The 71,250-nt window shown below is 40.4% G+C and overlaps 1 protein-coding gene across 1 annotated transcript; it reads right to left on the bottom strand.

Annotated features, from left to right (window-relative positions):
- Positions 1 to 10,856: 10,856 nt before the first annotated feature.
- Positions 10,857 to 70,387, bottom strand: ASB4 (ankyrin repeat and SOCS box containing 4). The gene is made up of 5 exons (XM_036115681.2): positions 70,201 to 70,387; positions 60,608 to 60,907; positions 22,486 to 22,976; positions 12,868 to 12,981; positions 10,857 to 11,411 (listed from the first exon to the last, which is right to left on the bottom strand). The coding sequence occupies exons 1-5, from the start codon at positions 70,385 to 70,387 to the stop codon at positions 11,223 to 11,225; spliced, it is 1,281 nt and encodes a 426-aa protein (XP_035971574.1). The 3' UTR covers positions 10,857 to 11,222.
- Positions 70,388 to 71,250: the final 863 nt, after the last annotated feature.

Raw genomic sequence — 71,250 nt, 5'->3', positions numbered from 1 at the left:
CAATCTCAGGACTCCGGGATCACGACCTGAGCGGAAGGCAGACGCTTAACCAGGTAAGCCACCCAGGCGCCCCTGGCACTTTCTTAAAAAGTTAAATACATGCCTACCGACCGATCTTTCAATTCTGCTCCTAGATATTTACTCAAGGGAAATGGAAAAGCATCCACAAAAAGACTTGAAGAAGAATGTTTATAGCAGGTTTGTCCACTGTATTATTCAGGTTTCTCCAGAGACACAGAACCGATAGGACATATATGTATGTATAAAGAGAGAGAGAGAGAGAGATTTATTTTAAGGAATTGGCTTATGTCATTGTAGGGGCCAGCAAGCTGGAGACCCAGAAAAGAGTTTATGTTTTCATTGTGAGTTTGAAGGCAGTCTGGAGGCAGAAAAAGACTGAGGTCACCAGTCTTTTTCTGAGAAGGCCTTTAACTGATTGGATAAGACCCACCCATATTATAAAAAATAATTTGCTCTTATAATATGGAATATTATGAGTCTCAGTAAACTCAAAGTCTGCTGATTTAAATGTTAACCACTGCTAAGAAAAATATCTTCACAGCACTATCAAGATTGGTATTTGACCAAATATCTGGGCACCATAGCTTACCCAAGTTGAAACATAAAAGTAATCATCACAGATATCATTACCCCAAACTGGAAACAACCTAAAGGTCTATCAGCAGAAGAATGGATAAATAGCTCGCATACATTCATACAATGGAACACTACTAAGAAATAAAGGGATACAAACTACTGATACATGTAAAAACATGGATGAATCTCAAAATACTATGTTAAGAGAAAGAAGTTAGACACAAAAAGGTATATGCTGTATAATACCATTTCTATGAAGTTCAAGAAATAAATCTAACCTCTGGTGACAGAAATAGTATAGTGTTGCCTATGGGAGGTGAGGGTTTACTGGAAAGAGGCAGAAAGAAACATTCTGGGGTAATAGATATGTTCTTTATCTTCATTAAAGTGCTGATTACACAGGCATATATGTTTGTATAACTTCATCCAATTAAATATTTAAAAGTTACGTATTTTGCTGTGTGTAAATTTTACCTTAATTTTTTAAAAAACTGAAGAGATCACAGTTCCTTCCTACCTAGTTGGGGAGACAGATATTCAGACAGACATTTTTAACATGATATGATGAGCTTATTAAGGCTTTTAAAAGAGTAAGTTGGAGGTGGGTGCTAATATTTCTTGAAGCACCCCAAATGTTCTAATGTGTAGCCCAGAGTGAGAACCATTGCCTTATCAGTGCCCCATGTGCTAGGATTTTGTCTGCCACTATTCACCTTTTTTTTTAAATATTTTATTTTATTTTATTTTTTTATTATTTTTTAAAGATTTTATTTATTTATTTGACAGAGAGAGAGAGAGAGCACAAGTAGGCAGAGTGGCAGGCAGAAGGAGAGGGAGAAACAGGCTCCCCGCTGAGCAGGGAGCCCAATGTGGGGCTTGATCCCAGGACCCCGGGATCATGACCTGAGCCAAAGGCAGACACTTAACTGACTGAGCCACCCAGGTGCCCCATTATTCACTTTTAAATACTCAGCACTGGCTCAACAAATATTTGTTGAATGAATTGTATGTTTCTTTCCACAAAAAGAAAGAAGAAAGATAGAAAGAAAGAAAGAAAAGGAAAAAGAAAGGAAGAAAGAAAAAGGAAAAAAAGACCCTGTGCCGGTCATCATCACCTGCCTTCCAATTCTGCCAGCTTTTTATTTACCTAACACCTGACCATGAGTCTGTGAGCACTTTGAGACTAGAACCCAGAGATGACCAATAGATTTCATCTTGTCTATTAACTCCAAGCACATGATACTGGCCCTCTAGATACTGTGTTGACAGGGACTCTGAGACTGAGTCTGGCCTCAAAAGGAGAGAATACCTTGATTTGTTAGTATTGCCTGCCAAAAGTGTGAGGTGACATGCCACACTTTTGTCATCCCAACAAGCTCAGATTGAGCACCATGTAATACCTAAATAAGAAAGGTAGGCAAAAGAAAGAAAGAAAGAAAGAAAGAAAGAAAGAAAGAAAGAAAGAAAGAAAGAAAGAAAGAAAGAAAGAAAGAAAGAAAGAAAAAGAGAAAGAAAGAAAGAGAAAGAGAAAGAGAGAAAGAAAGAGGGAGGGAAGAAGGGAGGAGGGAGGAAGGAAAGAAGGCTATACACATAGAGGGAGCACAAGTTAAATGAGTCAGTCAGCCCGAGGCCAAAAAAAATATTTAAGGAATATTGAAAACCAACTCAAATATCAACTCATTGCAAGAGGGTCAGTCTATGTGATTTCTTTGGATGTGTCCAGGGTCTACACATGTACAGAGCTCCTTCTGTGGGCTGCAACACATACCAATGGCATATCGTTGACTAGATAGCTGCATGCATTCCACTCACAGCCACTTGCTAGGTATGTGTGTGTTGATACTTTTCTGGCATGTGTGGGGTCTACGAGTCACAGGGCTGACTCCACTTGTTAGTCTGGGTGGCCAGCTATTCTGCTGGGTTATCTCAGGAAGGAATTCTTTCTTGCTTTTCCAAAAGGAAGTGCCTCTGGGACCTTTCTGGTGGCATCGTTTGACTATCCCACATCCGAGACGCGAGGTACCTGGTGGGGGGTTGATCAGGCCCTTCCCTGGAGGGGCCAGGGGAGGCAGACCAAAGCCACAAGCCTCATCTGGGAAGCTTTTCTCCTTGTTGCTTCTTTGGTCCTTGTTCCTTCTACCTCGTCCTGTAATCTATGGCTAAAAAGGAAACCAACTCTTGCATCTAGAGAAACTAAGAGAAACTAAGTGCAATGTTTTTTCTTCCAGATATGCAACCAGAGGACAGAGACCTGTGGTTCTAAGATCTCTTCTTGATTCCCAGACTTTTTTCCAATGAAGATCAGAGCAGATTTGTCTGGAACTGTAACCGGACGATTAATGAAAGTTGCCACAGAATAAATACCCTTTTGCCTTCCTTGAGATTTCCTGTTTAATTTTCCTGTTTAAATTTCTTGTTTAATTAAATTTAGAAGGGGGAGCTAAGACAGAAGAAAGAGAAATTAAGGAGTCGATCCCATTTACAATTGCACCCAAAACCATAAGATACCTAGGAATAAATCTAACCAAAGAGGCAAAGGATCTGTACTCAGAAAACTATAAAATACTCATGAAAGAAATGGAGGAAGACACAAAGAAATGGAAAAACGTTCCATGCTCACGGATTGGAAGAACAAATATTGTGAAGATGTCAATGCTACCTAGAGCAATCTACACATTCAATGCAATCCCCATCAAAATACCATCCACTTTGTTCAAAGAAATGGAACAAATAATCCTAAAATTTGTATGGAACCAGAAAAGACCCCGAATAGCCAGAGGAATGTTGAAAAAGCAAAGCAAAGCTGGTGGCATCACAATTCCGGACTTCCAGCTCTATTACAAAGCTGTCATCATCAAGACAGTATGGTACTGGCACAAAAACAGACACATAGATCAATGGAACAGAATAGAGAGCCCAGAAATGGACCCTCAACTCTATGGTCAACTAATCTTTGACAAAGCAGGAAAGAATGTCCAATGGAAAAAAGACAGTCTCTTCAACAAATGGTGTTGGGAAAATTGGACAGCCACATGCAGAAGAATGAAACTGGACCATTTCCTTACACCACACACAAAAATAGACTCCAAATGGTTGAAAGACCTAAACATGAGACAGGAGTCCATCAAAATCCTAAAGGAGAACACAGGCAGCAACCTCTTCGACCTCAGCCGCAGCAACTTCTTCCTAGAAACGTCGCCAAAGGCAAGGGAAGCAAGGGAAAATGAACTATGGGGACTTCATCAAGATAAAAGCTTTTGCACAGCAAAAGAAACAGTCAACAAAACCAAAAGACAACCGACAGAATGGGAGAAGATATTTGCAAATGACATATCAGATAAAGGGCTAGTATCCAAAATCTATAAAGAACTTATCAGACTCAACACCCAAAGAACAAATAATCCAATCAAGAAATGGGCAGAAGACATCAACAGACATTTTTCCAAAGAAGACATCCAAATGGCCAACAGACACATGAAAAAGTGCTCAACATCGCTCGGCATCAGGGAAATCCAAATCAAAACCTCAATGAGATATCACCTCACACCAATCAGAATGGCTAAAATTAACAAGTCAGGAAATGACAGATGTTGGCGGGGATGTGGAGAAAGGGGAACCCTCCTACACTGTTGGTGGGAATGCAAGCTGGTGCAACCACTCTGGAAAACAGTACGGAGGTTCCTCAAAAAGTTGAAAATAGAGCTACCCTATGATCCAGCAATTGCACTACTGGGTATTTACTCCAAAGATACAAATGTAGGGTTCTGAAGGGGTACGTGCACCCCGATGTTTATAGCAGCAATGTCCACAATAACCAGACTGTGGAAAGAGCAACGATGTCCATTGACAAATGAACGGATAAAGAAGAAGTGGTATATATGTATACAATGGAATATTATGCAGCCATCAAAAAGAATGAAATCTTGCCATTTGCAACGACATGGATGGAACTGGAGGGTGTTATGCTGAGCGAAATAAGTCAATCAGAGAAAGACATGTATCATATGACCTAACTGATATGAGGAATTCTTAATCTCAGGAAACAAACTGAGGGTTGCTGGAGTGGGGGGTACTGGAGTGAGGGGTGCTGGAGTGCTGGAGTGTGATAGACATTGGGGAGGGTATGTGCTATGGTGAATGCTGTGAATTGTGCAAGACTGTTGAATCACAGATCTGTACCTCTGAAACAAATAATGCAATATATGTTAAAAAAAAAAAAGAAGATAGCAGGAGGGGAAGAATGAAGGGAGGGAAATCAGAGGGGGAGACAAACCATGAGAGATGATGGACTCTGAAAAACAAACTGAGGGTTCTAGAGGGGAGAGGAGGTGGGGGGATGGGTTAGCCTGGTGATGGGTATTAAAGAGGGCACGTTCTGCATGGAGCACTGGGTGTTATACTCAAACAATGAATCATGGAACGCTACATCAAAAACTAATGATGTAATGTATGGTGATTAACATAACAATAAAAATTTTTAAAAAAAAGAAGAAGGGGGAGCTAGATGCCAGTTAGTAGCCCACAGCTCTGATTCATGGCAGGGAGAAAGTTCTACACTGCCCCCTTCAGGCCAAGCTACAAAGAGCAGAAAACCAACATCCAGTGGGCTTGGAACAGCGTGCCACAGGAGAGCTTGTACCACAGGAAAATCGTCATCGTTAAATAAAATGCAATAAAAACCACAAGTCACTTCTCAGTCCTGTGCACATGAATGTCTTGGAAACTGTATGTCTTCTAGCATAATTACATAATTCCGTCCCCTCCGTGCACATATAGCAGACCCATGTAGCATCTGAGCATTTACCGGGGGTTCAACTACATAGAGGACCCTGCTTTAGATGCTTTACATGCATCATTTCATTTAGTTCCCAAAAGAGCACTGTAAATCAGGAAGTTAATCTTTTCTATCCAAATAAAGAAATTGACACTTGGATTAAGAAACCGGCTCAAATTCACACATATTTAGCGGCACCATCCAGATTGAAATCCCAAACTATTGAATTCCAAAATCCATATTTTGCCCCCTGAGCGGCACTGCATTGCTTACAAATGGGAGCAAACACTGCAGTTTCTTTATAGGTATCTTTATTGTAGAACTACCCAAAGGTTACTTAGAAACCATTTGAGGCTGCCTAAGCTCTCTCTGGTGGATCATCCTAAGAGGTCTCTCATTGTTGCACAGACTTCAGCAGTGTTGGGAGGTCTGGGGCCCCTGAAGGACCATAATCAAGTAGTGCTTCTGTAAACAATTTATCACTTGAACACTGCCATGACGAGAATTATATGCAGTCTTAGAACTTCAAATTTTGCCTCTATTCCTTCATTCTCTTATGTCTTGGAAGCAAGAGTTCCTTTTTTTCCCCCTGTAAATTAAAAAAAAAAAAATTCTTTTTTTTTTAAGATTTTATTTATTTATTTGAGAGAGAGAGAGCATGAGAGAGGGGAGGTCAGAGGGAGAAGCAGACTCCCCGCCGAGCAGGGAGCCCGATGCGGGACTCGATCCTGGGACTCCAGGATCATGACCTGAGCCGAAGGCAGTCGCCCAACCAACTGAGCCACCCAGGCGCCCCTAAAAAAAAACATTCTTTAGCTTTTGATATTAAAAAAAAAATGCAAGGCTTGGGGTGCCTGGATGGCTCAGTCGGTTAAGCGTCTGCCTTCGGCTCAGGTCATGCATGATCCCAGGGTCCTGGGATCCTGTCGGGCTCCCTGCTCAGCAGGGAGTCTCCCTCACCCTCTCCCACTGTTCCTCCTCACCACTCGTGCTCTCTCTCTCAAATAAATAAATAAAATACTTTTTAAAAAATGCAAAGCTATATAGTCATTTATTTGCTTGAGTAAATCATTCCATATGATTGGAATGGTTTACACAAGAAGAGGGTTAATTAATGTCATGTTTAGACTTTTTTTTTCATGTCTAAATCTTCAGAATTGTAAGGGGGGCAGGGAAGAGGAGTTGAGGGGAATGGTAAAGGCAATTACCTGTTTTAAGCACCATGAAGGTTCTCTGAACATTATAAAATACCATATAAATGTTACACAGTTGTATCATAATTATTACTACCATAGAAGTTATAAGGTTGGAAAAAGAACAATTATGATACTAATACTCCATTGGTTCCCGATGGTGCTTCCCCAGGGTTCAAGATACTTCATAATTTGATCCTCCCAGCCCTGCCAACCGCATCTTCTACTCTCTACAACAAACATTCACCTTCTGCTTCCATCAAGGTTGTCTAATTGGTGAACTATCATACTCATTGCATCCTTGATAAACCCATTTGCAAAAGGGAAAATTTTCCTAAAGTAATTAATTTGCTTGTTTGCTAATCATCCAAATCCATGTGATTTCAACCTTCATCTCCTATCTCGAAAAGCCCAAGAAAGTCAGGGACCTGGTTTGTCTTGTTTCCCTCATTGATTCCAGCCCCGAGCAAAGTGCCTAGTGCATAGTAGGAGCTCAACAAGTATTTGCCAATGTGAGGAAAAATCTACCATGTATCCCTTTTGGCTATAGCTTCACCGTACTGGTAGAAACCTCTCCCTAAATGATAATAATTATGAAAGTAACAAGAACAATGATACTGAGAAAATGCTTACTGTTCTATGTGATTTAATGTGAAAGCAATTTAACCCTCTGATGGGGTTTTACGACATGCTGCCCCAAAGTATGGTATCTTGTCATATTGAATACTTTAAGCTGAAGGAGTTTGAGAAAACAGCAGAAGCAAGAAGGTAACTCTGATTTTCCCACATCTTCTCCCCTGAAACAGGTCGGAAAACCCTCCTGTGGGAGGTGCCCTCCCTGTACCTGGAGGAAAGAAGCATCTTTATCTCTTAAGACAAAGGAACACCGGAGAAGAATACTAACAAAGAGGACTTGCTAAGTTTCCCCTCATACTCCTTAAGGATCCATCATATTTTCTACACAACTGCCCACTCTTAATCAAACTTAACATAAAAATACTCAGTTCTGTTTTTTCAGATCCTCATTTCCTTATGAAGGTTCCGTACCATGTAGAACCTTGTATGCCTTTCTTTTATGATCTTTGTCAGTTTAATTTTCAGACCCAACCTGAGATCCTAAGAGAGTCAAGGAAAACTTTTTCCTCCTCTACACCTCAAGACAATCATGTAAAATTTTTATGATATAGTTACCATTATCATTCCCATTTTATAAATAAGGAAACTGAGTCAGGGACCAAGTGCATCCTTTCCCCTAGATAATGGATCAGATAAGGTTGGAAGTCAGAAAATGAACACAGGTAGACGGGTACCAGAGCCAAACTCTTAACATCTAACTGTAATGCATCTGTTTATACTCTTAGGAGAGTGACAATGAATTTCTTCCAGACACCAGCCATGGTGTCTGTGTTTCAAAGAAAATGAGTGAATAATTTGGACTGTTTTTCTTAAAGTTTTGAAAGTGTGCCAATTTAAAACTTGAGTTCCTCACAAACAATCCGATGAGTAACAAAAACATAAGGCTCAGCTGTTCTTTCCAACATTGATAACCCACTGCAAATGGTTATCTGTACAATCAGTTTTCAACTGCTGTGTTTTTTATTAGAAGCCACTGGGTTCAGGATGGAAGGACAAAGTGGCAATGTAACACTAAGTGATTAAGAAATAGAACACAAGTGTGTCTAGATCCTGAGAAGGCGAGAAGGCGAGAAGGCTGGATGGGTGGTCTTCCCTCCTATTAAAGATCTTTCCTCACATGTAACTTACAAAAGAGAAGAGGTTTGTTTTCTCAGGCCACTAAATGACTATTTACAGAAAGTTACAAAAGCAGCATGAAGACATCATTTCCTCTGTTGCTGTTGCCCGGGGTTGTGTGAATGGGGAGAATGAAGGGGAATGAAAGGACCAGGAGGACAGAGATGGAGACAGGCAGGAGAGAATGACTGTGGTAGCATTTCTTTATTATGATTAAAACACTCTTTTTTCCGGGGCACCTGGGTGGCTCAGTTGGTTGAGCATCTGACTCTTGATTTCAGCTCAGGTCATGATCTCAGGGTGGTGAGTTCAAGCCCCACAGTTGGACTCCATGGTCAGCAGGGAGTCTGCTTCTCTCCCTCTCCCTCCCCTGCTCACGTGTGCCTGCTTGCTCTCTCTAAAACAAATAAATATATCTTTAAAAAAAAAAAACAAAAAAAACCACTCTTGTTCCTACAGTAACAGCCTGCCTTTTATTTGTGTTTACCCTTTACTTTCTTTTGAAAATATTATTCATTTACCGGCACATTTCCCTATTCTCTTTTTCTTTCTCAATGTTGAAGACAGCAATGAAACATGTAGGGCTCTTCAGAGATCTCTAGCTGCAGCCAATTGGAAAAAAGTCTTATCAGTAGATAAACAACTCCCAAAGACAAAAGGAAACAAGAGCTTTATTTAAGTCCTCTAAATAAAAGTTCAAAGATAAAGAGAAATGACTTTAAATGTATGAGTAAACAATTCAAAACAAGTAGGCACGTATTATGTACTAATAAAATGTCTAAGCACAAGCAAGCAGATTGAGAAACATTTCCTAATGCAAGGAACACCCTCTCCCTTTGTCTTCAGCGTTTTATTGACAAAGACAGTGCATCACAAATTTTTCGGCCAGAATATTCCTAAAGGTGAGGGCGACATGCGCCCCTGCCCAGCATTCTAGGATGTGTTCCAACACCACTTGCCGCAAACAATTTTTTGAAGGATCAACGTTTTTATATGAATAGTTTATACAAATTCAGCATCCTATTCCACAATATAGATCTTGTTTTAGTACAAATTAGTTCACTCAAAATATCTGAGTAAGACTGAGGAAAATCAGAAACATTATTGTATCTAGCCATGCTTTTTCCTACAGGGCACAGGACGTATAAGAATCCCAGTTTAGAAGCATAGTCTAGGTGGTGGGCTGGTGGAATATTTGACATCATCTCCACTCAAAACTCAAGGAACTAAAGTTAAATAAGATGAAGAACCATGGGGCGCCTGGGTGGCTCAGTTGTTAAGCATCTGCTTTTGGCTCAGGTCATGATCTCAGGGTCCTGGGATGGAGCCCTGCATCAGGGCTCTCTGCTCAGCAGGGAGCCTGCTTCTCCCTCTCCCTCTGTGCTCTCTCTCACACTCTCTCTCAAAAGAAAAAAGAAAAAAAAGATGAAGAACCACACAAATAAAAGAAACCTGCTCACAACTGGCAAATGGATTGGTTTGTACTTAATTACTTCTGCTCTAACTTCTAAAAAAGCGACGCTAAGAGGCAATGAGCTTACCTAAAAGTGATTAGCAAGAACAAAAAGGCGAAGCGAAGTTGGCCTCATAAACCCTGAGGTGCAGAGGTTAATCATCTAGATTTCACTTTCTGCAAACCACTAACTAACAAGCCTGATTGACACACTTATCTTTCCAAGTTTCTTCAACTTTAACAATTTTCAAAGTCTTTCTTTTGCTCTTTCAGTAGCCAGCCATCGCTCGCAAAGTGCTCCTTATCTTCCAGCTAAAATGCTCTGAAATGTCAGTCTATTACACAATGAGACCAAGTCATCAACTGAAGGGCTTCCCTTCACACACTTCCTTGTACACATCTTACTCAACTTTCTTGTCACATACATAGGAGCCATTGATTGTGCAATATTTTTTCCCAATATTTTTACTAAACAGGAAATCATAGTAAAATCAAAGAGTTTCTAGATGTTCAGAGAAACTGAAAGTCAATACTTTACACTAACAGCAGTGGGGCCTCCCTCTATGTCACGCAATTCCCTTCACTCTTTCATATTCATGCTTAAAAGGAAAATCATGCTTCAGGTCAGAAACATGACTTCGAAACAGAAACACTAAAAATGAGTTTGCACCCTGTACTGTTACCCCTGACATTTGACATTGCAGTTTCCTGCTTGTATGTCCGGATCCTCTGCTAAATGGTGAGATTCTGGAGGGCAGGAGTCCTCGCTGTAGACTCCTCGTTGCATCTCCAGTCTATGGCTCAACGAGCGTATGTTGAAATGTCCATTTTTTGGCTACTAAGTGGACTGGTCTTTGTTTTTCATTTCTCCTTTAACTCAAAGATCTCCTTGTTTTGATGAGGCTCATATGCTCTCTTCACCAAAAATAAGTTAAAGAGCTTAGAGTGGGGACAGAGGTTTGCAAAACTAGTGACCATAATCTCTGCTAAGTGGTAATGGTGGTGGGAGGGGAGTTTGGGGGAAGCCACTGCGATTAAGAGGCCAATCACAAAGTCTATGATTTCGCCAACTGAACAGTAATGTAAACCTATTACTGAGAAGGGAGAGAATGAGATTGGTTGTACGAAAAACTGGGTCCCATTTCAAGTGAGATGATATATGAAAAGTTTTACAAAAATATGTCAGGCACCAAGGAAAAACACTATACACATTAGTCATTACTGCGCTCAGTACCTGCTGGATACATTCTGGTCTTTGAGAATTCCTTAACTTTACTTCTTGTTTATTTCCCCTCACCGTGATACCCTAGGATTAATGACATAGAGTTTGTCAAGTGTTTTGAAATCCCTGAAGTGTTATAATCAACCCAAGTACCATTTTATTTATGCAAACTGTGTCTACCCGGTGAGTCCACTTAAATATCTAGGATTGGGAACTTCTGTCTCATAAGGCTTAATAAATGATTCCCTCTGGCTCCAAAAGCAAGTACTTTTTCAATGACAATGGGAGGGACAGCAAAGGAATTGCTCGGTGACATCTGTTGTGCAACGTTCTTCGAATGGCGCATCTCGATAAATGCATGAGAGTCCTTGGAGAGTTACTGCACACAGTGAAGAGAGAGTGGTAAAAATCCCAGTGTCTCTGTAAAGGAAGGCATGACAGGTTAGAGGCAGAAAAGCCCTGGGGTTTACATCAGTAGAAATCAACAATGACGCACTTAGTCCCTACTTTTTACACAGTGGCAGCTTTCTAGGGTCTCTGACCGTGAGATAAAATTAAACATGAAATTGAGATGGGGGCTGAGGCAGTGATATGTGAGGAGAAAAGGAAGACGAGGGGGTATACCATGCTACAATTCAGAACCCAGGAAATGAGATAAAATATACTCCTGCGAACTGCCTGGACCAACGTATATCAAAACAGCAATTTGAAATTAATCTAAATACCACTGTATACCCTCTATGTGCCTTATGTGGCCCATACATTCAGATATTTTTTCTATTAATGACGCTAACGCAGATTATAAGTAACTTTTTAAGGGTAAGATAGTTCAAAAGTAGCAGAGTACAATTGCACCTAAGCCATCAGGCTCTGAGCCCGATGAGCTTTGCACTCTGTGCCTGGTTCCTCTCCACATGCTGGAGACAGCCTGTGACTGCTAAAACCAAAAATGGGAGGCTCAGTGGGAGGGCTGGTTTACCAAGGCAGCAAAGTCCATTTGCAGAGTGAGAACTCAGCTTTGTCAGTGGCTTTCTGCATGACTCATTAAGGATTTTTAATATACCTAAAGTCTTCAAGATAACTAAAAGTGAATGAAATAGGGGCGCCTGGGTGGCTCAGTCGGTTAAGTGTCTGACTCTTGGTTTCGGCTCAGGTTGTGATCTCAGGGTTGTGAGACTGGGCCCCACGTGGGGCTCAGCGCTCAGTGTGGCATCTGCTTGAGATTCCCTCTCCCTCTGTCCCTTCCTCTCATCCTCCTCCTCTCTCTATCTCTCTAAAATAAATAAATATATCTTTTCAAAAAAGCAAATGAAATAACCTACGTGAAAAACTAATCTTCTGGTAAAAATATTACATAAGCAATCTCAAATATTACTATTATTATTATTATTATTAAATTATCTAAATTATTGAGGAGAAAGTAAAACTGTCACCTATATACAAATGTTCAACTTGCCCTTAAATGGAGAAATCCTCCAGACATTTGTAAATGCTACATACATGATGTATCTATTTATTCTCACATCTGCATTCTTTTTAAAGATTTTATTTATTTGAGAAAGAAAGAGAGAGAGAGAGTGTGTTGAGCACACAGAGGGAGAGGGAGAAGCAGACTCCCTGCTGAGCAGGGAGCCCGATTCGGGGCTCGATCCCAGGACCCTGGGATCATGACCTGAGCCGAAGGCAGACACTTAACCGACCGGGCCACCCAGGTGCCCCTCTTATATCCACGTTTTATAACCATTTGTCTCACTGCATTTGAGTATCTCTTAAAAGCATTCTCAAGACCAGTTTTTTAATTAGAATTTTCTGTACTTCTATTGCAGTCTTGAACTATTTTACAGTGAAAATCACAGAAAGTGAATGGATTCTTTACCTCCAAGTCGTCGTCGGGGATAGCTCTTTTCCACTTTACGTTCCACCTGATGTGTTCATAGGCATTGACTACCACTTCGATTGCCCTGGGACAAGAATGGCAAGCCTGTATCACCTGTCGAGGAAGCACGCAGCTTTAATTGTTCAGTGCATGTCTGTGATTCATTCATTCTCACGGAGACATCGACAACTTACGGACTCCTTGGGCTCCTGGGAGCCCTGAAATGCTTTTGTGAAGCTTCACGCCTTTGAGTTTTCAAACACACTGCTAGTGCCAACGTAGATGGGAGGATTAATAAAATCACACTAACTTCTTTCAACATTCAGGAGCAAGTGAGAAAGAGGAGCTAACAAAGAAGGTGGGAGTCTGATGAAAGGCACATCCTGCCCTTACAACCCTCAGCCCTCCCCACTGGAACACCTCCAGCTTCTTTCTGCCAAACTGACCCATCTCCAGAAGTCCTTTGAGTGTGGTCTGCTTTCATTTCAAAGGGACCCAGCTGGTTCAGCAACTGGTCTACAGGGAACCTGCAGCAAAAGTACTCTTGACTCCGAATTTACCTGCCTTTCTTTCCTTTGCCAACAGACAAGCAACCCCGGCCACAGACTTGAACCTTTAAATTTTCTCATCATGAGTTACACATCGGTTCCATTTTTCCCTTGGCTCCAGAAAACATATATCAAGCTCTCTGTGGAGTCGTCTTCAAGACCCTTCACTGGACATGATATGAGGACAAAGCCCCCCATCGCTGCCATTGGAAGGGAGGCATGCCTTTGCACTGAAACAACTTTCTTGGGAGAGTTCTTCCTGACTTCCCAGTCCTTGCCAACCTCAGCCTATTGTTGGGAAAAGGGTCACAACACTGGTCTTCTCTACCTCCTTTACAAGTTCGTCACAAGTGATCCAGCATTGTATTTTTCAATGTGGGCTGTTAAGAACCTACTGTCTTGAGGCCCCAGGCAAAACTGAGACAGAAAGATTATCATTTTAATGCCCAGTTCAGTGTATGTGTGTGCGTGTGCATGTGTGTGTGTGCGTGTGCATGTGGTGTCACCCAAATGGAAGGCCCACATCAGGAAAGAGCTGATGTTTTTTTTTTTTTTTTAAAGATTTTATTTATTTATTTGAGAGAGAGAGTGAGAGAGAGAGAGAGCACAAGACGGGGGAGCGGGAGAGGGAGAAGCAGACTCCCTGCTGAGCAGGTAGCCCGACGCGGGACTCGATCCCGGGACTCCAGGATCATGACCTGAGCCGAAGGCAGTCACTTAACCAACTGAGCCACCCAGGCGCCCAGGAAAGAGCTGATGTTAAGAGCATGTTAGGATGGAGCCCTCTGACGGTCTACCTGCAAGACCAGTCTGAAGAGCTTGGGACTGGCTTAACAGGCAAGAGAACGCTATTACATTTTCTTAACAAGAGAGGGTTATATTCAATCAATTCATTCCATCAGGAGGCCTTTATTGAGCACTGTGTTTAGCCCTATGACAGTAATTCCGAGAAGTTTATGACCTGTTTTTTGTCTTCAAGGAGTTGACAACCTAGTTGAAGAGAAAAGACACACACATTTCAAAGAGCGAGCAGTGTAAGTCAGTAAATAATAAGAGACTGGCTTAAAGATCATCAAGTGTCCCTTGAGCATCATGAAAAAAGCACAAAGGAGAAAACAAGGATATCAAGGGCAGAGAGCAGTAAGGAGGCTGAATGGGAGTGCACCAAACGGCTTCTCAGCTAGCTTCACTGTCAGTCACGAGATGAAGGGTAACCGAAGCTCTGAGAAAGAGCAAGGGGGGCTTAATGACTAATCAGCTATGGGGAGTAAAGAATGCAATTTTCAAGCCTGAGAACAAGGACATATAGGGGTGCCACTGACGGAAATGAGGAAATGGGAAGGGCATACTAATTTGGGGATGGTCAGATCGTGGGCAGAAGGATATGTCATAGGCAATGTCTTAATGTCAGTCAAAAATGTGCACGATAACGCTCCGCTGAGAAGGCCAAGATGGAGGAGGAGACTTGTGCGCCATTAAAGAATGTGCTGGCTAATGCCACACAGCTCAGTAAGACTCTAAATGGGAATAAATGGAAATGGTAGCAGACCATGGTCTAAAGCCTGGGGAATCCTAACAAGCAGGAGAGAGGGAGAAGGAAAAAAGTTATAGCTACCATCTTTTGAGTATTTATTATGTGTCAGGGACTATGTTAAATCTTTGCATATTTGCCTTGCTCAATCTTCAAACAACCCTATGAGGTTAGTCCTATACTTATACCCATTTTACAGATTTAAAATCTAAGACGGAGAAAATTTATACCCAAGGTTATTTAGCTAGTAAATGACAGAGCTGGGATTCAAATTCGGGTCTGTATGACTCCAAAAGTTAAAAGGAAATCAGGCCTATCAGAGTGAAAGACATCAAGTGAGGAGAGCATTGGAAGCCGGGTTATCACCAGAGCCATGAAGATTAGGGAGAGGAAGACAGATTATAAACCACCAGATCAGACTAGAAGGCCAGCTTACCGGGAGTTGGGTGGATTCAAACAGGGAGGGATCAGACTATGGGAGACAGATAGAGGATGGATGCACAGTTGTAACTAGGGCTGACCCATCCTCATCTTTAAGACCTTGGCGTCATAGCATACAGAGTTTTAGAGACCCAATAAATAACTTTCTCTGCTGAGTTTAGAACTTATTAAAAAAATGAAGTAAAGATGATAATCAGAGAACAGAATGTTATTTTTATTACTAGTAAAACTGATTACATATAATATGTTGAATTATGGGACCACATCAAGCTTCCTAACACTCCACCCCAAGATTAAATTTGCATCCCCAAACTATGGGTCTCTGCCTGATGTAAAGAGCTTGTTCCTGGATGCCTACTACACAGAAGAACCAAGAATTCAGGTTTTCTCTAGGCCCACAGTTGAACAAGCAAGTTCAGTTCCTCCACCCAATTCATCAGTAGGTTAAGTGGAATAAGATAAGGATGGGGACAGAGGTGGGTGGGGGCTTCATTTTAGCAGAACTTCTCTTACAAACGCATGAGACAAAGGAGATGGCAGCTCTCCTCTAATATAACACATCAAAACCCAGCTGCAATGGCCCAAACCCAATGGGAATCAGGAACAACAAAATACGGTGAGATGAAGCAGGATCATCAGAGTGGAGATATCAGGAAAGAAAGATTTGTAAGAATTTATTGGAGCATGGTTTCAAATCAGGAGGCCTGGCCTCAGTAGAGGACTGTGTCAGTCCCAGCAAACAGGCCAACCAGAGGGTCTCAAGAAGTAATAAGGGAGTTTTATTGAAATTGAAATTTGAGTCAGTGGCATGCAAAAAAATGTTCAATAACAAGCCTTCTGCAAAAGGAAAAACTGTGCATATATTTATATGTACATAAATGCAATACAAATTTTTACTAATATAAAGAATGTGCAGCCCACAGTTTATGAATAATAAAATATCCAGTACTCTTTATTTCTTATTTTGTACAGTTAATTGGTTCTTACAGAATACTTTCACTGATTTTTGTTATCAATTTTGTATGGATATTGGATTACATTCATAGCCAAAATCTATGTCTGCAATTGAAGAATACATGTAGTTGTTATATGAATGTTGGTTGATAATTTTATTACACAAAAGAGTAACCATTCCACAAATGTGAAACAATGAAGACCTATATTGGAACTTCACCCATTCATCAATGACGTGAGTAACTTTTTTCTTGAAATGTATAATAATTTTTGAATACTGGGGTCATATTTCCCCATTTTTCGTGCTATTCACAATGTCGGAGCTATGGACACTACATACTTTTAAGTTTAATCTGTATTAGTAACATTCTCTCCATTAATTTCTTAGGTCTAGACACCAACAAAGCAATAAATCAAAGTCTGATCAGTAGCATTTGCTGATTTCTGTGGTGTAAATACTCCCATCGTGGCCTATTCATAGCTACCAACCTGAGATCACTGAATGCACGGCAGGGAAGAGATGTGCGGTAACCAGTCATTATACAATGTTTCCACTACACAGGTATAATAGACGCCTAAAGCATCAAAAGCATAGGTATGTAGAGGAAAATAATTAAGAAATATAAAGAAAATAATTAGAAAATAATGTGTTTTAAATATCTATTATCTTTGTTTTTAGTATACTCTATTTGTTGTAAGCTTATTTGATTTAATTTTTTACAAAGATTTTATTTATTTATTTGTCAGAGAGAGAGAGAGAGCACAAGCTGGGGGAGAAGCAGAGGGAGAGGGAGAAGCAGACTCCCTGCTGAGTGGGGAGCCCGATGCAGGACTCGATCCCCGGACCCTGGGCCGGGGCAGCTGAGCCAAAGGCAGCTGCTTAACCGACCGAGCCACCCAGGCGTCTCGATTTGATTTAATTTTTAATAATGCTGCACTTAACAACCAGCTCGCACAATTCCTGATAATTTCTCAGCTCTCGTGAGCCACTGTGAGTCCATTTCCAGCAGTCAGATGCTTTCAGTTGTCCCATGTTTAAGCACAGGCATAGGCCATCACAGACTAACTGTATGTATTGAAGCTCTAAATCAGTGAATGTGGCTGGGTCCAAATGAGCACAACATATATACTTGCTTAATGCAGAGGAACCATTCACATGCATATTCTGGGCACAGTGCACAAAGCGGAGCAGCTGACCATGGCTTTTTCAGCCATGCCTAACCACATAAATAACAATCCTGTATCATCAACCCATAAGAGGGTAGGGAGGTAGGTTGGAGCCAGAGACTCATTGCTAAAGGACCTCTGAAGAGTCCTCATTTTCGTGTCTACAGAAAGTGTAGCCAGAAGGACTTCCATCTCGGTACTTTTCAGTACCATGGCCTTAGAAAATTAAGGCAACTGGGGCTGCTCTTTTCTCTGGAGCTGGGATGAGGATGACAGATATGGAGCTCCAGGTGAAAGAGACAGACAAAATCTGAAGCTGACTAATTAATTTGTATACTAGTTCTAAACTACTACCATTGTATCAGAATGCTAGAGTTGCAAGGGACCCTAAAGATTACTCACCACCCCCCGCTCAATTTGGAGATGAGAACATTGAAAAACCGAGAGGCATACAGTAAGAGGAAGCATGAGGACTTAACCTCATGTCTTCTTAATCTGAGTTTAGTGCTCTTTCAAATATATTCTAATTACCTTATTTTAATTCTTAGATAACGGCCAGTGAAATTAGTAGTTTCAGGACACAAATCTCATTGCACAGATATTTTGAAACAAGAATCACTCTTTACCATAATTATTTGAGGCTGAGTTTTGTTGAAATTTCAAAAGAATTCTCTTTCGAATGTGAGGCTGTTGCTGGTGATATAAACATAGCCATCGTCGGGAACGTCACATCCTTCTCTAAAGACCTCCAGATAAATCCTTTCTGAAAGGATGATCTGTGGTGAGAAGTACGTGGGTAATCAGTTGATAATCCAAAATAGAGATTTACATTTAAGAGTCACTAGTACAGAGATGATAGCTGAAATTAATCCAAGGCTTGAATCAAAAGTATACTTATAATGGAGTTATAAACCAAAAAAGTATGGAGAAATCAGAAAGCATGTAATGAGGCTCTGCACATGGTTTAAAGGCCACTCAGAAAACTGGCCTCTGCTCTACACTAATTCCCCGGTTACGCTCACTCTTCACGGATGCCGCACTCGTTATATTTAAAGACAAATGCTCACTTACCCAACATAGGTAATTTGTCCCCAGATATTCCCTACTTTCCCCTTCCTGCCAAGACCTTGATCACAGAAGAGACGTAGATAAAAGTTACTCTCCTCTTGCAACACATTACCTACTTCCGGATTAGGGTTCCCAAATTTAACTAACAATAATAATAATAATATTGACTGCCAGATTAAATTTGAATTTCAGATAGACAACACAGAATTTTTAGTGTAAACATGTCCCAAATATTGTTTTTTAAGATTTTATTTATTTATTTGACAGAGAGAGCAAGAGAGCACAAGCGGGGGCAGCAGTAGTAGGTGAGGGAGAAGCAGACTCCTCGAGGAGCAGAGAGCCCAATGTGGGGCTCGATCCCAGGACCCTGGGATCATGACCTGAGCCGAAGGCAGACGCTTAACCATCTGAGCCACCCAGGCGCACCCCGTGTCCCAAATATTGCATGGGACATATTTATATGAAAAAGTACTTATTATATAGCTAAACTTCAGATTTAACTGAGCATCCTGTATTTTATTCGGCAACATTATTCTCAGCCTCCATTCAGAAACAGTTCAAACTAAGTTATGTGTACAGGAACATCATCCATTCATATTTCAGGAGCCTCCTTCACACATCTGGTGCCTCAATTTGCACCTGGCATACTCCCATATATCACAGGGAGATAACTTGTTACCTTTCATTCGGCCGAAAAAAAAATTAAGTAGTTCTTAACCTGCAGTCTTTCGATGCACAAAGTCCAAAGCTCCCACTGCTGTCATTAGGTTTTGCTGACACTGACCACTATGTTTTCGGCTCACAGAAGTTGGTTCTCATAGCACGAAAGTCTTCATTAGGAGCCTGACAGCCTCCCAGTTCTCTTCACTGGCATGTCAGGCTTCTTCCAGAACTAAGACAGTTGGACACACTGTCTTCAGGCCTCAATAATTATTCTACTGGGCAACAACAACAAAAGAGATCCTTAAGAGACATCAAACTCCATATCATCACTCTACCCTGACTACCAGGAACCTTGACCATCAAATGAGAAAGGACTGTTGTGGACTCAGGGGGAGAAGCTTCTGCTTCTTCTTTGTCCACCTGGAAACAGACCTTCACTTTCTGTGAGTCTCTGGTGTCTCTATTCTCTCTTCAGGGAAGAACAGTCGGACAAAAATTTCTTTCTACAATGGTGGCACCTGGAGAGACCTCTAGACACTTGCTCTCATCATCTGGCCCCTGGAAGCATAAATTAAAAAAGAGATTCAAGATAAATCTCTCTGCCACCCTTCCAAAACAATGCCACCTCCGTAAGCCACTTCGGCCAAAAAATTCTTTTTATATTGATATATCTGTGTGCAGAAAAGTACTTAATGATCAAAGAGACTGCTTGTATTCTGGGCTTCATTTGCGGCATTGTTCAACAGCAGAAATCATCCTTACCTCCCCCAAACCCTCACATACCTTTCCCTCCCCTAGAAAAATGTCTTTCTTGCCCTACAAGAAAACCCAATCTTGGCTCCCTGGGGTGTCACTTCCTTCTGAATTATGCCGAGAGAAAAAAAATCAAATGTCCTTTTGTACCCTGGAAAGCAATTGCAGACCCTATAATTCTTTTTTTTCCCTTATGTAATTTATACATTGGCTTTCAGTGAAATACACCCTCTACAAATTTGCTTTGTATTTGGAAGACAGCATCTTCAGCTCTGACCTTGTTCCTTGTAAATAAGGAAACTGAATTCCCCATCCACAGGAGAACAAATCACTTTATCTTCTGGATAAATGAGTCAGTCATTTACTTGTCGTAAAGATGACTTTCTCTTTGGAAAGTCGGGCTGTGGAGTAGTTGTGCTAAATCACTTTGAAGCATCTGCATAGTAAATGCAATAGTTTTTCTTTAGTTTTCCTTTGGAAGGGGGCCAGTTCCCTCACACTGTCTGTTGGGTAGCAACAAAAATGTTTATAATACCAGCCATCAACCAGTAGCCAATCCCATCCTAAATCTCTTTAGCATATGGCCAAACTGGAGGAGTTGAGAGGAGCGAAACATAATGGAATAAGAACATGCTGACTCTGGATAATGTCCTTGGAGCACACAGTCAGACACCAATGTTACAGGCATGCGGAGCCACCAAAGTAAAGCTAGGAGGACGGACTCCTGCAATAGATGAGGTGTACGTTTTGAGAGGAGAAAGATGAAAGGAAACAATTTTGTTGAGCGCCACTACTGGGCTGGATGATGGACATATCTTACCCACTTATTCCTGAAACATTTTGGAAAAGCTGATATTTTTACCTTCATTTTTTTAGATGAGGAAATTGAGATCTGAGAGATCAGGGACTTGTTCAGAAATCGTAATGCACATAAATAGCCAAGCCAGGATTCATCGTTAAGCTCTGCTCCTAAGCCTCCTCACTGTCACCTCTCAGGGGACTGCTTTTGGGGAAAGGACCTGGGGACCTTCTTCACATTTGCCAGACTTCTCACTGGAGAGCAGAAACTCCCTGTGAAAGCCCATTTCCCTCAATCTGGCTCTCAAAGGGGCAAAAAGAGGAAAGGGTATTCTAGCTACTTTCACAGAGACCTGTTTCATCCACAGTCAACCAGCAGTGAGTTTCAGGCTAAAACACATTTTGTCTCTGGGCAGTCTCCCACATTGTCTCTCCTGGTTAGAGAGGCCCGCTGTGGCTAACCCAGGCCCAGAGCACTGATTCCACTGATCAAAAATACGTAATTATAGCAAGAATGACAGCCGCCATTTTTCTAATGGTTGCCACTCACCAGGCACAGTGCCAACACCTCTCAAATGTCATCGTTTCATTCTTAAAGCAAACTTAGGACAAAACAGTTATTATTCACAGATAAAGCGAGGTAGGTACATTTTGCTGGTACCTCCATGCCCTTCCTCCCTCTCCACCCTTTTCTCTGGAAAGAAGGTGGCCTTAGAAAATAAATACGCATGAAATTATGCTTTGTGGAGTGAGCCATAGGAGAAAGAGATCAATTGTCTGTCTTCTAGAAGTTGCACTATGAAGATGGCCCTACTAATGAGACGTAGGTGGAGCAAGAAGATGAACAGAGACCAAGGGAGAGGTACTTGCAGATGTGGGATGGAGCTGGGGCAGGCACTCTGCAAGGACTGAAGCGGCTCAAGAGGAAGAGTAAAGAAAGGTTTGCACCATCCTCTGGGCCCTGAGTATATCTGTGTGCTACTAGTAAGATTAATTTCCTTCTAATGTAGGATCACGTCTGCATATTATTGCAAAAGCATAAAGGCAGAGTGTACCCATTTCACAGTGGAAGAATCTGAGGCTTGGGAGACTTAAGTAATGTATTCAAAGTAAAATTCTTAGGGAAGTGGAAAGACCCAAGTTTGTTTGATCCCAAAGTCCAGGCTTCTTTATTCCTGGCATGAATAGTTTGGCTAAGTCTAGACTGAACGAGTTATAAGTGACAGTGCAGAGATAAAAATGTAAAACAAGAACGGTTCCATACGTAATTTAAAATACATTCCGTACGTAATTTAAAATATATTCTGCTCAAAAGATGGCAAGTATTTTCCTGTCGACGCCACTGGTCTCTGCAGGAGACTTAAAGTAGCTTTCTGATCTTTCTCAACTCAGTCTGGCAGAAGCTGCTAGCTGTTCACTGGTGCTCACACGAGGCATGGAGAATTATCTGCCACTCTTGTTCTCGTTCTTAGCTCTCAGCCCCAGATTTCAAACCAAACTGGACAAGGACCGAGTCGCCAGGGTCGTGTATGTCAGTGTGAGGCCAGTTGGAGAATCAAAGGGAGTTAGCCGGAGACTCAAGCCTCAAATAAGCTTGAGTTATCACCAGAGTGGAGAGACCCAGCCATCCTTGGAGTCTCTGGGGACCCTGCTGACTACTGGGTTCTGCACTGGGCACCTTGCACATAGCCTCACCTTGTGGAACTGTGGAGGGTATATCCGGGCAGCCCCATGGTTCAACAGGAGCTGGTAGCAGATCTCAGGCTGGGCCGCCGGGCGCACAGAGGTGACCTTCAGCACGTACTGGATGGCAGCACAGCCGTTGATGTCCATGAGATTGGCTTCGGCCCCCGCCTCCAGCATCATGTGCATGAGCACGTGGTCACAGTTCCAGGCTGCCTTGTGCAGCGGGGATTTGAAGTCGTCATCCCTGGCGTTGACCTCGGCCTTGTAGTCCAACAGCATGCGGCAGATCAAGTGGTGCTCCCTGCTGTACTCCTGCTCTTTAAAGCGGAGGGCCCAGTAGGTGGCGATGGCCAGCGGGGTCTCCATGTGGGCATTCACACTGTCCACTATGGCCCCGTGCTCCACGTAGAAGGCCACCAGCTCCGAGAGGCCGAAGTGGGCAGCCGTGTGCAAGGGCGTCTCCTCATCCTGATTGTTGGTCTTCATGTTCACGTTGGCCCCTAGAAAGGGCGATTGAGGAAGACAATTACGTCAACATATTTTGCCATTATTCCTGAGGTTCAAGACTTTTCCCGCCGCTTCCCTTTCAACCTTTGACTGCCTTACATAAGCCATTCTTTCCAGGGTCCTTTGTTGGTCCCCAGGGAAGCCAGGCATTTGAAACAACAGGGCCGCCTCCTGGACAACCAGCAAATGTACTGGGGTTGGGTAAGGGTGGGGGGAGAACCGAGGATTTCCACGGGAAAGCCAGAGCACTCCATTGAGTTTCAGTTCCCCAGGTGGATTGGAAAATACAAAGTGATTCCTGTAACTAAATAGCTTTTATCGATAAAATAGCAAATATCATTGAAAATAAAGGTTATATTGCAACCTTTGGAGCTCACACAGGTGGCTTTAAATATCACCAATTTCTTTGAATATTTCACAAAATCATGTTTTTCTTCTCTTTCAAAGCTGGGAAACCTGAAAGTTTGGTCCAAGCAAACTTTAGTATTATGGAAGTTGCCCAGCTCTGACTGCCAACAGCTGATACTAGACCCACCCAAGTCTAAGACTCCTTCGGAATACAACTGGGGAAAAACTAAGAACACAAACGCTGTGACCACCAAGCTAGCCTAAAGGTCATATTTTGCTTGGAAAGGGGTAGAAGCCAATCTAATAGAAATACTCACTGAAAGAAAGAGAGTGACTTAGAGACATATTTGATTTATGGCTGATAATGGTTGTTAGAAATACAAATTTGTACTGTTTGGAAAGCTCCGCAGAAATTACTTAACCAGACTCACTTATCTAACACACCAGGAAACTGAAGTGAATTTTATTTTTCCGATAGAGTGTGTTAAGTACTAGAATGGTCAACTTAAGAAGCTGAAATTTTCCTTCTCTGCCTAATTTAATGGGGTGAACGCATCGACCCCTAGGGGGCCTACTCTATAATCAATACTACTGGAAATTTTTATAACTACTTCAAGTTTAAATCTGGAAAGATTTTTTTATTATAATGATTATTATTTCAGCAACTAATATTTATGAAGCACTTACCATTTGTAACATTCTGAGCTAAATGCTTTTCATATGTTGCCTCATTGAATCTTCCTTAGCAACCCTTTGCAATAGGTGCAATTTTTACCCTAATTTTACAGATGAAGAAATTTGTACTTAGAAAGTCTAATAACGACATCAAGCTATGATGCGATAGAACGAAGGTCTGAGAGCAGACAGCCTGGCTTCAAAAATCTCTTACCACTGTACATTCTACCTCATGATTTTTCTAGAAGAAATCTTTCCTGTACTTTGCTCTCTTTGGGTAGTTGAAAACTTGAAAGGACTAGAGAAATCACCTTGCATTTTATGAATTTTTTAAAAATTTGTTTTCCATATATTGCCCCTTTATGCCTTTGTTTATGGCATCCTGTGATCAGGCAGAACCTACTTAGGAAGGGCAATACTCCCACACACATGCTCAGCATCCTATACAAAATCAACCCCCCAGTGAGGTTTCTGAGAGCACTTTGTGCTATAAACTCGGAGGCTGTCTGTTCTCTCAACTTGCAGAGAGCAGACTTATAACCAAAGACGGTCTCCCACAGAGCCATCCGTGTGCATCAGTATTCCACCCTGGAGAAGCTCTGTGTCAGATGTCTTTCCAGGTCAGCCCTGCTTTGCTCTGGAGGGAAATGGAATGAATAAGAATGGCTTCCCAGAAGCCAAATGCAGGGTCACTTCAGACACTGGAGAATTTCCAGTAAGGAAAGGAATCAAAGGGTCAGGATGAAAATTTTACAGGCCAACTTGGAACAAACCACATCCTTTATTTTTTAATGTACTTGGACTTTTACTATTGATCCTTGACCTGTTGGTACAACTAGATGTGCCGCATAGATTTCTTTCCTGAACAGGAGATCTTTATTTTTTATATTTGAATTGTATCTTGGAGCATAACTTTTCCAGAGAACATATAAAGTGGGACGATTTGAGTACTTTTTTATTTTAGATTTTGTGCTTTATTCAAGACATTAGAGACCTCAACTATAAATTCTTGGAAACTTCTAACAAATATTCTTTTTTTAAAAAAAGGTTTTATTTATTTATTTGAGAGAAAGTGAGTGAGAGAGAGAGAAAGCAAGCACAAGTGTGGGGAGGGGCAAAAGGAGAGGGAGAAGCAAGACACCAGATGCCCTGCTGAGCAGGGAGCTGACTCGCGACTCGATCCCAGGACGCTGAGATCATGATCTGAGCCGAAGGCAGACGCTTAACCGACTGGGCCACCAGGCTCCCCTTAATAAGTATTCTTAATGTGAAAATACAATGTGTTAGCTTCCTAGCACTGCCGTAACAAAGTACCACAAACTAGGTTGCTTAAGACAACAGGAATGTGTTCACAGTTCCGGAGACTGGAAGTCTGAAATTAGGGCGTCGGCAGGGTTGGCTTCCTCTAAGGGCTTTCAGGGAGAGTCTGTCTCATGGCTCTCTCCCAGCTTCTGGTGATGGCTGACAATCCTTGGGGTTCCTTGGCTTATAGATGTATCACTCCAGTGTCTGCCTCCATCTTCGATCATATCCCAGGTCAAGAAATCAAACACCTCCAAGAGCCAGAGAAGCCCTCCACTTTCCTACGCTCCTTCCCCAGCGCAACTCCTCCAGCCCGCCGGAGGTATTATTCTCCTGACTATTACGCATTTCTTATAGTTTTACCACCTCTGTATGTATCCCTAAGCAAGAGAGTTTTGTTTCATTTATTTTTGAACTTTATATAAGTGAAATAATAAACACATATTCTTCTATGACTTGCTTCTTTCATTCAACATTATGTTTGTGAAAATAATCTATGTTGTGATGCTGAAGCTGTCATTCGTTCATTTGATTGTGTTCTGTCTCACTGCACAAGTAATCCACAATCTATCCATCCTACTGGTGATGGACATTTCTAGTTTCAGGCTATTCCAAACATTGCTGTGCTGAGCATTCTTGTACATTCCTGTACCCTGGTGCTCACGTGCAGGCATTTCTGGGTTCTAGGCCTATGAATGGAATGACTGGTTCACTGGGTATGCATACCTTCACCTTTACTAGATAGTGCCAAACAGGTCCAGTTTACACTTCCATAAGCCATGCGTGAGGGTTCTTGTTGGGCCACATGCTCATCTATGGCTGGTATTTTTGCTCTATTTAATTTTAGCCAATCTGGTGGGTGTGTAGTGATACGTCATTGTGTTTAAATGTTTGTTTCCCTAAGTAACAGTTAGCTTAGACAAATTTTAACATTGCTATTGACCAACATTGCCTTTTGTTTACTACCATAAACATTTCCATGGTGTTACAGAATTACTTTAAATGTCATTTGAAAGGCATTACATGATATTCCACAAGTTAGTTTACCCAACTGTTGGATATGAGGATTTTTTTCGAAAGTTTTGATCTCATAATTAATGCTAAAATTAATAAATGTGTATGAAAATTTTAAGATTATTTCCTTGGCATAAATTCCTCCTACATAGAATCATTAAGCTGAAATGTGTGAACTGTTTTAAGGACTTTTATGAATAATTGTCGCAAGTTATATAACTCATTGATGTGTAACAGTGATATTTCACTCACCAGTATGTTGTTATACTTTAAAAAACATTTTTTGCTAGTTTGGAAGTTAGAAATGGTCTTCTTTTTTTAAAAAATCTAAATTCATTTGATTACTAGAGTTTGAACACTTTCTCTGTAATTATTAACTAGTGTATTTCTTCTTTAGTTAATTGTCTAAAGTTTTGTCCTTTTATACATTACAGACTTTCTGCTTTGTTTTCATTTATATGAACCATTCATTAAAATAAGATGTAAGCCTATGTTATAATTGCTACAAAATTTTTAACCACTTTGATTTTTCTTAAATACAATGACGTTAACTTTCGATAGTCAAATTTTTCCCATTTTTAAAAAATATTAGAATGTCTTCCTCTCAGAGTTTGCATAGCTATCCAGATTAATTATAATTTAGTTTTTTATACATTTTAAAAAATGTTTAACATTTGATTCACCTGGAACTTATTTTGGTGTAGACATCAATTTTAGGAAGAACTGACATTCTTACAATATAGAGTCTCTCCGTGCAGAAATATGGTCTATTTCTCTAACAGTTTTCTTTACACTCTGTAAACTATCCTTCCCAAAAATTTACAGCAATTTTCATTGTAGGGGATAAATTATTTCATTCAGGGATAAATTATTTCTTGGGTAAAGTCACTTTTAATGAGAGAGGGCCCTTCATGAACCCTTTAATGTATGCAAGATGGTCCCCAGAAGTAGTCTGGAATGCTAGTAAAGGAGACAGATACAAATTTTAATTTGTACTGATGATAAAGAACAAGGACTTTTCAGATTCTGCCTGTGGGCAAAGAAGACAGAGATTTGGGTACACTAAGAATGGGATGAAGAGGGGACACAGGATGAGAATCTGAACAGAAAGAGTGGGAACTGGTCACAAGAAATGACTAGGCCAGGCCGGAGGGAAAAGATAATGTTGAAGCCAGGATTACTGAGGGACATGATGCCAGTCAGTATTAAATGTTTTCTCTTCTCCCATACTGCGGGATAATATCCTTTCATTACTCCCAACAGAGAGAATCAATTTCATCAGTCTTAGTTATGAGACTTCACGTTTTCTTTTTTTTTTGTTTTTTGTTTTCAAATAAAATTCAATTGCCTCACGTGCCCATTTGTTAGATTGGCTGATCATCAGTGCTCAGTCATCATGGTGGCGCCATCTGTTGGGCTTTGCTACTCCCTACAGGCTAAGGGTTGGTCCTCAGAAGTATCCTCTCCAGACCATCCACGTTCCCCACAACTTCTGGCACCTTGAGAGCTACTTAAGAGTACAGCAGAGAGCAAGTCTCTGTCACTACAGAAACTGTCATTTCTCTATATTTCCAGACTCGGGGAATCCACATCCCCTACCATATCCCTAAACCAGACCCTGCCTCCTTCTTGTCTTAATGGACTTGATTTCCTGAAGAGCCTGTGTGTAAGTGGGGAGATCAGTGGTGAGGCAGAGGACGAGGCCACCCCAGTGCTTCTCAACCCTTTAAGACAGCCTCCCCTATTCTGCAAGGAAATCCATAGATAATAGCATCTACTTTCATATCTAGTCTTTTAAAAATAAATAGGGACACCTGGTGGCACAGTCAGTTGAGAGTCCCACTCTTGGTTTCAGCTCAAGTTGTGATCTCAGGGTCATGAGACTGAGCCCCACAACCAGTTCTGCACTTGGTGCAGAGTCAGCTTGGGAGTCTCTCTCCCTCTGCCCCTGCCCCTGCCCCCTCCCCACGTGTTCTCTCTCTCTCTAAAATAAATAAATAAATCTTAAAAATAACTAGATACAATACTTAGCTAACCTATGTAGGCAAAACGGAAGTAATTTCTAATAATTACCACTACATAGTTATGATTGTTACAAATAATATAAATATTACAATGATGTAGTACAAAATTCAATATGTTAATAACTATCCTAGATGCCATAATGAAATAGTGATTTACTTGAACCCATACGTAGAAGCCTAACAGCTATGTATTTGAACTGACCAGGGTGTTTTGCATTATAATTCAGATACCACAAAGGTCATTGTCATAACGAAGGAATGGGGGAATGAGGGAAAGTGAGGGGAAAATGAGGGTAAACATTGGTAAAGCTCTGAATAAAACCAAGTCCAATCTTGCCTTGATTTATACTGTAACTGCATTCTTGAAAATGTTCATATCTATTTACAATTCAAAAGTATTTTGTGCTTATATGCAAAATGGAGTTAGGTTAGAAATCTACTGTGTTACTACATCTAAATATCTAGTATTATATCAGCACCAAATCTAAGCTGTTTTACAAATTATACAAAATTCAAACATGCAGAAAATATTATAACAGACATCTATATATCACTACCCATATCTGACAGATAATTTTTTGCCATATTTGCTTTAATTTTGTATTTTCCCAGATAAATTTTTACAGAAAAAAAATCCAGGGGCGCCTGGGTGGCTCAGTCATTAAGCGTCCGCCTTCGGCTCAGGTCATGATCCCAGGGTCCTGGGATCGAGCCCCACATCGGGCTCCCTGCTCAGCGGGAGGCCTGTTTCTCCCTCTCCCACTCCCCCTGCTTGTGTTCCCTCTCTCGCTGTGTCTCTCTGTCAAATAAATAAATAAAATCTTAAAAAAAAAATCCAGCTCATTTCACCTTTCTTCCCTTTCTTTCTCCACCACGACTACTATCCTAAAATTGTTTTTTGTCGTCCCTTTATAAATTTTTGTTCTTTTATCACTCATATATGTATCCAGAAACAGCATATATACTATTATTTTGTGTTCATAAAAATTATATAAGTGGCATCTCTCTTTTCAACCTGTTTTTATTAGTCGCATTATGTTTTTGAGTGGAAAGCTGATTTTTTTTTTATTTCAGCTGCTGAATAGCTTCACATTATATAATTAAACTACAATTTAACTATTCCTTTACTAAAGACAGTTGTTAAGCTTTTTCATAATAACTATATCTTTTCAATTGTGCAGGAGTTTCTTGAGAGAGAGAAATAAAATTCCTGGGTACTAGTATGTGAGCATTTTTAACTATATTAAATTATATATATCAGTGGTTATACCAGTTCATATGTCCATCAGTAGAGTTTAAAGGTTCAATATCACTTACAACACTTGATGCCATCAAACTGTTTAATGTTTACCGATTATATGGTGTAAAATGGTATTTTTTATTCCATTTGCATGCCCCTGGTTACCCGCAAGTCGAGTGTCTTCTCGACAACAAGATTCCCACTTGTATTAATTGTTTCTTCATAGCTTCTGCCCATTTTTCAGTGGGTTGTTTGTGTTTTTCTCATTTATTTTTCAGGATAAAAACAAGATCATTATGGAGATAATGATAAAGACTTGATCGGAGGCAAAGGACTTCAATAAATGGGACGCTTCACTATGAGGATAGGAAGATTCAGTATTGTAAGGATGGCAATGTTGTCTGGGTTAATCTATAAATTCGATGCCATTCAAACATTTTTTTTTCACAGAATTGCAGAGTAAAGAGCATATCAATTTTGGAAAAGAGAAGTAAAAAGAATGAGAAGGAAAGAAGAGGTCGTGAAGAAGGGGTCTCACCCTACCAGATATCCAAGCAAACTGTAATTAAAACAATGTAGGATTGATGCATAGAAAGACAACTAGACCAGTGAAACAGAATGTAGAGCTTAGAAACAAACCTATTTACAGAAAGCATCTGTAATGATAGATGGGGTATACCAATCAGTGGAGAAGTAATAGACTATTTAATAAAAGTATTGGGACCAAAGACAGTGTTGTAAAAGCACAAATTAGATCTTTTGTGTGGTGTGTGCATGTGTGTTAAATTCCAATTTAATAAAAGGCAAATGTAATCAACTAAATAATCAACTTCTTAAATAAAAGCATAGGAGTTGGGATAGGTGGGGAATGGGCAGTCCTCCCTGTTGGGTCACTATGTTTACCGAATGCCCTCTCAGCATATTAACTTTTTTTTTAAGATTTTATTTATTTATTTGACAGAGAGACAGCAAAGTAGGCAGAGCAGCAGGCAGAGGGAGAGGGAGAAGCAGGCTCCCCACTGAGCAGGGAGCCCGATGTGGGGCTCGATCCCAGGACCCTGGGATCATGACCCAAGCCGAAGACAGACACTTAACTGACTGAGCCACCCAGGCGCCCTTCAGCATATTAGCTTTTGATGGAGACAATTTCATCCAAGACTTCTACTAGATCTATTAGATCCAAGCCTGTTAGATCTAAAACAATAAGGTGCTATCTTCTTGAATTCTCCACTTCTTTGACTTTCCCTCCACCAATTTGCCTGATCTATATACTGTCCAATACACCTGAGCGTGCACACAGTGTTGGTGGTTCTCATGTCCTTGTTCAGTCTTTCAGAAGCAGGCTGGAAGAAGTAGAGACCAGCTGAATAGTCGCTAACGTTGGTTTTGTTTCTACTCTTTTTGTGCACAACTTCCTTAAACATTCTGCATGGCAGAGACCAGCACTTCTGTCAGGGGGCCACTCCCAAGATTTAAATTATTCCTTGACTCAGGAATACACCTTATTATTTTATATAATGCCCCAGCAAAATGGCACTGGGAAGTAGTTTGTCCCAGTCCTACATTTGAATTGATCCTCTTTTCCTTATTTGCAGTCCAGCCCCTCTCCACTTCCTCTAGATCAGAAGAGCAAACATGAGGAATCTATGTTTTCTGGATTCTCCAGGGATTTTGACTTTCCCTTAGGCCACCAAAACCTTTGGTCCCAACTAGCTCAACATGGAACATTTTACCCATTCTTTGAAATGCTCTCTTCGATAACAGGGGTCAAGTGTTCATCTCAAGACTCATTCACTCATTCTGTAAAGAATTATACTGTTTCTATTCTCTGTCAGGTACACAGAGACCCCAGCATACACCATGGTCAAGATCCTCACTATCAAGTCATTTCCATACGAGATGAGAGTTAGAAAATAAACACACAAGGAAATGTGCGACAAGACCATTTCAGGGAGTTGCAAATACAATGAAGGAAATAACACCGGTTGTAATGATCGGGACCACAAGGGCTGGCTACTGAGGAACTGACCTCTGACCTGTGAGTAGCTGTGAAATATCAGGGAGAAAAGCTTTCCGGGCAGAGGGAACAGTGAGTACAAAGACCCAAATGGGTGAACAAGCTTGAACATTCAAGGAACAGAAAGAAAGTGAGAGGAAGAAAGACAGAACATAAAAGTAAAGTTACAAGCATGATGTTGGACCTTCTAGGCCATGTGAGAAGTCTGGGTTTTATCCTTTCATCTCAATCATTCTAGTTTAATGTGGCACTTTATCAAGTTTGTAGTAAAAAGTTAAAATATTTCTTGGTTTCTTAGCATTGGCGGCATATTTGATGCCCTTTTGAAATATTTTAATCCAGTATCATTGTAACAGAAAAAAACCTACACTTAAGCAAAAAATAAAATACTCTTTTTATTATTTTAATTTCTTTTTTTTTTTTCATTTTGGGAGAAGGGCGATGCTATCATGTTTCCTTAAAGACTTGCCTACATTTCTTTTGTACTTACATATCCTGATGTATCTTCTTCCACTTTTGTTTCTAAGCTTTCTCATTTAACATTAAATATACTTTATAAGGTATACATTACTGGATTTTTTAAATCATAGAGTATGCCTTTTAATAAGTAATTAAATCAACTTTTGTCACTGAGCAGCTATATGTCTTTAAACAGTGCTGCCCATATGAGTAGCAGGTGCAGGGAACCAAAATAAGGGAATACACATGATTTTCATACTACCCTTCTTCTTGAATAAATTTATACCATAACTCCCTCTGAGGTTAACTTATTTTATTAGATAAGTTTCTATTATTTTGTATTCAACAATAAGATACATGTTTAAAAAAATCAGAAGTATAGAAGAACTTGACTGACAATTTCCTAGAATAGATGCATTTACAAAGACACTTCTCTTAACTATGTTTGTTTTTACATCTTTTGGCAATTATTTCCATAACTCCAGCTAACTTACTGATTTATCTATTTATTATCAAATTTAGGTAGTATTCTTTACTTTCTGATATAAAAGGTAAGTTTTAGTTTACTTATACTAATCCTTCCTCCTTTCAATGTTTGGTCTTTTCATCATGTTTTAATTCTTCTGTTGGAATATTGAAACTTTATTGCACCGAGGTCTCTATCTATGAATTTGTTACGTTATCTCTACCACCTCCTTTAGGAAATGACATTATGTCCAAGCTATTTCCCTCCTATACTTACACACCTCATTTCTGACAGTTACAATTTACACTGTCAAAGCTGTAAGGTTATTATATTCAGCTCTGCAATCTTCGATGTTTTGTCCATGGGTACTTATAAAAGTTTTTCAACTAATAAACAGTATTTAAATGATGATGTCTTAAAAGCTGAGGTCATTTTGGCCTCTAACTAGAAATGCAGAAGCATGAGCCATATTGCAATGCAGCAAGGTTCCACCTCAGTTAGAGCATGCTGGGGTCTTACAGCGGTGAGCTGACCCACATGTTCAAGGAAATCAGCATGATGACGTAGATGGCCAGCGTGCGTCCCTGTAGGACAGCACGGAAAATAAGGTACTCATTGTTTATCCTAGCTACCATTTGCCCCCCCCCTCAAATGTATTAATCTAATCTGGGGTTGTTAATCTTGTGTTTATTTAAAAAAAAAATAAAAGGGATCCTTCTAATGCAATTTTGACTACTGCATTTGGTTTTTGTAATCACCAAACTATAGTTATTTTAATTTCTTTCTCTGTGCTGTTTGGAGTCCTTTAAACATTTGCCAGATTCAGAAGATGGCCAACCTAGATTCCTAGAAGAACTTTCCTGCTCTTTCTATCTCTCGTCCCTTAACCCTCCCACTCCCCCCACACCAGGTCTGCAGGGGTTTGGAACCTATCATTAGTCAAATGGATAAGAAGGGATAGAAGTGCTAGTTGAGGAAAGAGAGTATGCATCCCTTCCCCAATTGGCTGCTTTCAGTCTGCAGTGGACTCGAGCAAGGGGAAAGGAGAGTTTAAGTCAAGTTTGAATTATCAGCCCTGGATGTCCAACTTTTGAACTGAGAGTGACTTTTGACACTTAAAGTGACTACATAACTTTTTCTTACCTAAGAGTTACAAGAGAAGACATGGACCCACCTGAGTTTTCTTCCCAGAGTAGAGGAGAAACTAGACCCTCTAAATAATTAAAAGAGACACTGGAAAACAAAAATGAAATTCTTCTTTGAATAACATCTCATGTATTTTGCTCGGTCTAGTTAGTAGTCATGTATCTAGTGAATTTTTCATTCAGGGCACCTTTTGGTATATTTTCTGAGAACTCAAATACATGAGACTATTTTTCTGTTGTCATCATACATTAAAAATAAAATTGAAAGAGTGTCGAATTCTTGGGTAATTTTCTCCACAATATTCCATAAGTTCGTTCTACTCTTTTTTAATATTAAACATTGTGGAGAAATGACATACCACCAAGTTTTTTGTTCCTTTAAAAGCAATCTTTCTTTTATTCACTCCTTTGTACACATTTGCTATCTTTTATTGTTGACATTGAATATTTTATTTAAGATATATCTAGACTTAATTTTTTTTTCATGAGTTTTGCCAGGAACCAAACTTACCCATTTCATCTCTGTGTGAATAAGTGTTTTTTAGACAAGAATTTCTTTCTTCTACCCTGGTTTTAAATATTGGTCATGTTCAAAAAGGAGACATTTCTTTATTATTGAAAGCTATAAAACCTTCTTTTTGTTGTTTAAAAACTTCATCACCCCCTAATTATCAAGTTGATAAGAAACTCCCTCTCCCAATTTTTTAAACCCCACTCCTCAGATGCACGAGTGAAAACATAGTACATTATTCATGGCTTTCTTTTTAACATCACCTTAAAAAATTATGCTTTTCTTAGAAAAAGTCCTAAGACAGAGTGAAAAGCAGTTAGTCTCTGGCTATCGTGGCCTGCAGGATGTATGAGGACATAGAGAGACATGGAGAAAATAGTATCATCGGTTATCATCCTATGGGTTTGTGAAGGAATTGGGTTTAATTTATTGACCTCGGGTAGAAATTTAGATTCATCTCCTTATTTTGTCTGAGATGTCTCCATCCTCCTCAACTTGAAGTTCACCTGCCTCAGTTTCACCATGCTCGGGCTTGAGCAGACTTCTGTGCAGGTAAAAGACAATATATTTGCTGCGTGTTCCTTTATGAAAATATTCATCATGTCTGCTATTTTTCGAGCACTCACTAAGAGTTTTACATATATTGTCTCGCTTGTTATTAACAGCAAGCATTCTTTAGAAACATCTATTATTCAAAGGTTAGATTTCTTTTTTCATATTCAGGGCTTTTCATTTTCTGCGTGTTCTGGGATTGTTTCTCAAGTCTGCTTCTTTGTCAAGGATGCAATTTTGTGCAGTGTCAAGTTTGTTATTAACTGTCACCAAAGCGTATTTTCAGTTGGCTGCTTTGTTCTAGTTTCAATTTTGCCCTTTCAATCTACAATCTATGGCAAATATATTTTCCTGTATCTTTCATAGTCTTGTCTTAAATGAAATCTTAAATGAAAGACCATTTCCTGTAAAGCCCTTTGTCTCTAATACTCACATTCTCCAGGGTCTGGAGTTGAGAACTACCTTTTTCTGGATCAACAATGGTCTTCTGAACCATTACTCTCTCACCCTTGTGTACAACCCCTCATCTGTTAAGGTTTATATCACCCAACGAGGTGACTTTTTATCCCTTCTTATCGGAGATCTCACAAACTCCCAGTCACTCTCCCATTTGCAATGAAGACATAGGTGTATGGCTCAGTCTTTTTTTCTCTCTGTCCTGATATCATCCTGCAATATCTTTGCAGATGCCCCTTCCAACACATTCACACTCACAATTCCTAAATCTCCGGGGGCGGATTGGATTACCATTACCGAATATCTTATGGGTCCTTCTTATGGCAGCTTCCCTGTTGAAGGTTTATGCAGCTCTGCCCTCTTGAAGTCAGTTCAAATTACTGACTCTAGTTGCTCAGTTGTATCTCTATCTTTCCCCTAGCTAGGTTCTCCAACTTTTCCTGGATTGCCCATGTATTTTTAATTTTCTGTAGGCTAGGATTTCATCAGGATAGACAAATTATGCTGTTGTAATTATGCCACTCACATCTCAGTGGCTTGATGCAATAAAAGTGTATTTCTCAGTCTAAACAGTGCTTTGTAGTTCCAGAACTGATGTCCTCTATTTGCCCTCTATTTGAAGCCCCCTCGATCTTGTGGCTTCCCCATCTTTGCCTGAGGTTTCCTCCACTATCACAATACCATGAGAAGAAATAGACTTTCAAAGTCCTACGTGGGCTTTTTACTACCCGGAGGTGACTCATCTCTTCTGTTTATATGTCATTGGGCAGAAGGTGCATAGGATGCTGCTGAAACTCAAAGGGACTAGACTAGGAAGTGTGGTCTTCTGGGAGCCAGGAGGGGAAGAGAACTGGATACTGAGGAGCACTAGTTGTTGCTACCACAGCTGAATTGAGTTTCTATGGGTTGCAGTAAATTAAACAAAACTGCTGACCAATTCAATACTCACCTTTACCTTCTCCCTTTCATTTTAGAGAAGAGGGGTCTCCCCCCAGTGCAAGACAAATCTTTGCATCTTCGTAACCGATCCTAAGTGCGGCAGGGGAATGTTGCTCCACAAATAATATCTTTTTACTATATATCCAACACCTCCCTTCCCATCAACCTTTTGCAATCATCTTATAAACATACTTAAGCTTCTGCCAGCCCTTTTCTCCCTTGTAAGTACCCTCCGATTTCTTTTTATCTCTTTGTAGCCAAACTTCTTGAAAGTGAATTCTCTGCTTTCTGTACCATTTCCTCTCCACCCATGATCCCCTCAGCCCATCACAACCCGCCTTCTGTTCCCACCGCTCCACTGGAGCTGTTCTGACAAAGTCACCAGCGGCTTCCAGTTGATCATTCCCATCTACCATTTTCAATCTTCATCATACCACACTTCTCTGCTATACCCAACAGTGTTGACAACTCACTCCTCAGAATTCTGTTTTTTTCAGCTTCCTTAGAATGCTTTCTTCTCCCTCTCTGGATATTCCTTCATGATTTTTATATGATTCCTCTTCTCTTCTTCTCAATCCCTAACCTGTGTTATTTCACACTGGGCATCACCATTTTCTCCCTGCACTTCTTACTGTGCATGGCTTCTTTGAGCAGTCATAACTACTCTTTTCATTTGATCTATGAACAGATAACTCTCAAAATTATATGAGCAATCATATAGGTATCCATTTTTCTCAAAGCTATATGGGACATTTACAAAAATTGATTCTTTACTAGCTCGGTCAAAAACTCATCTTCACAAATGTCAGAGAACAGGCATCACTACAGACCATTTTGTTGACCATAACACAATTAGAAGTTAGTAACAAAAAAGATGAGTTTAATCTAAAATAGATTTGCAGATTAAAGGCACATTTATAAATAACCCATGGGTCAAAGAAGAAATCATATCAATTAAAATATCATTGAAATAAATTAATGATATCATATTACAATAAATTAATTATATAGTATCATTAAAACAAGTTCACTAGCATTATAGTTAATAAACTATGTATCCCCCAAAAAGGAGAGAAATAACCCAATTCAAAATGGGCAAACTGTCGTTACAAAGAAGATATATCAATGGTCAATAATCACATAAAAAGATGCTCTGTGTCAACCATCAGGGAAGTGCAAATCAAAACCACATTTGGATACTGCCTTATACCCACTAGGATGACTGTGATCAAAAAGACAGATAATAGCAAGTGTTAGCAAGGATATGGAGAAATAAGAATCCTCCTACACTGACAGTGGGAATGTAAAATGGTGCAGCCACTTTAATAGTATGGCACTTCCTCAAAAAGTTGAACACAGAGCTCCCATACAACCCAACAATTCCACTCTTGGGTATCTACCCAATAGAGATGAAAACATATGTCTACACAAACATGTGCCCTGGAATGTTCATAGCAGCATTATTCATAATAACCCCCAAATGGAAACAATCCAAACATCCATCAACTGATAAATGGATAAGCAGAATGTGTTATATCAGTACAATGGGATATTAGTCATCAACAAAAAGGAATGAAGTACTAACGCAGTGTTTCATTTCACCATTTCAAAAAACACTGAAAACATTATGCTACATGAAATGAGCCAGATACAGAAGACCATGTATTGCAGGATTTCTTTTATAGGAAAAGTCCCCAGTAGGCAAGTACATAGAGGCAGAAAGTGGATTAGTGGTTGCGTAGGGCTAAAAGGGTGGGGAGCAGGGGTTGGAGGAAATGGAAAATGATTGCTAAGGGGCACAGCTTTCGTGTTGGGTGATGAAATGTTCTAAAATTATGGCGGTGGTTGCCTAACTCAGTGAAAATACCAAAAGCCATTGAATAGCGGACTTTAGATGGGTGCTTTGTACATAAGTGAATTCTCTTGCAATAAAGAAATATCTTAGCAGTCGTGAGCTGACCCCTGAGTTACAGACTTATATGTGGACAACTGCATTCTGAACAAATCTATTTGGAAGCCCACTGCGCACTAAAATTTAACAGATCCCAAACTAAACTCTTTTCCTTCTTAATCCTCTCACTCATGTAAGCAACATTTCAACAAATAGTGTTGCGATGGCCCCAACAGATCAACCTGAAAGTTGGAAATTCACCCCCCATCCCTCCTTCTTCCTCATCCCCCAGCCCCTTCGCATCGATCGTCACATGTTGGCACCATTGCTTCCTATCCTATTACCACTGCCTTTTGTTTGTACATTTGCCTTTCCCTCCATAATGTTGAGAGTAATGTATTTAAAATACACAACTGACCATCTCTCTTAAAATCCTGCAAGAGCTTTCCATTTTCTATATGATATGGTTTAAGCTTTTTATCCTAAGAGATAAAACCATCCAAAACCCAGCTTCTGCTTCTCCAGACTTCTATGCTGCTATCTTCTGTCTCATACTTTTATTACTGCGCATCCTGTAGTTCTTTGCAAACACCTGCATGCCTTTGCTTGTGTTGCCTTGGCCTGCAATGACCTTAATTTCTTCTTGACTCACCCTGCAAGTTCCAGCACCACGTCTTTCTGAAAAGATTTTCCTTACTCCCAGGCTGTGCTCCTTGTCCCTCCACTATAAAAATTGTATTATCTCACTCTAATGAATAACAGATGTCGGTGTCTTTTTTCTTCACTTTAAGATCCTCAAGAACAGATGCTATATCTGTTTGTCTTCGTGCCCTAGTGCATGGTACATTCATTCATTCAACAAATGTTTGTTGAGCTCCTACTATGAACCCGCTACTGTTCGAGGCTCTGGGAATAACCTAGTAAATAAGACAATGTCCCTACTTCATGGAATCCATGTGTTAGAGAAGAAGACAGACAAAATAATTTAACTCATGTATGAAGTTACAGGTAGTGATGTGTGATGAAGAAAAATAGAGTTGGGTGAAGTCACGGAGGATGACGAGGGAAGAAGATGAAGTATTTCATGTAAAGGCTGTGAGGACGTGACGTCGGTGCAGCATGGAAGGAACCCATCTGAAGAGCATGGGGAAAGGCTTTCCTGGCAAAGGAGACAACAAAGGCACGGGTTCTGAGATAGGCAGGAACAAGCTGGATGTGTTCGGAAAATGGAGAGAATGCAAGTATCCAAAGAGCTGAGTAAAAGAGAGAGTGGTAGAAAATGTCACTGGTGAAGCCAGCAGAGACCAGACAATGTCAGGCTCAGCAGGTCACAGGAAAGACCTTAGACCATATGCTAAATGTGAGGGGAATGAATGTGAGGGAGGGCAATGGTCTGATTTACCTTTTGTAAAGATCACTCAGACTGGCTGTGTGGAGAGTGGACAGTAAAAAAAGGAAAACATGAAAGCAGGGGCATTATTGAAAGTCTGCTATCGTAGTTCAAGAAGAAATAACGCAGCTCGGGTAAGGTGGCCCCAATGTAGGTGGTTTGAAGTGGTCGAACTGGAGATATATTTTGATGGCACCAACAGGTCTTGTGAGGTGTGACGTATGAGGGAAAGGGAAGAAACAGAGGTGCCTTCTAGGCTTTGGGCTTGAGCCATGGGAAGAGCAGAACTGTCATTTGTTAAGAAGGAGGCAGGAGTAGGAAATGCAGTTTCAGTCTGGACATGGTAGGTTTGAGATGTTCATTCAACATCTAGCGGAGATGGGCTACAGGTAGTTGGACAGATGAGCTGGAGCTCGGAGAAGAGGGCCAGGCTGGGAGACACAAACCCGGGAGTGAACCCCGTTTGATGGTATCTGAGCCATGGGACTAGATCAGATCACCAAGGTGGGAAATGTATGTCTTCCACTGAGCCCTGGGGCCCAGCAATGTTTAAAAATGGAAAAGACACAAATCCAGGAAACAAGACTAAAGTAAGCCAGTGAGGAGAGAGAAAAACAACTTGGTTCTACAAATGCTGTTTAAACATAGCTGTTTTTCACATGGTCTCTTCTCATAAGTTTCTTCTCTAACCGCTACCTTTTTTAAAAAAAAAACATATTGAAAACAGGAAGCAAATATCACAAACTATTTCCTTCTGTCTACTGAAGCGAATCTTTTTCATATCAAAGCTTATCTGCCAACTCCTCAGAATATTGCTTCTCATCCCTGGGGATGCAGACTTTTCCTCATAGAGCCCATGTTTATTTATTCTTATGTTTATTTTTAATTTACTCAACCTTAAGGAAAAAGATATCTTTCTAGACGCAAACAATCCAGATGCAGGCATTGAGCTCAGTCACCTTATACTTATTTTATTTTTTATCTTTTTAATTCAGAAAAAAAAAACCCACATTGATGAAAATTTAGCAAAGTAACCATAGATAAGACTGAATAACTCAGACTTCGAGAAATGTACTATTATCATACTATTTTGCACTAATCTTGTTGGACTCATGAAGTCAGACCGTATCTTATGATTGGGAATGGTGTTTTTGCTGAGGGAAATGAATGCTGCTATTGTCATTCAACTGAAAAAGAGGTTAATCCTCGGGAAGTTTGTTGGGCTGTTGTGTTTTTTAAAGGCCAGGAATTTGGAGAGAGGGAATAATGATTTCTTCCTCCAGCCAGGGACAAAACTCTGTTCTGGACTCAGATCGAGTGGAGGCCTAGCCCAGCCTCAGGGGTGGAGGGGCATGGCCCTGGCTGCTTGGAGGCGGGACTGGAATGAGACAGGAAGAGGATAAGGAATGAATGGGAGTGGTACCCTGACTCCTGAGGCAGAATTCACGGGGGGGGGGGGGGGGGGGCAGTGGGAGGCAGCTAGTGGGGCATTAATTAGGTTAGCAGAAACCAACTACACAAGGACAAATTTGCCAAGCAACAGTGGGCCTTCCTTTTCAAGTGGCAGCAGTAGTGATGAAGTCTGTCTCAGGGGCCAGCGTGAACACAGGTAAGTCACTGCTGGGGACTCATATCAGCAAAGGGGGTTAGGGTGAAAGACTACCTGCTAATACAATTTGCAGGGAATTAAAATTATTCTACCCAGGGGTACTATGTGTGATAGGGTTTATGTCCAAGCAGGGGAAACCAGACGTTTAACTACATAAAGCTTGAAGACAGACCCTGAGGTTGAGGGAAGAGGGACATGACTCCCCCACCCCCCCCACACACACACCCAGCTCCCTTTGCATTTCTGTCTTTATGTCAGCCCCTTATCTGCTAACGTTTCATACAGGCCATGTCCCCTTCAAACTTTGGATGGAATTAAGCCGAGAGCTTCAAAATTTGTGTCTATTTCTCACAGAAAGGCAGTTCTAGAATTATCCTCTCTTGAGTTGTCAGGGTAACGATCCTTCCCTGTGGGCCAGCATATTTTTCTTAGACTCCCAGTTGGACTTCTTTTTTACCAGCTTCATACTTGAGAGCTCTGTAAGACAGGTAGTGACTAATCATCTGAGAATACAAGATCTTCTCTAATTCCTGACATGTAGCATGCTGTGAGTTGTATTCTCAATGGAATTAGACTGATAAGGGGAAGGAGAATTTGTGCACCCTAAAACTAGACACCGAATGTGCGAGTCAATCTCTTTCTTTATCTCCTGGGGGGGCGGGGGGGCCATCTGTCTTGTTTTATTTAAGAAGGTATAGCATGTGACATCTCATTAAAAATGTACATCCCAATCCATTCCCTTTGATGATGTAATTAATAGAACTCATTCTTTGGCTTATAGTTTGTTCATATATTTTGTTTACATAGTTGTTGCTGAAGGATTTTTTTGGGCAAATTTTAATATATTCTTATAGATATTTAACAGTGAGTAGGGAGAGGTTTATTAGCCCAGGTCCATGTTAGCCCAGAAGAGCACTGCTGTGGCAAAGAAGTCACCATGTTGGTGAGATCAGAGTTCAAGTATCAACCAGGAAGCCCAGGCTTAGGAGAGAAAGGAAATGGTTCAAGGAGGGGCTGAGAGACATGGATAGGAAAGGTGCAAGGAGCTGGAGTCAGGGTAATATTGAAGAGCAGGTAAGGTGGAACTGAGGGAATGAAGCTTGAAAAGATAGGAAGTGAAAATAATGGAGCAATAACAAAGGCCAGGATGTGGTCATGTGAGCCGGTGGCTGACCTGAAGTGAGAGGCGGGGTGTGGGCGCTGGGGTGGCCCCTGAGCTGTACGGGTGAGTTCGGGTCGGGAATCCAGTCACTGAAATCCATCACCAGTGATGGAACGAGGGAAATGGACCAAAACCGAGAGACAGGTGACCAGGTCCTCTATAGGAAATGACTTGTGTCACAGTAGATGACAACGCTTATAACGGACAGAAGGTGAGTGTGTTCGTTTCTCACTGCTGCCATAACAAATTACCAGAGATTTAGTGGCTTAAAACTACATGGGTGTATTATCTTATGATTCCATAGGTCAGAAGTTCAACATAGGTCTCTGTGGGTGTGATGGTCCATTTTGTCTGACAACCTGGTTGGGCCACAGTGCCCAGATATTTGGTCAAAAGTTATTCTAGATGTTTCTGTGAATGAGTGGACTTTGATTAAGTGGATAATGTGTGCACCTCATCCAATTAATCGAAGGCCTGAATAAAACAAAGACTGACTTCCCTTGCACCAGGAAGGAATTCTGTTAGTAGACTGTACTTCTTCCCTGGTCTCCAACTTGCCAGCCCACCCACAGTTTTTGGATTCATACTTCTACAGTCTCATGAACCAGTTTGTTCAAAACTAATCAGTCGATCTCTTCCCCCTGCCCTCTGTGGATTCAGTTTCTTTGAAAAACTCTAACACAGTGGGCTAAGATCAGGTATCAATGAGACTGTATTCCTTCTGGAGTCCCTAGGAGAATCTGTTTCCTTGCATTTCTCAACTTCTAGAGGCCACCACGTTCCTTGGCTCATGTGCTCCTTCCTTCATCTTCAAAGTCAGCAATGGAGGATGTAGTCTCTTTCAGAGATCAGAACCTTCCTTCAAGAGTCACATTACCTCTGACCACAGCCAAAAAAAGGCTCTCCAATTTTAAGGAGATGGGCCAACTTGGATAATCCAAGATCATCTTCTCATCTCACGGTCCTTAATTCAATCACATCTGCAAAATCCCTTTTGCCATATAAGGTAGCATATTCATAGATTTCAGGGATTAGGATGTGGACATCTTTGGAGGGTCATTATTCTACCTACTACCGTGAGACAGAGTGTGCCCTCGGATTAGACACTGGAGGGAAGACTGATGTACTCAGGGCTGAGTTCAGTTCTTGCTTCTAGTCAAAAGCCCCAATTTCACTCTTCTATGCCAGTTTTTCCCAAAGTCTCCTGCATGGCATATTAGTACTATAAGATGCACTAAAAATAAAGACTGTGTGGTTAAATAAATTTATAGATCTGTGTACCTTTGTGTATGTACAATTCCATTACCATATGAAAGATTCTGAAAAGTCCTCAAGTGAGGATCCCTTCTAATTTAACATGTGTTTTCCCAAATCTATTTGACCAAGGAACTGTCTTTTTGTAATACCTATTAACAGTCCCAGCATCGATGTTTAATATAATGGACTTTGGGAAATGCATTTCTAGACAATACAAAAGTAAGGGGTGGGGAAAGAGTCACACATGAAAATCTACAAACCTTGTTTGAGTTCCCTAGAACCGACTTGGATTATGATCAGCAGCCCCATTTAGTAAATGAAGGCTAAGATTCTAAGAAGTTACGTAGATAGCGAATGGAGGGGCTATCAGGATTTGAACCCAGGAAATCTGACTCCAGTATTTGTGTTCATAAGCACTATACTTGAATGCATCTTTTCATATCCAGCTGTATTTGAGCCCCTTGCATAGAATATCACCACACTGGTTTTATCAGCTCTGATGGGGAAGGATCCAGTGTTACAGAACATAACAACCTAAGGCCCGTCATCAGGGACTGCGCACAAGGCACAGTTCTAGAAGGATCTGAGACAGTGGCAGATTTACTGCTTGACATGTCCAGTCTACAGTGGAGACAGAAGCACAGAATAAGGCGACAGTGCAGTCCCAGGACACTTCCGTTCCTGGCAAGGATTCCAAGTAGCAAAGGGGAGGCAGCACCACCTAGTGGAGAAAGCAAGTACTCTGCATTGAGGTCATTCTGTCTTCAAAACCTGCTGTTCCCACTAACCAATCTATCTAAAGCTCAGCGTTTCGAATCTGCATACGGGATAATAGTACGAACCGCATAGAATAGCTGTGAGGATTATGGCAATAGAAATGCCATATCTGATTGTTGTTGTTGTTGTTGTTGTTGTTGTTGTTAATTATTAACTCCAGCCCGACTTTTCCCTTGGGGCTCTTACTCAATCTTTTCGTCTTGCTCCCACCCAGGTTAATTCAACTTTGCTTGCCAGAAGCGACCTTATTTCCTGCCCTTACCGCTCGGTTCTGTGGCCCTCTTAATTGAAGGACGCTTCCGAAGGCTGCTGGGACTTCCAAGGCTGCAAGTGAATGGAAGCAAAAGATCGTCTAGGGGCTTCCCCAGAAGTCTTGGGCCCTCCGAGACTCTCAGTGGGGGCTGGCTAATACCTCTTCTGACTACCAGAGGGCTGTTTTATCTCAGAAAAGAAAGGGGTCCACTCTGTTCCGATTAACTTTTTAATTAGTAGAAACTTCTTCAGGAAACTGGCCTATGCTTGATTCTTAGCTTCCAGTTCTAATGCTTTAATTACCATTTTTTGTATTGGTGTGTTTTCTTGGTTAGCTTAATAGAAAACTGAGCTGAGAGCCTCAGATTCTTGTCTGATTTAACCATTCTACCTCCAGATCTGGGTCCTTAAGTCTCATTCTAAAATTGTTTAGATCATCTTCCATTAGTTATTACTTTGGGAGATTACAAAGAAAACACTTGCATTTCTGTTTATAAATCTGCTATCTTTTACTAAATGGTATTTAAAATGTTTGGGGGATAATCCGATCCAGGCTCCTCTGAGTAAGAAATAAATTAGAGACGTGCTGATAAATCAGGAAAAAAAATAAAGTAGTACAGGCCCGTGAAAACTTCATCCTTCAATTTCTGGTTTCAGATGCTTCTAGTTATCAAACAAAGATAACACGCCCAGACTGACAACTCACAAGGCCAGTCACATATGGCCTTTGAAAGGAGAATTTAAAGTAGAGAGAACCAGTCGGGAAGATCTCTAATACTGACAGGGGACAGAAGGCTGGAATTAACACTTTCCCTCTGAAGACGCACTTGGGAGTCATCTGGGGATGCAGTAAGCACCGTGAATTTAAGAAAACAGACCCGGAATAGTCATATAGGTGAAACTAAACAATTAGTATTTGGAGAAAAAAATTGCTAACAACTAAGTTCAGTGACAGGGATATTTAACTTGGACCAAGTTGTTTCTATTTATTTTAAACCTTGTTGTATCACGTTGTTAGAGGGAGAAATTAGAAATTGATCAGGGTTGCTTTTAATTAAAGAGTTTAATTTTAAGGAAAATGAATTAATGGATTTTTCATATATCTTTCTCAATCACTTATCTACATCTTAGTCAGAGCAAATCCAGAAAAATCAAACAAAGTCATTAGACCTAGAAGAAAAAAAGCAACTTCTGTGTGGAGGGTCTGCTTTGCAACCCCAAGCTTTCCATGGACCGGGAAACACGAAGTGGGGATAAACAATTACTCTGGGGGGGGGGACTCATTTTAGAAGAAGCTTTGACAGTTCTTCACATCTTTTAATTAAACACACTTCTAATATAACCAGCTGTCTTCTCATATTTTGTTTTCAAGAAAAGCCTTTAAAAACATCTAATGGTAGCAAATTTTTTTAAGCTAATGGAATTCTAATACAGCATTTAAACTTATCTTTCATATAGGCAATGTCACCTTAGGACAAACTTTTCTCCTAATTTTTTTAAGTAGCCAAACGTCCCAGAAAGATAAGCTGTATACGGTTTTCAGCAAGGCATAGTGGGGGCCTCATGGACCCAAACCAGACAGAATCGGGCCTCCTCGAATCCTACCAATTGTGTGAACGGGGCCTTAGTTAACCTCTCGGAGTTTCTGATTCCTCATCTACAAGATGAAGGGAATAATATTCACCTCACATGGTTGTTGAAAGGATTAAGTGAGACATTTTATTTTAAAGTACCTGACATCTCACATCATAGATGCTTAATATATGTTATTTTCCTTTCCATTTTCCCCTTCATATGCATATATACCGGCAACATCAATTTCCTTTATATGTAAAGCTGATGCTGTTAACTTTATTAGGCTAGATTTTCCATTAAGCATTTATCCTTATTCATTAGCAAGGAGGACTGACGCACAAAGATATTAAATTATTTACTCAAGTTTAATGAATGAAATTGAAAACCTTTTTCCCCTGCTTACCATGAATGTGCCCTTTTCAGTATGCAGAGCTTTGTTGCATTTATTCAGAAGCTATTGCTAAGTGCTTCGTTTGGAACACAGGATTAATGAGCCCGGAGACATGGCGTTGGTCACCATGGCAACCCAACTAGCTTTGCCCAGTTCCGAGCTCAAAGAAAGGATGCAGGATGCTTAACTCTGGCCTGCAGCATATAGCTGGGTGTTCTTTTTCATATGTCTGGCTCCCCATTGCTGCTTCCAATTACTCTCTAATTCTCTTGAAAAAATAAATAAAAATGAAAAGAACATCCCAGCTTCTTTAGGGCTCTGCTTTTTTTTTTTTTTTTAATCTATACCACCTGCCCTCCTTCCTGAATACATTTATCTCCCCATCAGTTTCTGAAGATTTTGGCTGACTGAGTCACATTATCCCGCGCCACACATATTCTGGGTGACTTTAACAACCACATGGATGACCACCCAATGCCCCAGTCTTTCAATGTCCCGATCTCATTCTCTCCAGTGGCTTTCTCCTCTTCACTGACCCAGTGACTCCCACCCACAGTCATACCTGGGCTGAGTAATTAGTTTCAACTGATCAGTCTCCAGAAATCACAAATTCCCACATTCAATTTTCCGACCATAGCTGCTTATCTTTGTATCTTGGTTTTGTTAGAACCCCTCTCTGTGTTCTCTTTGTCCAGCAGATGTTCCTTACTCACCTCCTCTCCCTACCCAGCTTACTTCCATAATCATTTCAATAACCCTTTGGCCAAAACCTTAACCACCTTCGATTCTTCCAAGTATCCACCTGGTGCTATGAATGAACCCAATTAGCTTCTGTCTCGGTGCCCACACCCAAGTGCAGAGAGCTATTTAGCAAAAGTCATACTCCCGGTGAGGTGCCAATGCAGCAGCCCGGTACCACCATCGAGTCAAACAGAACACTCAGCTGGGTCCTCGAGACTGGTCAGCCATCCAGTGATTCTCTTTCTCTGCCTGATTTATTCCCCCACTGCCCATAATGATTGTTTCCCATTTTTTCCACCTCCTCGATTCTTTAACTCTTTCCTCTCTCTCTCCGTTCTCAGATCTGCTGACCTCCTCTTTTACATAGAAAATGCCTTTCAGATGGAAACTTCGCAAAGCCATCCACACCTATCAATTCCTGTCTTCTCTCCTTTTTTGCCTCCAGCCACACTGTAACAGGCGCCCTCCTCTCTAGAGTCAATCCCTCTACCTGGTTCTAGATTTCATTTCCCATACTTCTCAGAATCCTCACAGCCTAAATTATCCCCCCTCCCTCCTCTGATCTCAAAGTCTGCCCCCCCACCCATGTTTTAAATGCTCAGGTCTCCATCATCTAAAAGAAGACAATTCTCAACCCCGTTTCCCTCATGTTCTGCCCTGCTGCCTCCTCTCCACAAATACTCTTCCTCAGTGGGTTTGTTCACACTCACAACCTGTTTTAGTTATCAATCCCCTCTACTTTGATTTCTGCAGCCGTGATTCAACCGCTACTATAATCTCCAAGTCCTTCCATGTCATTAAATTAATGTAAACTTTTTAATTCTCAACTTACTAGATTCCTCGATAGTATTTGACACTTCTGACTTCTCCCTTCTTCATACTGTCTTCATGTAGGAAAAGAAGCAAGGAGTGCAATGGACCATAAACCAAGAGTCATCTTGCCAGTAATGGTGACAGAATTGCTCTGGTTCAATCCCGCCCTCCTCCCTAGTTCTGGTACCTGCATTCAATGGAACATTCACGAATACTCCACAATCAGCAACTGATATGGACTACACACTGCACTATGCTGAGCAAAACTCTGCTCTCATGAAACATAGATTAGTGAGGGAAACAGATACTAATCAAAGGATTAAACAAAACGTAAGTACCACAAAGGAAAACTACATGCCACGAAAATACAGAGTGACATAGGGACCTAACTTCATTAAAGGGAATTCAGGAAGAATGATCTTTGGAATTGATGTCTGAATTAAAGCCTTAGGTGCTAGAAGTTAGTTCGGCCAAGAGAAGACAGAGCATTCTAGACAGCATGTATACTCCTTATTCATTCCCAGCCCTTTTCCCCAATTCAGCACTTAGAAAACTGGCAGTTGGGCCTTAACCCAGGAAGAAATCAGGTAGAGGTTTTTTTTGTTTTGTTTGTTTGTTTGTTTGTTTTAGAATCTGGTCAACCTAAAAAAAAAAAAAGATCCAAAGATACTATGTCAGAGATTTCTCAAATAAAAGATCCAGCCAGATACCACATAGCAAAGCTAATAGAGGGTTCTAGAGGGGAGGGGGGTGGGAGGATGGGTTAGCCTGGTGATGGGTATTAAAGAGGGCACGTATTGCATGGAGCACTAGGTGTTATACACAAACAATGAATCATGGAACATTACATCAAAAACTAAAGATGTAATGTATGGTGATTAACATAACAATAAAAATTTTAAAAATTAAAAAAAAAAAAGCTAATAGTTAAACTAAACTTACCCGTACACTGAGATTCCAAATCAGCTTTTAGTCACTTGATCTTAACTATCAGAAGACATCTAAAGATTATAAAAATTTAAGGAAAGCCTTTAATATGGTAGATAGAGACAATTAAAAAAAAAAAACAGAGAAAAATAATCTGGAGTAAATTTCCCAGGAAGGAAAGTATAAAGATAAAGAAATAAAAAAACAGGAGAGGTAGGGCCCTTGGGTGGCTCAGTTGATAAAGCGTCTGACTCTTGATCTCAGCTCAGGTCTTGATCTCAGGGTCGTGAGTTCAAGTCCCGTGTTGGGCTCCACATGGGTGTGGAGTCTACTTAATAAAAACAAACACACAAAAAACAGGAGAGACAAGATAAGACAATTAGATAAAAAGTGCAGGAAGTACAATATTTAAAGAATAGCAACTCAAGGGAAAATACAGAAAGCAGAAGAAAAGAAATCAGGAATATTTCTCAGAACTTAGACACATGCACCTTTGGGGGTTGAAAGGACCCAGGACAATGGATGAAAATACACCCACCAAAGCAGATCATCGTGGAATTTCCAAATGCCAAAGACAAAAAGACAGGAGATAATAGATCATATATAAAAGATGAAGAAATAAAATGGCTCCTGATCTTTCAGCAGTGGTACTAGAAACTAGAAGGAAATGGAGAAATATCTTCATTATTCGAAAAGAAAATGATTATCCATCTAGAATTCTATGCCATATCAGGGTAGGATAAACACATTCTGGGGGATGTGTAGTCTCTTGCTCTCATTCTCAGAAATCTAGTAGAGGAGGTACTCAACCCAGACACCAAACCAAGATATAGGGAGACTCAGGATCCAGGACACAGGAAATTCAACATGAGTGAGAGGCAAAGGGAGTCTCCAGGATGATGGGGAATGGAGATCCCAGGAGGACAGCAGTTGGACCATCTAGGCCTGAAGGCTCCAGAAGGGATTTTTTTTTTTTTTTGTAAGAAAAACTGAAATATTTTCAAAAAAGATTAAAATTCACTCACAAAAAGTTTGGGGTTAAAATAGTGATGATCCATAGGAAACTAAGCAAAAAAATGAGACAACTCCAGGAAAAATAAAATGTACAAAGGAGAAGTTATCCCAGTTTACCACAAGCCTTGTGGTTATAATGTCATGATATTGTGAGGATGGAAGATGGGAAAGGTACTTGTATGGGGGAAGCGGGGTGTAGAAAAAGAGCCAGAGCCTCATCTTCCATTATGATAAATAAATAGATTATCAGAAATTGCTTATGTTGCTAGTTATTCTTTTCAATTTTATGCCTAAATAAATGGTATTTATTTAGCAATATAGAGATAAATACCAAACTAATGAGCTAAAAGAAGTGAAAGTGGCTGCCACTTAGGTGGGAGTCATCAAGAACTACATTTTTCATAATAAACCTTGACTGTGGTATCTTCTTAATGTCTTCTCATCCATTTTTATATTTTTCCACGCTTTTGTGGAATAGATTTTCTAGGTCCCTTAAATTTCTCCTGATGTATATAAATGTATCTTTTCTTACATAATAATTTCCTGCCTCTTGTTTCTGATATACAGAGATACAATTGATTTTTGGCTATTGATCGCAAATGCAGTACCGCTGCTGAACTCAATTACAAATTCTAACCATTCGACCTTAGATTTTCTTGTTGTTTATTTTTTTATGTAGACAAACATATTGTGCGAAATAATAGCAGTTTTGCTTCCTGCTTTGCCATCTTCATACATCTTATTTATTTTTGCTTTCTCTTCGTGCTGGCAAGGACCTCGAGGACAGAGTTGAAATCGTAGCTAAGGCAGCAGACTTGTCTCACTCCTGATTTTAAAGGGGATGCTTCTAAAATCCACACTAAATAGACCATCAACTTTAGAAAACACTGCTTAAGGCAGTGTCACCCACAGTGTGCTGTGATCTTATGTGGGCCACTCTTTAACGGGCTGGGAGTGCCTGTTACCTGACTGGGTAGGCGACATGGCCTCCAAATAAATTTCAAGTTCACTCATTCAGAGCAGAATCACTGAAGACAATGTTTCTAGAAAAAAAAAGAAAAAAATAGCAACCAGAAGATGAGGCTTTTGAGTCATTCTCTGCCATCTGAGAAAAGAGAGTCTCTGGGCAGATGGAAGTCAAGAATTTCACCGCCCGTTATTTACTGTTACTGTTACGTTCTATGTATGGCAAGGGATCTTGCCCTCTCTTTTAGAGTGACAAATCAATTTTTATAGTGATACCCAATTTCTTTTAAAATTGAATTTAATAAGTAATGTCAATTGGAAGAAAAGATCGAATTCATATTGCACAGATGTTACTAACCGTATGGCAGATGGGGCAAAAATCCCCAAAGTTGTTTGCAAACGACAAGGATGGTCAGATTTGTGCTGTGACAACATATAACGTTAAGAGCTGGAACGACATGGAGGGTGACCGACTGGGGACAGGGATTGCCTATCGAGCCAGTATCTCTGGTTCTTGGCTAAAGGGAAGTCCCATGACATCTCGCCTTGCTAGGTTCCCATCACCGAACGGGGCTTTCCTAACATGCGGGTAACTTGTGTTGTCCTCACACCAAGTAGCAGGGGACCGTCGTTCAGAAAGCAGGGTCTCCTTTACATTGCCCTCATACTACATTCTGGGAAGAAACATTTGAATTTTTATGGCTTTCCTGCAGTAACACATTTTTCCTCCAACTGTCAGGATTTGCTTCATGCAGAGGAAAGCAAGTAGCTTTCATTTTCCTCTTACGAAAGGGAATAGGTAGAAATAATATACTGCTATTCAGCCAGCTAAACCTGACCTGACTCTCTTTATTCGTAGGGAAATGCAGGATTCACGGAGAGGACATTTTCACTGAGGTAAATAAGCCCTCTCAACTGATGAGCACTATTATACCAATACCAAAGGAAACAAAGGCCAGAAGATGGGGGGCATTAAGTAGAAAGGCAAACAGAAAAATAGCAGACAAAATCCTGCATGGGGACAAAGCAGGCTCTGCAACATGGAAAAAATAGGGGAAAATCCTTTAAGCGAAAATTGCATGCAATTTTTTGGCCTCAATTAGCCTTTTCCACAAAGAGCACTTTTTCCTACAAAGAGTCCATTAAGTAGCAAATGAAATTACATCGGTTTTCAGTTGCCATGGCATTGGTTTTCCCTCTAATGGACTTCTCCGGTCCCCGAGTTTAATGTTAGCCTGACTCACTTTCCTTGTCTGTGTGCTGTCTCAATTCCCTCTGTCCAGCCACAAAGTGATGTATGTGACTTCTCAAAGTGCCTACAACATAATCCAAGAGAGAGAAAATCCATTCCTCAACTATCCCCCCAGAGATGGAGAGGATGAAACTGACCAGCAACCACATTTCATTCATTAACCATGAACATAACAGTGTCCATTTATTAGATAACCGGAGTTCCCATCCGTGCCCTCAGGGCTCCTGGAGCCGTGCCCAGATCAGTCAGAGACCGTTTGCCAAGTACCTCCTATGAGCCAAGCACTGTCCAGAGGCTGAAGACGTAAAAATGCAAAAGAAAGAATGCAAGATGCTCACAGGCTTCTAGAGTTTCTAGACTGCGAGACCTACTTCAAGGCCCTACTTTTTCCTTCTATTTCTCCATCTGTAAAATGGGTGAAATTTTCCTCATTTATCTGATTCACAATGTGTTTTGCTTTTGATATATTCTCCAGGCACCACACTTTAAAAAACAAAACAAAACAAAACAAAACAAAGCAAAACAAAAAAATGTGTGATTCTAGGAGTAAGGATCTAAAATAACAAATTTACTTTTTTGAAGTTGCTTAGCTATAGCTAAACATTAGCTACAATTTCAGGTTTGACTCTGATAATTTGGATATTCTTTCCTGATATGCACAATTATATATACTTTTTAGAAAAATAAGCTTATACTCTCTTATAAACTTCTTTTTAAAAATTGTTCCATGTCAATGAGCATTTTTTACAACATAATCTTTAATTTCTATATGGTATGAAGGTAATACAGCTTAAAATTTTTCTTCTCTTTTTTTTTAAAGATTTTATTTATTTATTTGAGGGAGAGAGGAGCCGGGGAGGAGAGAAGGAGAGGGAGAAGCAGGCTCCCTGCTGAGCAGGGAGCCCAATGCAGGGCTCGATCCCAGGACCCTGGGATCATGACCTGAGATGAAGGCAGACTGAGCCATCCAGGTGCCCCTCTATTTAATTTTTTATTGTAAAATTCACATAACATAAAATTTACCATTTTAACCATTTTAAGGTATACAGTCCAGTGGCATTTAATACATTCACAATATCGTGCAACTATCACCACTATCAACTGCTAGAATATTTTCATCCCCCCAGAAGGAAACCCATGCTCATTAAGCTGTTACTCCCCATTACCATTTTCCCCCAGCCCCTGGTAACTCTAATCTGCTTTGTGCATTTCCCTCTTCTGGCTATTTCATATAAATAGAATCACATAATATGTGGCCTTTTGTGTCGGGCTTCTTTCACTTGGCATAATATTTTCTAGGTGCATCCATATTGTAGCATGTATCAGGACTTCATTATTTCTTATGACTGAATAATATTCTATACAATGGATAAACCTTTCTTAAAATCTGTTTTTCTTTTAAATCTCATTGATTGCTGGTCTTATCTTTATTATTTCCGTCTTTCTGCTTTTTTCAGGGTTTTCAGTGTTTGAGATGCATGTTCAGATAACTGCAGTAAAATCAACAAAAGGTTGATTTTGCTTTATACACTTTGAGATTCTGTGTTTAGGTGCACATAAATTTAGGATCACCAAAGCTAGACATACACATTTGGGACTCCTACACTTCCTACCTAGATGACTCTGCATACAATGTGGATAATAATGAGTTAAGGGGCACCTGGGTGGCTCATCTGGTTAAACGTCTGCCTTCGGCTCAGGTCATGATCCCAGGGTCCTGGGATCGAGCCCCGCGTAAGGCTCTCTGCTCAGCGGGGACTCTGCTTCTCCCTCTGCCTCTGCTGCTCCACCCACTTGTGCCCTCTCTCTCTCTGTCTCAAATAAATAAATAAATAAATAAATAAATAAATAAATAAATAAAATCCTCAAAAAATTTTTTTCTATTGGACATGCAAATATTCTTCAGTTTTCAGTAATATAAGTGATTCCAGGCAAAAAATAAATTAGGCGATTTTTTTTTTACTCTAAATATATATAAAAATGAAAAATGCCAATGTATATTTTGAATGTATTCTTTTTTTTTAAAGATTTTATTTATTTATTTGACAGAGAGAAAGAGAGAGAGAGATCACAAGTAGGCAGACAGGCAGGCAGAGGGAGAAGCAGGCTCCCTGCTGAGCACAGAGCCCGATGTGGGGCTCGATCCCAGAGCCCTGGGATCATGACCTGAGCCGAAGGCAGATGCTTAACCATCTGAGCCACCCAGGCGTCCCTTGAATGTATTCTTTAACCAGTCAAAGCTTCTGATACAAAAATTATAAAATAAAACACAGTATGACTGCACTCTATTGAAGACTCTTACAGAACGGTGAGAAAGTCTTTTCATTCCCAGTGTTCTGCGGACTGTACAACCAAGCCCAATTCTGTTACATGATAAATGTCTTCTTTCTTTCTCATCAGTTATCTCTTGGACTCAATGTATAACCTTGAGGTAAGAACCCAAAGTTTGATTTGGAGACCCTACATAAATGAGGGCCCATATGAGCCAAAAGGTGCAGAGTGAGTCCTAAGTCCTAGAGGCAGAACATCTGAGTTACAAAAGTTTTCGAGCTTTTGCCATCGCCCTGCAGACCCATTCACGTCCCATTAAGAGTGTGTGAACGCACGTCCTTGTGTTTGGCAACATCTGTATTGTCATCGTTTGTATCTTTGTTAATGTAATAAATAACAACAAAAGCACCTTCATTTTAATGAACATTTTACTGATTATCAGGGCAGGTGATCATTATGTTATCTTTATTTGTTGTTTATATACTTCTTTTTTGCAGGGGGGTCTGAAATACCTATATCTGTTCTTGGTCTTTTGTTCTCTTTTTCTCTCTTAGTTTTTAATCTCCTTACTTTAATTTTAAAGATTTCCTTCTATGTGAAGGCTATAAAGAGGACCTTTGTCCATCTAGTCTCAAACATTTTTTTCCAGTTTTATGACAGCCTTTTTATTTTAGGACCTGTTTGCAACTCGAACACTGAATATTTTTGCTTTCTCGAATTCATCTTTCTTTTCTTTGTGGCTTTGGCCTTTGATGCCACGGATCTAAGAGTAAGTTTATCTTTAATGGACTTCCATTCTTCCTCCTTGATTATTATTAGCCTAATTCATTAGTGGCAGCCTACAGGGAGGCTTCCTTGGCCTCTCCCTACCTCTTTACTCCTTCTCATCTTCAGGTAGTCTCCCTCTGTCAATAGGGATAAAGGGGACAGGCAATAAGCACGTCCTCTGGGGAATGAGATTCCCTCTGGTGATGCCTCTGAGGAGTGAAAGGCTTGGCAGCTCACTCTCAGTCTGTGGTTCATGAAGTCCCAATGAAAAGGTAGCAATATTAAAAGTCAATAATTAGGGGCACCTGGATGGCTCAGTCATTAAGCGTCTGCCTTCGGCTCGGGTCATGATCCCAGAGTCCTGGGATCGAGCCCCGCATGGGCTCCCCGCTTGGCGGGGAGCCTGCTTCTCCCTCTCCCGCTCCCCCTGCTTGTGTTCCCTCTCTAGCTCTCTCTCTCTCTCTCTGTCAAATAAATAAATAAAATCTTTAAAAAAAAAAGTCAATAATTAAACAAATATATCGTGTCTTAACTTTCTAACAATTTTAAAAATAAAAAAACTTAAAAGTTTAAATTAATGAATTAAAATATAAATTAAAATTAAAACGACATCTAAAAACCCTAAATGTGTAAGTCAGTGTGAGCAGTGGTGATGGCCACGTGCTGTAGGTGGCTCGGTCCCAACTGACACCTACCCCTCTCCATGTGTCTCTGCACTAGACCCTCCCCTCCCCCGGGCAGGCAAGAAGGAGAGGAAGTTGGACGGGTTTTTTTCCCCCTTGGATTCTCACAGGTTGAGAAGACCCTGGCATCTTTAAGCTTGTTCTCCTAATCTTTCCCCCATGACCTTTCCATCCCTTCCCACTCTCATCAAAATTTCCACCCGTTCTGCTCTTGTTTTTGGCTGATGACTTCCTTTGCCTTATCCATTCTTGAGGGGGAAAAGCTATCAGATATGATCTGCGTCTCACCACCACCACATCTGTAAACACTCTGGCGTTTTAAAGCCATCCTTTACTTTGGCCCATTGGTTAAAAATGAGGATGTATCTCACAGTCTCTGGATTTCACCCTCTCAGCCTCTAAGATTTGAACATTTTAGTTACCCTGTCTCGTGCATTTTCAACTGTTGGCTTTCTATGAATCATCCTCTTCAGCACACAAACATTTCCTTTTATCTCCAACTACAGAACACTCTGCTGTGCGTGCCCCCAGCTCCCTTCAGCAATCACGCTACTCTCACGCTTGCACGTGCGGCCAGACTTTTTTGAACAGTTGTCTGTATGCGGCATCCCTAGCTTTTATCCTCCCATTCACACATTATACCATTCGAATCTGGCTTTTACGCCCACCATTTCACCCTAACTGCTTTTGTCAGTGATAATTCTGTCACTTAATCTAAGGAACACCTAATTAAATCACTCAGTAGCCATCGATACAGCTGACCACCTCCTTCTTCTTGAATCTGCCTCTTTCTTATTCTCTATGATGCCAAAAATGCTCTTGGGCTTTCTCTCACTTCACTTACCAATCCATTTCAATCTCCTTGGCCCCTCTCCATCCTGCTAACATCCTAAATGTAAGAATATATCAGGTCTTGGTCCTACATTCTCTTTTTTCTTGCCACACTCTTTATCCAAGTGATTTCATTGATTCCCTTGGCTTCAAATACAATCTATAAGCCAACGATTCTTAAACTTACAGCTTTAGTCCAGAGCTCTCTTCCGCAATCCATACGTTTATGTCAAGTGCAACTTGGACTCATTCACTTTGAGGTCTCAGAGCGATCTGAAACTTCTCACGTTTAAAACTGATCTGGGGAAACTCACTCTGATTTTGAGACTTAATATAAAGCTCCAGCAATCAAGCGAATAGAACATTAGCAAAAAAAAGATAGATAGATCAGTGGATCCATACATATCTGGCCACTTGATTTTTGACAAAGATACCAAGGCAACTCAGTGGAGAAAAAACAGTCTTTTCAATAAATGATGTTGAAACAATTGGATAGATAAGATAATTTATCCATGTATAAAAAAGCTGAACCTCAACCTGTGCTTTATACCATATACAAAAATTAACGCAAAATGAGTCAAAGACCTAAAAGTAAGACCTGAAATTATAAAACCTCTAGAAGGAACCATAGGAGAAAATCTTTGTTCCTGGGATTAGTCAAAGACTTCTTAGGTAGGATACATAAAGCATAAGCCAGAAGAGGTAAAAATTGATAAATGGATTTATTAAAAATAAATACTTCTGCTCTTCTAAAGACAGGAAGAATGAAAAGTCAAAGAATGAATAAAAATATTTGCAAACCGCATTTCTGATAAAGGGCTAGTATCCAGAATATATAAAGAACTCTCACAAATCAATAATAAGAAAACAAACAACCCATTTTTAAAAAGAAGGAGCAAAAGATATGAACAGATATTTCACCAAAGTAAATACACAACTGGCAAATAAATACATATTCATACATCCTTGGTCACTAGGGGAATTTTGATTAAAATCATAATGAGATACTATTACAAACCTATTCATATTGCTAAAATAAATTTTTCTTTTAATATGACATTACCAAGTTCTGGCAAGGATGGAGAGCAACTGAACTCATGCACTCCTGGTTGGAATGCAAAATGTACAACTAGGTTGAAAAACAGTTTAGCAGTTTCTTATAAATTTATCACACAACCCATCATCCTACTCCTGGGTATTTACCCAAGAGAAAGGAGAACATTTCCACACAAGAATCTGTATGCAAATGTTTATGTCAGCTTTTTTTCAAAATTGCCAAAAAACTAGAAACAATCCAAATGTCCCCCTACTGGGGAGCAGATTAATTGTGTTACATCTATATAAGGAATACTACTCAGCAATCAAAGGTCTGATATACTGGTGAGCGCAACTACATGGATGAATCTCAAATGCATTATGCTAAGTAGGAAAAAACAGACCCAAAAGCCTATATATTGTATTTGTATGACATTCTGAAAAAGACAAAATTATAGGGACAGAAGACAGACCAGTGGTTGCTGGAGGTGGGGGTAAAGTGAAGGGATTAACTATAAAGGGCACCAGGGAACTTTTTGAAGTAACTGTGGTGATGGTTTCATGACTATGTGTTTCTCAAAAATACTGAATTTTACCGTGTGTGAATTATACCTCTATAAATTGACTTTTAAGAGACTAATTTTTTAAGATTGATTTATTTATTTGAGAGAGAGGGAGTGAGTGTGCGCGTGCAGGGGGAGGGGCAGAAGGAGTGGGAGACAAGCAGACTCCCCCTTGAGCAGGAACCTGACCCAGGGCTTGATCCCAGGACTTTTTTTTTTTTTTTTTTTTTTAAAGATTTTTTATTTATTTATTAGAGAGAGAATGAGAGAGAGCAAGCACATGAGAGGGGGAGGGTCAGAGGGAGAAGCAGACTCCCTGCCGAGCAGGGAGCCCGATGCGGGACTCGATCCAGGGACTCCAGGATCATGACCTGAGCCGAAGGCAGTCGCTTAACCAACTGAGCCACCCAGGCGCCCGCAGGACTTTTTTTTTTTTTAAGATTTTATTTATTTATTCATGAGAGACAGAGCGAGAGAGAAAGGCAGAGGGAGAAGCAGGGTCCCAAGGAGCGGGGAGCCCAATGCGGAACTCGATCCCAGGACCCCGAGATCATGACCTGAGCCGAAGGCAGACGCTTAACCATCTGAGCCACCAGGCGCCCATGATCCCAGGACTTTGAGATCATGACCTGAGCTGAAATCTAGTCAGACGCTTAACCAACTGAGCCACCCAGGCGCCCCTAAAAAACTAATTTAGTGATCTTGCCCACATACATGCTTCTTCCTCAACTCTCCCCATCTTAAAAAATAGCATCCCGGGGTGCCTGGATGGCTCAGTCAGTTAGCAACTTTGCACATGGGCTATTCTCTATACCTGGACTCCTCTTCTCCTTGGCTCCTTTTTTAATGGCTAGCTCCCTCTCATTCATAAAGTTTCAGCTTCACATGTCATATCTTTAGAGTAGTCTTTATACATGTTATAATAGTTGACTCCTGACATTCTCTTTCATAACACCCTGTAGGGTTCCTTTCCCAATTTATTATTATATATTTATGAATTTATTTAAGCAGACTCTTGGTTTCGACTCAGGCCGTAATCTCAGGGTCATGAGATTGAGCCCCGCGTCGGGCTCCATGCTCAGAGCCGAGTCTGCTTAAAGACTCTCTCCCTCTCCTTCTGCCCCTCCCCTCTGTGCTCTCTTCCTCTCTGTCAAATAAATAAATCTTTTTTAAAAAAATGGCATCACTATCCACCCACTTTCTAAAGCTGGGAACCTGGCAATGATACTTGAAATTTCCTTTTCCTTCTCCGCTCATCCACATATAATCCATCTCCAAATGTCATTAACTCTGCTTCCAAAATATATTGCAAACCCATCTTCTAATCTTCCTATCCAAGTTTGCCCCTTCGTGCAAATCATCATCCCTTCTCACCTACCCTGTTGCAATGGCTTCGCTGCTGGTCTCCCTGCTTCCATTCTTGGCCTCCTCCAACCCCATTTCTGCCTAACGTCAGAATAATGATTTTAAGTGAAAATTACACCATGTCATTGCCTTGCTTAAAACTTTTCTGTGGCTCCCTTTCTAAACCCCATACTTTGGCCCCCAGCAAGCTGTATATGACCCAACACATCGAATGTCATCGTGTGGCACTCCACTGTACCCTCTTGTCCCTCCCACCCACCCCACACCCATGATACTCTGACTGCACTGGCCTTCTTTCTTGTGTCGAATAGTCCAGGTGTTTTGCTCCCTTAGCAACTTTGCACGTGCTATTCTCTATACCTGGACTCCTCTTCTCCTTGGCTCCTTTTTTAATGGCTAGCTCCCTCTCATTCATAAAGTTTCAGCTTCACACATCGTATCCTTACAGTAGTCTTTATACATGTTATAACAGTTGACTCCTGACATTCTCTTTCATAACATCCTGTTTGGCTCTTTTCCCAATTTATTATTATATATTTATGAATTTATTTTGCTAGTATTTATCTCCCCTACTAGAATATAGCTTCTTGAGGGCAGAAACTATTTTTTTCAGTTACTTAGCAAATTAACTGACACATCATAAGAGCTAAATAGATATTTGTTAAATAAATGTGTAAACTAATAAGCCTCCTCCAATGAAAAAAAATAATGATTCCAATGTGATCATCACTGAAATTACCTGGACCAACACACACATTTATATAGTTCTATATAATATATATATATATATATATATATATATATATATATATATACACACTTATGTGTTTGAGACTTATAAATCGGATCCCTACTACATTACCTGAAGAAAGTAATGATCACCAAGTTTCACAGCCATGAGTGTGCAAATAGATGACAATGTCAGCCACCCAGAAAGGCTTACCTCTCCAAACTAATTGCTTGGCACAGAGAATGGAGCTGGGAGTTGTACAGAAGTGTAAAGCTGTGTGTCCACTTAAGGAGTAGCAATTGAGCTTTGCTCCATGGTCACAGAGGATCTTAACACAATCCAAGTTGGCCATTTCACAAGCCACATGAAGAGGCGTTTTCCCGTTGGGTCTACAGTTGATTGTAGCATTGTGGTCCAGGAGCACCAGAAGACATTCCACGTGACCAAATAAGACAGAGAGATGCAAGCCTGTTGCCCAGGAAGACTTTAATTTATAACTAGGCAACCAATAACCTGAACAAGAAAAAGAAAGAAAGTTTAAGTTCTTGGCCTAGGATTTTTCTGTTTTGTGAGAATTTTTACAAAGTCTTTTACTTTGGTCACATTTATAAAACTGGAGGGGGGAGTGATTCAGAAGTTGTAAACTAGTAACCAATGGGTCTGCAAATGTCTAGTTTAGAAGCATACTTGGATATACTTGAGTGGGACAGGCACTCTTGAGTCTCTCTGTTTCCAGTATTTTCCATTACCTCGTTCCTTTATTTACTTTATCTTCCTGGCCCTTCAAGGCATTTGGGTTTGAGACCTTCATTTATGGGATTGCATTTTATTTTACATGGTGAGTTACATGAGACTCTTATTGTTTTAACTCCCAATCATTGTTTTGAATGATTCTGAAGCTGTTAGTTACAAGATTATATCTTTTATTCCATCACAGTTCTTTTGCCCTATAGTTGTTGCTGTTGTTGTCAATCGGAGGTATGAATGTATTCGATGTCTTTAAAAAATTTGTCTTGCCAAGATTTTATTTGCCTGCCTATTGGTTTTTACAATACCTCTTACTGATAAGAAGAACTTAAGGCAACTCACAAATTTTACACAAGATTTTTTTTTAAATACAAGATTTTTTTAATTATCTAAGGGCAAAGGAAAAAAAATAATGTAGGTAAAAAAAAAAAAGTGGCCAAGGGTTAAGATCTGTACACAAAATATAAACCGTGTCCTATACACTAGAACCACATTGCAAATTTGCCTTTGAACTTCCTAGCAGCCAAAATAAATAGGAAAACATGATGTATTGCACAATTAACTATGCCCACAAGCTATATACAAATTAATTGCTCAGGAGAAGCATAGCTGTTCCTAGAACTGAGATCTTAGATAAATTTTTCCCATTAGTTGTTGGAAATGTTCTCTCTCTCTCCCCTCCCCCCTCTCTCCCTCATATGTCTCACAAGCCATAACAAACATAACTTTATAAACCTTCTTTCAGTGTCAATACCTACAGCCATAGCATTAAGCTCACTATGAGTGGGTAATGGAAAATAAGTTCAAAAAGATAAAATACTGATAGCCAGATGAAGATGTAGAGATAACTCAACAGCTTAGAAGGGACTCTAGGGCTGAAACAACAAAACATATTTTAACATGGATAAATCAGAAGGTTGCTTTTAAGTTATAAAATTCCACTGTACAAGTACAAGGTAAGTGGAAGATGGTTTAATGGTAATTTATTTGAGAAAAGACCTAGGGATTTGAGTTGACAGAATTCTCAAAAGGAGCCAACAGGGGGATGGAGCTGCAAAAAGCTTAATCCAATCTTAAGCTACGTTAATAAAAGTGCAGGGCCCAAAACAAAAGGGGTAAAAGTTGTATTTGTTACTGATTAGATGAAGTCAGAATAAATCTAGAATATTGGGAATACTTCTGGGCAACAGTGCTGAGCATCTGGAGGGCGCTCGGAGGATGAGGCCCACATTACAAGTGGGCCTGGCGATCAGGTATTAAAATTCTCTCATTTAAGTGAGAAACATCACACACGTGCTGCTCCTGGGTATTTATCCTACAAGTACCATCACTCACACGTGACATGCTCTTTAAGGGCCACTGTATTGCCCAACTTCCAAGAACATCATCTGCATTGAACTCTGTGAAAAGTATAAAGTTCTCAGGAATTATAATAACCTGGCCCGTGGACAAGAACATGCACCACACTATAGCATTGTTCTTAATGGGTAACGATTGGAAACAATCTCAATCTTCATCAACAGGAGACTGTTTAAAAAAAAATGATGGTGCATCCATGCAATCGAATACTGTACAGCCATTATAAAGAGGGCTATTCTATGTATACTGATATGGGAAAATCTCAAGATATATTATTGAGCAAGAGAAACAGGAGCTGACCAATGTACATAATATGCTATCATATGTGAAAATATTTACTGACACCTCAAACAAGAAACTGGTTACTGCAGTGGCCTCTAAGAACTAGGCGCTGGGAGACAAGGACATAGATTTACTCATCCTTGGATGCCTCCTTTGAGCTTTTAAATTCAGTACCTTGTGCATGTATAACTATTTGTAAAAATAAGTGAAATTAAAATAAACTATTGTCCCCCTGTTCAGAGGGGGAAAGATAATTTAGTTTCAAGGCCATATTATAGGGTCGTGTACAATGCTGACTAATCCTGAGGGAATGAATGAACCCAACTTGAAGTTTGTTTTTCTGTAGCCCACTGTCCACCCTAGACACACACACACACACACACACACGCACACACACACCTTTTTCATTCCATTCAGAATTCTAAGGCCATTTGACTTTCCGTCCCTCTCAGCTCTCCCCTTAACCACATCGCCTCTTTAAAAAGAAATCCAAAGTTAATTCACACTAAAGTCTAATGAACTGAGGATTTTTTTAAAGTGTGACCCTCTTAGGATTATCTGAATTTATGTAGGAATCTGTATTCAACTAATAGAACTAAGGGCTAAGATACGAATTTGAGATCCCAGACACTGCGAAGAGAAGGTGTTTGTTGATAGGAACTTTTCTCTTGCAGAGACAAATAGTATCACAGACCTCTGGGCTGCAGCATTATCAACCTGTGCCTGTAATGTGTGTGTGTGTGTGTGTGTGTGTGTGTGTGTGTACAAACAGATAGGCACACACACTACATGTGTGTGTACCCATTTATATGTTTCTATTTAGCTATGTACATTGAATCTCCATTCTGAGCAGAGTTTTCAAGCTCTGTGGTGTGCAACCTGCTTTTGATAATGAATGAATCACATTAACACCAATACTTAATCAGTCATTTTAACGCTCAGATTTCCTCAACGAGCAATTTGCAAAGCCAGTCTCTTCTAACTGTCTTGGAAAGAAGCTGGTTCCAGATCTGGAAACTGGAGTATGTTTTGCCTGCTGATTAGCAGCAAAGATTTGGCAGCTCTGTGCACCAACTGATTGGAAACTCGTGCCTGCTTCTGCAATGGGAAGAAAAATGATCTCAGAAAGGAAGCAGTAGAGAGCTGATTAAGAAAACACCATTTTGATGTAAAATCAAAGAAAACACAGAATGTTAGCGCTGGAGGGAGATTATCCAGTCCAAGCCTTTCATTTTCCAGATGAGAAAACTGCCACTTTTTCAGGCTGCTAGAGCCATAAGTCGCCCGCCTCAGTCCAAGCTAATGGACTCAGGATATCTGCAATGCAGGGTTTCCATCTGTCTTTGTCTTTGTGGAAGCAGAATAGGTTTTAGCGCCAAGCCTGCTTCACAAATCACGAGGAAGGAAAGCAGATCCTGCACTCAGCTATAATATGCCACATCTCTGATATGGAAATGCATTTGCTTGTGGATGTTTTCTCTTCTTCCTAAATTCCCAGTAGCACCTAGAGAATCTATCCTGCCCCGTTTATTCCGTGCATCAGTCGTCCTTAGTCTCTCAGTCCCTTGCCTCTGCCTGTTCTTTGGTCATAATCATTAACCAGTAAATCAGCCTCGGAGACAGCCAGGTCCTGGGATTCAGCCCACCCCCACCCAGATGAACTTGTGCCTACAACTCACCTCTCCTAGATGGAAATGTGTGTAGGGGGTTGGCAACAAGACACCCTTGCTGGTGCCCCTAGAAGCTGAATAGAGAAATAGGAAGGGGACAGATTGTCAGATACAGATCACAGCCCACCGAAGGGTATCCTGAAGCCGCGGTGCAGAACTTTTTGATGGTGGTGTGTATGTGCATCTGTGTGTGTGTGTGTGTGTGTGTGTGTGTGTGTGTGGAGCGGGGGGTTGGGGGGGCCGGATTCTGGATCATTCGATGCCAGGCATAGCAGGGAAGCCTTCTGGAGCGAATGGAGCAGCCCACAGCAAGGAGGCTATGGACAGTCACCCCTTGTGCCCTCACACCTTAAAATGAGGCTGCAGCCACAGGTCGCTTTGTACCAAGTGTGGGAAGGAGCAAGAGCGTCCTTTCCACCTCACCTACACTCTGGGGACCAAAACTGCGGTAAAGCCACCCCCAGAAACCACAGTGGGGCAGCACTGATCAACATGCTTGTGTTAATACCGAAACGCCAAGGCGTCAGAACCTGTCCTCTACCACAGAAGCTCCAACAGGGACAGCTTAGCCGAACTACAGAACTTGTCCTCTACCATAGAAGCTCCAACAGGGACAGCTTAGCCGAACTACAGTTAACTCATCAGGCATCTTCACTTTGTACACTCTTCCTTCCGGGGCAGAATTATCCCAGGGCTTCAGGACCTAGAATGTGATTAATTCTGAGCATTTGTTTTTCAAAGAGCCCCCCTCTGCTCACCTTGGCAGGTGCCGGGCTGCCTTCTGTGTGCTCAGATGGGCACAAAGGCCGGCGGGGGGCGGGGGGGGGTTGGAATCTGGGAACAAAGCCCCTGAGAGGGGAGTGAAGAAGCCTCTGCCTCCCTAAAACTGTTAGGCACTCACTCTGTCCCCCCACCCAGGTCTGCGGTGCGCGGGCTGCGATGGCTCGAAGAGCCCCGCTTGAGCGAGGGCTTTAACTGAGAAGAGACTACGGATCCTCCCCTAGGCAAAAACCCCACAGGGACTCTCAAATACAGGCCATGCCCACGTAGATTTATAGTATCTGCAGTTACTTTTCACCTTCCCCAAACCATGACACATCATCTGTTTATATCATTTCCCCTTCATATATCATAGATTATGGGCAGGCAGGGGATTTGGAGAGGGTCTTGACAAAGTCTCCGCTTTACAAATAAGGGTAAGATTAAGTAGCATAAAGTGCTCATGCCTGTCTCACCGGTACGGACAGATCAACTCAAACTCTGGTCTCCCCTAATCTTTAAACGGCCGCGGGTGATCTGCTGACTGCCTGCATTGCACTCCCAAACCAGCAGCACTTGTAGGCAAAAGTTCTAGAAGGATTTTAGAAATTTTACCCCTACAAAGATATTCAGCGTAATCATGTGTGTGTGTGTGTGTGTGTGTGTGTGTGTGTGTATGTGTGTGTGTGTGTGTGTATTTAATTAAATCTGAAACCAAAGAGATAGGCCTGAATAGCTGAGTAGAAAGCCCTCTGCTCAGGAAATACGGTAAAGAGAGAAGGGTTAGTGTTTGGGCTATCTTTTGGAAGAAGGGATTGATTCTGCTCCATGTTGGGGGGGATGTACACATCTCTGGTAAACTTTCAGCTAAGCCTGGGCTCTGCAACAGTTATCAGCTATAATGTTGTCTGAGTCCAAAGAACCCCACACACGAGAAGCCTCTGTTATTACAGCCAAAGGTTACACACGCCGCTCGTGGCTGGATTAGCAGACATTTGCTCTGCCTGTGTCCACGTATTTACACAGTCCTGAAGGATTATAGACTAAAGCACAATTCTTGGCTATCTTTTAATAGCTAATATTTTCAGGATAAATCTCAGAGCTCCCCCAGGAGAGGGGAAAAAAAGTCAGCCTGAAATGCAACATTTAAAAGAAAAAAAGTTTGAACATCCAGGAAGGGAAAAGAACCCTTAGGATGGTAATAGGAAAGTAGGAGAGCGAATTTCTGGCACAGAGGAAAATGAGGTGATAAAGAGATTATTCATTAAGAGAGTGGAAATCAGAGCTTTCAAGATATTTGGAAGGCAGTTGTTACTAGTAAAGTACCTGCCAGAAAGTTTTCCAGTGAAATCACTCATTGGTTATTTTAATTAAAAATATGACTACCAACCAAAGAACCTGCGGCTGTGGGCCATAAACGAAGTACTTAAAGTGCATTACACTGATTAATAAAAGGACTCTGATTAACCTTGCTGACTAGGGAATTTCATACCCAAGAGAGAAGTATGATATTCTGCCTGTATCATTAACGCGCTAAGACGCATGCATCTGAAAGAGAATCGAAATATGTAGTTGGAAAAGCCTTTGGAAACAGCTTTACAGATGTTCACGTTTCCAGTATAGGAATCACTAGTGAGAACCCATATGAATAGCTTTGGGTTTTCTTACAGATCCTGCGTTCACTCTGGATACTGCACGCTTGGCTCATGGGAAACTTTCTATCATTAATATCCCTTGACTTCACAACGACTTACTGCGTGTGGCAGTTAAAAAGTTGTTTGTGTATCTAACTTTTCTTCACGCCATTCCCATTTTAAAGCCGTCGTCTGGTAGATGGAATTTTGCTTGCTTGTTTTCGCTTTAGAGACACATGTCCCTGCTGTCCTGCAGGGGTTATCCCAAATGCCAGCCGGCATGTTTGTAATGTTTGCTTTCCAAAGTGTGAGACAGGTTTTTTTTTCTTCATTTAATAAAACATGATTTTATCTGAAGATTTGATGATGAGGTCTAACATAACTTTAAAAAATAAAACAAGAGCTCTCTAACTTTAAGAATCATTCTTAGGTGCTGGGGCTAGGCGGGACCCACAGTTTGAACCTGAGCTCTGGAATTCCGCTCTCTGTTGCATGGGCAAGAGAAGCTACTCAGTGGGATGAGGAAACAGAAGTGAATTTCCAGATGCTTTGTTCTGCCTTCCTCACAGAATCCACATTTTACATTTGCTTCCGTGAGCGTGCCAATTAGATGGTGGATTTGGGGGAGCAGTGTTTAGGCCCCAAGTTGATTTCCTTGCCAACAGAGTTCTGAATTGTCTTTCCAAAAATTATGAACTGACTTGTATACTAACTTAGACATACCATATTCAGGGAAAAAAATGTGGTCACTTTTTGAAATTCTATGAAAAATGCTGTATGTCCTAAAAGAAGTAAAAATGGTTTGAGATTAATTGTCCCCCTGTTGATCTTCTGCAGGACAATGAAATGTTGAATATAGATTACATTATTAATCACACAAGCAAATTTAAAGGTCGCATGGTATCTTTTATAGGTTTTAAACGTTGTCGTGCTTAATAAGCCACAAAGTAACTAAAACCTGAAGATTCTCACACTTTAAAAGTAAACAGATAACGTTTCTGTTTCCACATCTGGATGCTGGTTATATAGGTTTGTTTATGTTATGAAAATTAATCATGCTGTACACTTATGATCTGTACACTTTTCTGCGTGGAGCCTTTCAAAGGTGCTTTTAAAAATCAAAAACTGCTGCTTAACAATCCAATAGCATTCAATGTCCTAAAAGTCTGCTATGATTTAATAAAGTCTCACAAAGTTTAATCCAACTGCATACCCTTCAAGGCCACACAGGAAAGGGTGTGATGCCTCAGAATTATTCAGAAAGGAACTAACCCTAACTAACTAATTAACCAGTGTAGCCTGCTCTTTGTGACTTAAGAAATTGATATAACCACTTAGGTCAACTTTGCTTGGCTAGCAACTAGGATTCTATTTATCACTTCCATTCCTGACTGAAATATTAAAGGGATTGATAATTAGGCTGGAAGACATGTGAAAATGTACGGAAAAAAACTTGAAGAAGCTTTGAAGAAAGATGAGGTTTTAATCTGGGTTTAAGATTGAAGAGATAGATTCTTATACCCACATTAAACAGAGAGTACGTGTATTTCTTTCTGTGCATACCAGCGTGTGCACACGCACACATACACACAATTCCTGTTTAGACCCTGAGGATATGACCATAAATCCTGTTATTTCTGTGCATATGTTCACCTGGCATGTATAAGAAATGGAACTCTACTTTTCCTTTCCCAGAGGGTATAATTTGCTGTCTCCCTAATGGAAAGCCACATCCCACAGTCCTAACACTATGAAAACACCCATTAGTGTGAATGAATTTTTAGCTCTATGAGGACCATAGGAATCGGCTCATATTGACAGAAAGGATTAAAACTGCATTTTCTTCTGATTCAGGGGTGATGACCCCACTGGAAGCAGGAGAAACAGCACCCTTCTTCCCCGGAGCCTGCCCTAAAACTTCCTTTTTCTCACAACCTCAAAACCTTGGGTGATCCACGCAATTTGGCATGTTTTAGGAGATGGGAAAAGGCAGTCTTCACAACTCAGTGTTAAATAAATTACACTGACTTGGACCTAAGTTATTTTCATGGGCATACATGTTAAGCTTAAAAGATACCTTAAAAATGTATTTAGCGTTCAGTCTTTCACTGAACAAATCCAGAAGGTTAAAGTAATCTGATTATATGGTATACACTCCTTCCTTCTAACAGAGCCCCATCAACTACTTTTTAAAAAACAAACCTCTTCATTCTCTTCCAGTCAAAGTAGCAATGCCGATTTATGATAAAGCCCTCCAGGAAAAATCATCAACACAGTAACTTGTCTCCTCTATCCTTCCTTCAGAACTAACAACCAGAGTCCAGTAAATTAATGTGGAAATATATACCATTAACATTAGTTTCTGAAAATTCATGGTGCTGATGATTTATATGTGAACGGAAAGTACTTTCAACATGAAGAAAGAATTGCTATCTCTCTCCAAATAATGTACACCAGACCTTATCATCTATTTTGTTTAAACAGAAGTGATGTTGAACATGGTGTTTGTTTGTAGTCTGCTCACCAGATGGCCTCGCTACTCAAGTTCCCCATTAACTAGCTGATTTGGGAAATCAGAATCTGCGTACTTCTAATTTATTTCTGATTTCTTAAGTGTGGGTTCCAGAAAAATCCCTTGATAAAAAAAAAATTCAGTTCTCATTCTTGTTACCCTCGTTCTTCAAAAGGCAGACGTTCTGTACTCAGGATATCTACAATTTTGATCTATTATTGTAGTCAAGGAAAAAAAGTTTTTTTTTAACTTTTTAGTTTTTCTGGTTTCAGCTTTTTGCCTGAACTAAAAACTCATTAACATGATAAGGACCAGCAAGGTGCATCAAGGCAGAGCCTTACCCATTCATTAACCCTCCAAATGGGGGCAAAAATTCCCTTTTCCATCCAGATAGATACAGAGATGATATACCTTTATGTGGCTGTGTGAGCAGAGAGTTAGCACCTTGTCCCCAAGGCAGTCACACAGTCTGGATTAGATCTTAGCAGTCTGTTTAGCCATAATCTAAAGATGTTTTCTTTATTCTGTGTCATTTTAGGCAGAAGAAAAGTTAGAAATAAAAGCAAAGTACAATAATAAATATGATCGTCCAGGATTTCAAATTCCAGACACAAGGATAGAGAAAGAAAAGAAAAGACAGAAAGGAAGAAAGAAATACAAATATATACCACCCATGATGCTGTCTAGTTAAAAAGAGAGAAAAGATTAAATTAGAAATATTTTTAAAATACATACTTAAACTGTAAGAGCTACTGGCTTAGAGTGGGTGACCGACACTGTGCATTACAAAAAAAAAAAAATCCATTTTTTATCAATGTTATAATCACACCTATAATTTTTTACCTTGTTTATAAGATGCCAAAACCATATTCTCATCTTCAACTTCAAAAACTGTGTCCACATCTATTAGCCTTTGGATTAAAATGGCCTTCAGTTTTCCGAAGTCATTTGACTTTAGAGCCTCAAGGAAATTTCTCTTAACTAACTTGGCCGCTGCAGATTTAGTGATAGGGGTGGCGGCTCCTTCCATCCTTCCTCTCCCTCTGGAAGCTTTGTTGTGATTTATCAGGAGAGCGGCACCAAGCAAACAGGCACATGCTGGAGAGCCCACAAACTGTCGGCTAATTTTATCCCAAAGTTATGCTGATCCGTTCTATTTATATAGGGATCATTTCAAACTTCAAAATATCCTTCTTGGCTGTCACTGCCTTTTCAGGTCTTTTAAACTGGTTCTATACTCACTGATTCATTGAATAATATATCGTGTCAATATCAAGGAAAACCCTTGCAACACATTTCGGAGAGCGAAATGTCAGTATTATTTCTTAAATGATCAAAGCAATAGCGTAAGATTTAAAAGCTCTTAATGCTTTTTTTTTCTCCCTCAGTAAAAACATCTGGTGCCCAACTGGAGAACCAGCGTCCTGCTCTGATTAACCAATAGCCAAAAATGAAAATTTGTTACAGTTGCTGATACATGTGCCTCTGGAAAACTATAATAATTTTGTAATATAAGCCCACAGAATCAAGCAGAGTTGTACACATTGGAAAACGAACAGAAGGTTTTCAAGTGACCTAGACTTGAAAAATGTCAATGTCGTGAAAGAAAGCAGGGTAGGGTAAAGTGGCAGGTAAAAAGAGACTAAAGAGACAAAACACCCAAGTGCAATGAGTGAATGAACTTTATTTAACCCTGTATTTAAAAAACAGAAAAGACAATATATCGGAGCAGTTGTGGAAATATGAATACAGACTAGATATTACTTCATAATACGGAAGTACTGTTAATGTTTCAAGGCATGGTAGAGGGATTATGGTTATGTAGAAACATACCCTTATTCTTAAGTGACGCATTAAGGGGTGAATTGTCATGATGTCTAAAACTTATTTTCA

Source organism: Halichoerus grypus, chromosome 12, assembly GCF_964656455.1.
Source record: "Halichoerus grypus chromosome 12, mHalGry1.hap1.1, whole genome shotgun sequence".
Taxonomy (NCBI): domain Eukaryota; kingdom Metazoa; phylum Chordata; class Mammalia; order Carnivora; family Phocidae; genus Halichoerus; species Halichoerus grypus.
The sequence above is the reverse complement of the archived record's forward strand: the minus strand, read 5'-3'. Positions and strand labels throughout refer to the sequence as shown.

Coding starts and splice junctions, on each gene's coding strand:
- ASB4 (XM_036115681.2), bottom strand. CDS start 70,387: ATGGAAGGAGCCGCCACCCCTATCACTAAATCTGCAGCGGCCAAGTTA. Junction 60,908..70,200: donor TTTGGCATCTTATAAACAAG/GTAAAAAATTAT, acceptor TTTCTTGTTCAG/GTTATTGGTTGCCTAGTTAT. Junction 11,412..12,867: donor TCCCCGACGACGACTTGGAG/GTAAAGAATCCA, acceptor CTTCCTTTACAG/AGACACTGGGATTTTTACCA.